This window comes from Eucalyptus grandis, chromosome 8 (genome assembly GCF_016545825.1).
Source record: "Eucalyptus grandis isolate ANBG69807.140 chromosome 8, ASM1654582v1, whole genome shotgun sequence".
Lineage (NCBI taxonomy): Eukaryota > Viridiplantae > Streptophyta > Magnoliopsida > Myrtales > Myrtaceae > Eucalyptus > Eucalyptus grandis.
The window spans coordinates 20,533,950-20,606,038 of record NC_052619.1 but is presented as its reverse complement, the minus strand read 5'-3'; the positions used below and the strand labels follow the sequence as shown (position 1 = coordinate 20,606,038).

Genomic DNA, 72,089 nt, shown 5'->3' with positions numbered 1-72,089 from the left:
AGGATAAAATAAAATTAACTAAAGTTAAATAAAACCTAACTAATTTTAGGCGTCAACAACCGTTTTAGTTGACAATATGGCTAATGAGCAGGTTGTGTTAGACATGCAATAGTACTTATTGGGACGCTGAATAATGCTTCCATTTGACAATGTGATGCTTACTAAAATAGGAAGAAGTTGCTATTGAAGGTGAAACTGGAAAAGTATACAGAGCAAGTTTTCATGATCGTTATGGAAGGAGTGTTCTTATATTGAGACCTGAAATGCAGGTATTTATCCATCCTGTTGTTGCTAATTTCTATAGCTTTTATTTGCTCTTACCTATTAACTTGGCAATAAATCTTGCAGAATACTCAATTGCTTGACGACCAGATGCGATATCTAGTCTATTTGATAGAAAATGCCATCCTTAATCACCCGGAGGGTCAGGAACAGATGGCTTGGTTGATAGACTTCACAGGGTGGTCCTTGAGTACCAATGTGCCCATCAAATCTGCAAGAGAAAGTATTAATATTCTGCAGAACCATTACCCTGAGAGGCTTGCTGTAGCATTTCTATACAACCCTCCTCGCATTTTTGATCAGGCTAAACTTGTCATTCCAAGATCTCCAAGTACATGGCAATGTTTTTAGTTTTGAGCTGTGACTAGTGAGAGCTTCAAACCAGCAGACGCTTCCTGATATGGTTCGCCAGGTTGTTTATCACGACTTTGTTGCTGCTATGGCAAACTTGCTCTTGACCTACAAGTGCAGATTCCACACGAGGTGCTAGTTAAATCGGACCGGCCTCCATATGTTCCAGTCCTACGTTAGTCAGGCAGAGAGATGTACATGAAAAAGGCTTCTGGCCATTAGCCATCTGAACAATCGGGCTCTCAATTCCAGATGGAAAATTTGCCGGAGCAAACCGTGTTCCCTCTATCATTGCCATTGTCTTCGATGAGATGAATTTAACGAGCAACAAACCACAGGTTCTCCGCAACCTCATGCCTCCATTCTCGCTTTGGTTTCTCAGGTCAATCTTCGATCATACGTTAGGTCAGGACATACATTTTTTTGGAAAAAGGAGATTGTGTCACAAAAATTGTGGGTTATTAAATGTGCAAGATTGATGGAATCGGTCAAGTGTCTAAGATCGCCGATATCGATTTTTGTCATTAAAGATATATCGAGTGGTGATTGCCGCGTCAGTTATTCAAATTGAAAGTTAACTCCCAATTAATACCATTCCTAGAAACATAATGAGAGGAAAATTGTATCGTGTTATGATTTTCTTTGTCAATATAATATTTAACTTCATATATAGTCCAATTTGTAGACACGGAGAGTTCTCATGTATTTGAATGGAAGGAATTTCGATGTTGACGTGCCTCGAAGAAATCAATTTTATTAATTAATCATATTTTGAATATACAATTCGGCTCTCCCTAGACACCAACAAAAGCAACATCATAAGCTCCTACCGGTGCTGTTGATGGTTGTCCAACGCAATATTGTTATTTCTCTTCCTGATTCGTGTTTCACTTTCCAAGGAGAAATATTCAATGGTTTGTGCGTTTTGTCAACTTTAACCAATTACAATTCGACGCGATGAGAGAGCAGAAGTACAGTGGGGTTTAGACTTTCAGTTAAAGTGCGTTCGTTCATGGAAAATTCAATAAATAAGGAAAATATTTACTTAAAAATACTTTTAAGAATTAAATTAATTTTCTTTTATTTGATATATATCATTGAACGTTCTTTTCCTATTGCTTTCTTTCAGATAAAAAAAAAAATCAGATTTTTAAATAAATATTTATTTTTTAATTTTCTTTTCCTTTATTTCATTCTCTCCCAGCCGCCTCTCCACCTAACGCATCGCCCTTTCCTCCTGTCCACCGCCATCAAACGCCATCTTCGACGAACTCACCTCCCTCTGCAGCGATTCCGTCCACCGAAGCTCGACCGAGCTCCAAGCACAGGCACAAGCCGGTGAGCCTTGACCATGCCCGAGGCGCACGCGCACGCGTCGCAAACAAGGACGAACCTGGGCTTGCACTAGAAGAAGACGTAGGCGCACGGAACAGAGAAGCAGAGCTCCCCAACGAGGCAAACAATGGCGAAGGGGAACTCGATGCGAACGGCGACGAACCAGAGCTCGCGGCAGGTTGAGCCATTCCAAAGGGCGACGATCCTCCGGATGCGACCAACGACAGAGTACCAAAGAGCATCGACGCCAAAGCTACCAGCGTGGAGCCGAATCCATTCGAGAATGAAGGTGCAGAAGACGTCGACAAAAAGGAAGAGGAGGTAGCAAAGCCAACGGGAGCGCAGGAGGGGCCAGGGTTGGAGGAGGCTGCGGTGACGAAAGGAGAAGGAGAAAGGGGAGGAGGAGTTAAGGTTTACGCAAAGAAAGAAAAAAGAAAGCAAGAAAAAAGAAAAGAAAAGATATAATAATAATAAATTCAAATTTTTTAATTAGAAATTTTTTTAATAATAAAGGATCATAAAACATTTTGAAAAATATTTTTCGGTTATTTCAAAGAGAAAATCTTTTTTTTTTAAATTTAAGTTTTGGAAGAAAAATATTTTCTATTAATATTTTCGTTGACTTATTTTCTAAATGAATCAATTAGGAAAATGCAGAAAACGATATTTTGGAAAATTGTTTTTCACGAAGCAAAAACACCTTTAATGTCAATGATAAGATATGTGAACACGTGTCCAATGAGTAACAAAAATATATGCCTTGTAGGGCGATGTGTGGTGGTACTAAAGCACCACATCTACAGTTTCTACGATAAAATCTACGGTCTCCACAGGAGTTTCACTTGCCCCATCATCTACAGTCTTTATAGCCTCACCTACTCTCACATCTACGGTCCACCTCACTCTTCTCCCCCGTCTACACTTTCTCCTCCGTCTCCGGCCATCTCGAGCCTATCCTCCCCGTATCCCTCCTCCGCCGTCGCCACCTGAGGAGTTACCAATGCTGAGTCCAAGGAGAGAACTGCAGGGCGTGTTTGCAGATATGCAAGTCGAACACCGTCGCTGGCGGCCCCGGACGGGCCGCTGTCACCGGAGCCACGGTTGCGGATCGGGAAGTCGGTGTGTTGGTGGTGGGCACCCCATTGGACATCTGGGGTCATGTCAACCTGGACTGATTCCCGATTCTGGGGCGCTTCAGCGTTCACATGCTGGCGTGTAAGAGGCAAGAGTGGCGGGGCTGCCGATTGGCCAGGACAGAACACGTGGACGAAAACATACAAGAGGGCCATGGAAAGCAACACTAATGACAAGAGATAAGGGAAAGAGTGAAAGGGCCTCCGGACCAACAACGACATGAGGGACGCCACCGAGAGTGCGGCGGCGAGCATCATGAAGATGGCGAATGCTCGGGCACAACAATCGGGAGCCAACGACAGGTGAACAACGAGGGCCAATGAGCAATAGAACAGAAGAGAGAAGACGGCGAGAGAGGTGGCGAGAGGGTGGGTCTCGAATGGTGACGCTTTCCCTTGGAATTTCACCTCGACGAGGTTGATCAGCACGGTAGTAAGAAAGCCGACAATGGTGTGGAGGGCAGGGAGGCCAGGGGAACCTCGGGCGTTTGTGTGGGGATGACCGCCGGTCCGCATCGTGGTGTGCTTCTGGAGGATCTCGTAGTGCTATGTAGAGGATGATTATTGAAATGAGCGGAGAGAGAGATGGCTAGCTGGGGTTCTATAAGGTGGAGTCCTTTGGTTCGGGGTTGGGAACCCGAAGCGGAATTAAAGATAAAGGCGGAGGAAGTCTTTGGTGAGCGGAGACAGAGATGGCTAGCTGGGTTTTATAAGGTGGAGTCCTTTGGTTCGGGGGTGAGCCCCAGGGAAACTTTGGCGGGGTGAGCCCCACGCCCCATCTTTGGTTCGGGGAGGGAAACTTTGGTTCGGGGAGGGAAAGATGTTGATGGCGGGGTGAGCCCCACGCCCCATCTTTGGTTCGGGGAGGGAAAGACGCCCCATCTTTGGTTCGGGGAGGGAAAGATGTTGATGGCGGGGTGAGCCCCACGCCCCATTGGTTCGGGGAGGGAAAGATGTTGATGGCGGGGTGAGCCCCACTCAACATCGGGGTGAGCCCACGCCCCATCTTTGGTTCGGGGAGGGAAACTTTGGTTCGGGAGGGAAAGATGTTGATGGCGGGGTGAGCCCCACGCCCCATCTTTGGTTCGGGGAGGAAAGACGCCCCCCATCTTTGGTTCGGGGAGGGAAAGATGTTGATGGCGGGGGTGAGCGGAGAGAGAGCCCTTTGGTTCAGGGGAGAGAGAGATGGTGGAGCCCTTTGGGTCTCCTTTGGTTCGGGTAGAGAAAGACGGTGGACTCCTTTGGTTCGGGGTTGGGAACCCGAAGCGGACCCGAAGCGGAATTAAAGATAAAAGGCGGAGGAAGTCTTTGGTTCGGGTTTGGGAAGGGAAGCCGAAGAACCCGAAGCGGAATTAAAGGTAAAGGCGGAGGAAGTCTTTGGTTCGGGTTTGGGAAGGGAAGCCGAAGAACCCGAAGCGGAATTAAAGGTATAGGCGGAGGAAGTCTTTGGTTTGGGTTTGGGAAGCCGAAGCGGGAATTAAAGGCGGAGGAAGTGCTTGGTTCGGGTTTGGGAAGCCGAAGCTGGAAAACGCGGAAGCCGAAGCCGGGGAATCTCCTTCTCGGGGAAACGGGCGGGGAGCACAACCGAAGCTGGGGTTCCATAAGATCGAAGTCAAGGAGGCCAGGCAACTTCCGGGTTCTGCTCAGGGACTCGACGTACACGCCTTTCACCGTTTTCTTTTTGGTCCCACTCCCTCCTTTGACGATAGCGACATTCCCTTTTGGCTCTGAGTGCGACTTTTCAAGCGCCTGGCGATCCCGCGATTGAGCACGTTGTCACGCTCCACGTCAGCATACTCCCTCTCCACTCTCCAATCGATTGGGGGACACGTGAAGCCCCGCCTCACGTCACATCCGAAATTCCTCTCCAAAAGGAGCAATATGCTAAAAGATCTTTTCCTGAATTTTATTCTTAGCAACTCCTATGTTCAAAGCAAGGTATTTTCTAATTAGCCCACAAATTACAAACTCCGTAAAAGCTCTATTGCTATTTCCCAAGGCAATTCACATCGATGTAATGGAAGTGAGGGTCCTATGACAATGACAGAATAACCCGAATAATCAACCTATTTGCCAAAATCTCATGAAATCTTTCCTCTCTGCCTTTAATTACATTTGAAAACGACTTTAAACCTTATTATTACAACCCTCGTTGGTTGTCCGCGAATTCCATTATCAAGAAGTGCATACCTCCAATTTTACATTCCCTCTCAATTCTATCCCAAAGGTTTTTTTGTCCATTAAAATCCTCTAACTTTAGGTCCATTATCAATTCTATCCTACCATAACAAAACAATCAACTTTGGGTTAAATTTCAATTTTTGTAAGAACAATTAAAGAAAATCAACCTAATTTTTCTAATTTTTACTTAAATATCATATCCAATAAGATGTCATTTGGCCGATATAAAAATTCATCTCAAAAAAATATTTTTGTTGTGAAATTTTAGGAAAAAATTGTAGTGATGTCATGAAAGCCACATCACTAAGAGTGATTGGATAGAGAATTAATGGTTGCAAATATAAGATTTAAGTAAAAGTTAGTGATTTTTTACGAGCTCAAAAAAAAAAAGGATCAAATTGGGATTAGATCTAAAGTTGATGGTTATTTATAAGACAAAATAACTTAGGATAAAATTAAAATAAGATTAAAAGTTGAGAGTTTTTGATGACTGTTGACGCCTAAAATTAGTTAGGTTTTATTTAACTTTAGTTAATTTTATTTTATCTTTTCGGATGATAAATAAACAAAGAAAAAAATGGAAAAGAAACAAAATAGAAAAAGAAGCAGAAGGCCCTCACATGGGCCTTAGAGGCCCATTTCTCGCTTAGCTCGGCCCATCGGGTCATCTTCTTCCTCCGTCTGCCTCGCAGCGCACGCGCGAAGGGCGCGACCGGATGAGCGGACGGACGGCGCGCGAGTGGGGAGGGCAGCGGCGGACAGTGGCGGATGGGACGCCGGTTCGGCCGCGGAGGCCCCGCAGCGCACGGGGACCCGGCGGTCGAAGCTCCGTCGACCAGCCGCCCCTCGGCCTATAAATAGGCCTCCATTTCCGTCGTTGGAGACACACGGACGCCGAGAACGATCGAAGGCTGCAAAGCTTCGAGCTTCCGCCGAGAGACTTCGGAAGGAGCCGAGGACGAGCAAGCCCGGATCCGGCGAGGTAGGTAGAGAGAGGCCGCCCGAGGCTTGGGGTCCCCCGAGAGACTTCGGGAGCTCGAGTTCCGGCCGGCCGTGGCGTGGTGAGCTCGGAGGGGTCCCAGAGACTTCGGGGGAGCTCGAAGGGCGAGCCCGAGGGAGAGAGAAGGTAACTCGGCGCCGGATCTGGTCGGATCTGACTGTCCAGGACCCACTGACGCCGTCGTCGTCCGCCGTGGTCATCGCCAATCCGCCGCCCACACCTGCAGCCCTTTGACAGCCACCACCATCCGGACGCCATCGCCACGAACAGGTAGTGCTACCGCCACCGCCGCTGTTGCCGTCGCCATAGTTTCCCCCCTCCGCAGTCCAACCCTCGTCACTACCTTCGCTGTCGCCGCCGTCGTCGCCGTTGCCGCCGCCGTCGCCGTTGCCGTCGTCCCCATTTGTTGTGCCTCGGCGCCGCGGTCGGGAACCCTAGGGTTCCCGATTTTCCGGTCGCGACCGGGTTGTTAGTCGGACCGGATCGGGAACCGGGTAGGGATTCCGCAAAGTGTGGGCGCGGCGGAAGACCGGGTCACGATTCGGGTCGGATTCGGGTAGGGTTTCGCAGGGGGGAGCGGGTAGCCGGGTCGGGCGTGTGACCCGGCGCTCTAGGGTTACGCCAAGGCCAGCTTCTCCGTGGGCCGGGCATCTTTTTTAAAAAGGGCCCAAATACGTGTAGTGTGGGCTGAATTTTTAAAAGAAAAATCTGAGTCGGGCCGCGTTGCGGGGCCCGTCCGCGTTACAGGTCATCGCCGGGTCGGACCCAACCCGCGGATCCGACGCCGGGTCGGTTTTTATATTATTTTAATAATAAATAAATAATTTATTTTAAAAAAACAAAAAAAAAAACAAAAAAATATATTTTCTTTTCTAAAATTATTAAAAATATTTTAATTTCCAAAAAAGCAAAAATATCCAAAAAATATTTTATTTTCCGAAAAATAAAAAATATTCCATATTTTCCAAAAAAATGCAAAAATCCAAAAAAAGCCAAAAAAAAAATTCAGAAAAATGCCAAAAAGACTTGTATTTTTCCAAAAATACCAAAAAAAAAAATCCCAAAAAAATCCTTTTGTGTCCAAAAATTAGAAAAAGACTCAAAAATATTTTTCCTCCACAAAATGCATGGAAAATCTCTCAAAAATCCAAAAGCCTTAGGGTTTAAACAAGATTAGGTACCGAAAGGGCATTAGTGATTAACTAGTGTAATCAAGTCCCCGATCCTAATTTCTCTGTTTTGCGCAGAGTGAGTATTTCTCCCGATACTTCACTTGGGTTTCTAATCGACCCACCCCAAACCGATTAGTGGCGACTCCATTTTAAAATTGACTTACATGTTAAAAACTTGGACTATTAAGTCGTACTTGGGAGAGTCTGGGCTTAATAAATTCAGCCGAGCCATTAGCCTCCTTTAGGCGCTCGTACCCGTGCGGGCGCCGAAAAAAAAAAAAGGTCGCGACGGCTTGGCGACTCCATTGGGGACTTTGAGGACTTAGGCCATTTTTGTCTTGTTTAAATTCTTTCTTGACTTAGTTTTTTTTTTTTTTTTTCATGCAGGTCAAAAGTTTAGAAATTTATTTTAATTTTGCTTAAAATAGATTATCTTGTGATTATAAATTGTTGTGCATGCTTTTCTTGTTTTAGCACTACACATGGCACACACAACCCGACCGCATGGGACACAGGCCGCCATAGGATTTCTAGGATGGTGTTAAGAAAAATACGACCTCGAACGAGACTGGGATGTAGAGGTTGCCTTTCTTTTCCCGAATTTCTTAGCCGAGGTTAGGAGGGTATCTTAACGCGAGGCCGCGACGGGCGGATATCCTTTTAATTTCAACAAACCTTCTCGGTTAGAAATCGAGCCGCACATGTCATGCGCATGTCTATGTGATTGCCATCAATTTCCTCGTGAAGTAAGTTTTTATTTCGTGTACTTTGCAATTTACTTACCTTCTGTATATATTGAGTAGTCCATGATTAGTGTAGGATTTAATATCACGGTCATCTAAATTTGGGAGTAATTGTCATAAAGTTTTTTTTTTTTAAATTGCAAAAGAAATTATTTTCAGTTGGTGTTTTTATTCTTAAGCATGTTAAAAAGTTCTGTTTCGCAAGATTTTTCATTTGCCTCAAAAAGGGATAGAAGTCTTTTTCAAAATTTGTTACAATTCATGCTTTCCTCGCCTTTCAAATTGAATAGCCTTTTAGCCCATGCTAGCATGTCACATGCCATTTTCAATTCATGCTTAGGAAATCCTTTACCTTTTCATGAATAAACAAAAAGAGTAGGATTAGGTTGTCATCATGGACAGACTCTATCTACGCCTTGTCTTCACACATGCTTGTTTATTCATGGCCAGGTAATCACGTTCGCCGATCCACGCTCACTCAAAAGCAAGAGCAAGAATGGCCGAAGAGAATGTACTAAGCCATGTTGCGGTCATGGAAAACGAAATGAAGCAAGTCTTCAATGTGCTTCAACAACTCTCAAAGCAGATAGACTCCATCCAGGACAAGCTTACTCCCGCCCCGGCCTCAATCGAAGTATTGTTGCCACAATCATCTACTAGGGGTGATCAAGGTGGAGATACCGACGATAACATGCCCGGTGGAGGATGATCCGTACCCAACCATGATCGAGAAAGATAGGCGGACGGTTTGTCTAAAAGCGAGCATGACAAACGCCTCGAAAAGCTTGAGGAGAAAGTGAAACAAGCTGCAAGGCCTCCAAGATCCTACTTTGATAGACCTCTCCATTTATTCCAATGTCAAAATGCCGGAAAAATTCAAAATGCCACGAGTTTGAGAAGTACGATGGCACGACTTGTCCCAGGCTCATTTGCAAATGTACTTGGTTCGAATGACCCAATACGTTAATAATGCACCATTAATGATCCAGTTGTTCCAATCAAGTCTAATAGGCCCTGCCCTGAGATGGTACATTACAAAGAACATGAATCTCCTCGAAACATGGAGCGAAGTGAGTGAGGCATTCCTCAAGCAGTATAAGTTCATAATGGATATTACCCCTTTCGTGAGGATCTTGAGCGTACCGAAAAGAAAAAGCACGAATCATTCAAAAGAATATACTATCCGATGGAGGAATCTAGCCGCCCAAATCGGTCCGAACCAACCGATTTGAACCGAGAAAGATGTTTATCAAAACCCTCCCTTACGAGTACCACAATCGAATGGTAACCACGATCGCTGAATCATTTAATCAACTCATTCCGGTAGGGGAGCAAATCGAGACGGGGTTGAGGGATGGTTGGTTTGAACTTTGCATCCATGGGCAAGTTCAGCATGAAGAAAGATAAAGAACCCCTGGTAGATGTCAATGCAACCTACAATCATTCTCCAACAATTTAGACAAGTGCAAGACAGCAACAGATCACCAGCCGTCAGTCATCTCAGCGTTATAACAACAAGAGACAATTTACTCCTCTTCCTGGATCTCCGTCACAGTGCGCGGAGTCCTCCGGAAAAAGAACCTCCTTTCGATTGAGCCAAAAACGACCCAACGCTGAAAGTTTTCCAACTATGACCGTCAAAAATATGTGACTATCACATGGAAGAAGTGGGGCATTCAGCGACGAGTGCTTCACCCTCAAGAGTCGAATCAGAACTGTTGGACACTAAAGCTTTCTCATTCCAAGACAATCCGCTCCTTGATCACACCGACAAAGTAAACGCGGTATTCAGTTTTGAAGATAGTCGAGCGAAATGTCGAAGCACATACGGCGACATCTATCAAGGACTAGTGAAGGCCGGGTATTGTCGAGCAATGAAGTGCCACCCTTAGCAACTTGAGAGAAAGAAGGGCCGGATGACATGACCACCATGTTTGGAGACCTTTTCATGGACACCATCAATGAAGGATCGTAAAGGGAAATGGGTGCAGGCCCACTCGAGTAGAACCTTTTTTAATTTCCTTTCATATTCCCTTATGTGGGAACTTGTACATCTTTCTTAAGTCGGCTTGTTTTTATTTTCAACATCGGTTCCGCTTGAGGAACTAACTTTTGAAAACACTTTTCCAAAATGTAAATCCACCTATTAAATAAAGTTGAAAATATTTTGAGAGCATGAGGCGGTATCCCAAACCAGCCCAGTGATGGTATCCAACCATGAAAATTATCATCCAAGGAGAATGCGAAATTTGGGCTTCCTCATGCTTTTTCTCCCCCAAAGTCGTCTTTTGAAAATAAAAAATGTTTCATCACCCAAAAGCTTTTGTCAAAACAAGATGATAAATTTAAGCACGTTTGTCTTTTTGACTCACTTACTTCATGTCTCAGAAGATCATTCCCATCCCCTTTGACTTAGTGTGACAGGGGGGGCATTTGAAACAAGTGCATCATGTGGGCTCGCCAAATTCACCTTGCCAAGAAAACAGGGACAAACAGAAAGAATCATCCCATTTCAAAAATGGTGAGTCTTATCCTCTGAACATAATGTCAAAAATGACGTCCTCTCTCTACAGGAGACAAAGGATGGGACATAATAGGCATAGGCATACTATTGAACTTGAAGCATGCATAATATGATAGCTCAAGGCGGGATCTTTGTGGTTTCATCAATGAGATTTCTAGCTTTGACAAGCCAAGAAGCATAAGAAATGGATCTTTTCTCTTTCTTTGAATTGGCTACTGTCAACAGGGAGAAAATCCAAACAGTTGAAACGATCTCTAACCCCTATTCAGACGATGGCTTAGGGCTTAAAAACCTCACTTCATGCTCCAGATGCATACTCTCCTAAGAAGTAATTGCCATCAAAGAATTGGAGATTTTGATTGTCCATCTCAGATTCCATAGAAGCTTGAGGTACATGATTTTGCCCAATGGCCATATAGTCAAAGACAGAAGAAAAATTCCAAAGAAGGAAGGCGTTGAAGGTAAATCGACAACCATCAATCATGCATACATGGCCATGAGTGATGAAGGCCAATCGAAAGAAATATCAAACTGTGTCAAGACGAAAAGGCTGTCATTGACATTCAAACATCATCAGGAGTCAGCAAATACAAACTTTGGAGAAGAGTAATTTGGTATCGTTTCCAATACTCCCCCCTCTTTGAATTCACTTTTGACATATTCCCCCTATTGGTAGGAAGCATCAGGATTCAAGAGCCAAACTTGATGGTTAGGTTTGGCAAATCAATATTGGCCAAGCTAGTACGTGGAAATGTCCACATCAAATTCACTGGCTTTGTGTAAAAAACATGTCATCCGGGGCCAATTCAAAGAATAATTGACCTAACGAAGCAAGGGACATAGGACTTCGTGTCCCCTCTCACTTCCACGGTTCACCCAATCATGCAAACCGGTGAAGGGTAAAGTTGTGTCGATTCCAGTTATTCGAGTCTTGAAAGAGTTCATGACTAACACATTCCCTCTTGATTGTTGCGGAGCACCTAAGCTGTCAAAAGCAAGGATAACAAATCAATGAGAGGCATGACAAACTCTCCTAAACGAAATGACGTCCGAGTAATCGCCAAAGCAAATGACAGAAAATCTTCAGGCTTCAACTCACATTTGATTTTGGCCAGACTAATTGATCTACTTGTACATCTTCTCCTCTACAGGGGCAAAAGTAGAGATGCCCGATCAAATTCCCAATCCTTGGCTGATCCTTCATGTGTCATATCCCTAACCAATAGGGACAACCATCAATGTCCATTTGCGAATAACCCTTTTGATGTTCACACCATTATGTTAGCCCCTAAAGTTGTCAATAGGGTCTTTTGCGAGTTAAAACCATTCACTTGTTTTGAAAAGTTCAAACTCCATCATATTCAAAATGTTACATGTCATTCTGCATGATGATTTCGTCTGTCTAAGTCACTGATTCCACTGAGGATTATCGGAATAGACAGCTAAGTGAAGAATACAAGATTGATTGAGCATGCGGGATGAGGCGCGTCAGAATGATGACAGGCAAGCTATATCCTATACACAGTCCCCCATCTATACACTTGTGAGATGAGTGCAGAAGATCCCATGGCTGCGGGGTAAAGAGTTCTCTCGCGAATGGTACGATAACCAAAATAGTGAGAGGCATTTCATTGCTCACCCCATTAAGCCCCATACACTGGTGAAGCTTCTCTCATATCCCCGTCAAAGAACCACCCCACACTTTGGGGCAAGTCGAAAACAAGTCAGCATCACAAAGTGAGAAAGGGGATAGAAATTTTCTTGCTTGCCCTTGCATCAATCTTCGAGTGTCTTTATTGCATATGAACACTCGTGTTAATTTAAGTGCCCTAGAGTCATGAAGAGCAATTCTTTCTTTACGCACTTGTATTCATTGTACAACCCAAGTGAGTCTGTAATTTTACCCTCACATCAAGATAAAGCGAAGTTATTATAGCACGAGCGCCGGTTGAAGATGAAGACTCAAGAGTCTAATAACAATGCTTCGATTAAGCTTGCCAAGATCAGCTTTCAAGCAACAAGAATGAAAAAAGCAGGGGCATAAAAAAAGCAGTGTACCTGGTAAAAGCAAGGTCAATGCCCATAAAAGAAGAACTGGAATAAAAAAATAGGGGCATGAAAAAAGCAGTGTGCCTAGTAAAAGCAAGGCCAATGCCCCCCAGTCAAAAATACAGCCAAGAAAAAGTTGTTGTTGTGGTCCACAGAACTTCCATTCGACAGTGAGAAGAAAGACCGGTGACAAATGCCAAGGCAATCACTAGCTCTACCTTTTTACACATGAATCAAGCCTACGTTGCATCCCATTGTAAAAGTCTCTTCAAACTAGGGGCACTTCAATTAATGTAGGATTTCATACGTCTATAAGCATCGCTCGAAGAAGTACGAGCAAGATTACTCTATCTCTTTTCGCAGGGGCTTGACTTGTAAACCCGGAGATGATCGTGCAACATTTTCGTCCATCGGCTTCGACCTTGATAGTATCATTTGACGAGCTACTGACCAAGACTTCATCACAATTTCAACAAAGACCTCTCACATTGCTAAAGTCGTACCGTTTGCGAGAATACTCAGACCCCTGCTGACATGATGACAGTGAGATAGTGTGGTCCTTATAAATCCTGCATCAATGGTCAGGATAGCCTTTTCCATGAGAGTGAGCGGAAAGTCCTTTCAGACTGAAAGTCCCTCATCTGGCATGCTCGAAGCATCTATATTCCGAATAAATGTTGTCTTTCAAAATCTTCCCTAGTGGAATTCGAATGATGCAGAACTGACGAAATTATCATGCATGAATCTCATTTAAACTCATGAATTTACAGCATATACAATTATGTGTGCATATTGTGCTAATAACAGACATACTCTTAGAGATCAGAGATATTGCCAGTAAGCATATCTTTGTCCCCATTTGTCTTAAAGTACCTATCACTGTCAGGTACTCTCTTCTTGACACTCGACCTATTCGAATTGTCTCTTGAGTTTCGATGCTTGCAACTGTCTTAGCATCCCATTGTCTTTGAGTACCGGCCACCGTCCGGATACTCCTTTTTCCTGACACTCGACCTATTCGAGTTGTCCTCAGAGTATTGATACTTGTGACTGACCAAGTATCCATTTATCGTTAAATACTTACTGTTGTCTAGGTATCCCTGTTGTCTTTGAGTACCGGTCACCGTTCGGATACTCCCTTTCCCTGACACTCGACATGTTCAAGTTGTCCTCAAAGTATTGATACTTGTGACTGACCAAGTATCCCTTTATTGTTAAATATCTACTGCTGTCTAGGTATCCCTGTTGTCTTAGAGTACCGGTCACCGTTCGGATACTCCCTTTTTCTGACACTCGACCTGTCCGAGTTGTCCCCAGAGTATTGATACTTGTGACTGACCAAGTATCTCTTGGAATACCTACTGCTGTCTAGGTATCCCTATATCGTCAGAGTACCCACTGTTGTCCAAGTACTTCCTTTTCATGACACTCAACTTGCCCGAGTTGTCCCCAAATAATAGCAGCTGTTCAAGCATTCCACTGCTTTGTGTGCCAGCGCCTACCCAGGTATGCTTCCTCACACTTGGACCAACTGAGTGGTCCCAGGTTATATCATTAAATACTTGTGTTCATCCAAGTATCCCAGTACTTTGTACACCTATGGCTATCCAGGTGTTCCACCCCTTTTAAGTGCCTGCGGCAATCCAGGTAAGGCTCGTGCTACATTCAAACCTCATTTACCAGGAGGTGAGAGACCTTCATGAATATGCGAGGCATGCCCTCGATATTCCCATTTACCAGGAGGTGAGAGACCTTCATGAATATGCGAGGCACGCCCTCGATATTCCCAATTACCCGGGAGGCGAGAGACCTTCACGAATATCTCAGGTATGCCCTCGATATTCTCATTTACCAGGAGGTGAGAGACCTTCATGAATATGCGAGGCACGTCCTCAATATTCCCATTTACCAGGAGGTGAGAGACCTTCATGAATATGCGAGGCATGCCCTCGATATTCCCATTTACCAGGAGGTGAGAGACCTTCATGAATATGCGAGGCACGCCCTCGATATTCCCAATTACCAGGAGGTGAGAGACCTTCACGAATATCTTAGGTATGCCCTCGATATTCTCATTTACCAGGAGGTGAGAGACCTTCATGAATATGCGAGGCACGTCCTCAATATTCCCAATTACCAGGAGGTGAGAGACCTTCACGAATATCTCAGGTATGCCCTCGATATTCCCATTTACCAGGAGGTGAGAGACCTTCATGAATATGCGAGGCACGTCCTCGATATTCCCATTTACCAAGAGATGAGAGACCTTCATGAATATCCAAGGTACGTCCTCAATATTCCCACTACCCAGAGGTGAGAAACCTTCACGTATATGCAAGACCCATCCTCGATATTTCCACACGAATATCTCAGGTATGCCTTGATTCTTCCTTAAGATTTTATACCTGTGATTGTCCAGGTACCCCTCCGATGCTTGTGATCATCCAGGTATCCTCCAAGAGTTTGTACTTGTGATCATCCAAGTACTATCTCCCAACAAATGAGATGCCCTGAGAAAGGTCAGTGCATCTCCCGTCAAGGCGACCGAAGAAAGGTTTGGGTCCTAGACAAACCATTGATTGTTTTGACAGGCGACCGAAGAATGGTTCGGGTCCGAGACAAACCACGATTACTCCAATAGGCGCCACCGAAGAATGGTTCGGGTCCGGAGGAGCAATCTCCCGTCAAGGCGACCGAAGAAAGGTTCGGGTCCTAGACAAACCACGATTGTTTTAACGGGCGACCAGAAGAATGGTTCGGGTCGGAGGAGCAATTCCCCGTCAAGGCGACCGAAGAAAGGTTTGGGTCCTAGACAAATCATTGATTGTTTTAACAGGGGCGACCGAAGAATGGTTCGAGCCACAGGAAAAGCAACCTCTTCATATCACCGGGTAAAATGACGCCTTGATACTTGCCAAACTCGGGGTTCACACCCTATCTCACTCACTCCCGGTAAGTAACTACGGGTATCTTCTTATCTGTCTTAGTATATGTAATGTTATAGTGCTCTTTTTGCATAGGATAATAGGTCCTAAGTAAAATATAATCGGTTATGCATGTATGGATAAAATTTAGGCATCAGTTTGTCTTTGAATGCAACCTCTGCAAGCTCACCTTCAAAGAGGGGCAGTTGTTGACGCCTAAAATTAGTTAGGTTTTATTTAACTTTAGTTAATTTTATTTTATCTTTTTCGGATGATAAATAAACAAAGAAAAAACGGAAAAGAAACAAAAAGAAAAAGAAGCGAAGCGGCCCTCACATGGGCCGAGAGGCCCATTTCGCCTCGGCTCGGCCCATTCGGGTCATCTTCTTCCTTCGTGCGCTCTGCCGCAGCGCACGCGCGAGGGCGCGACGCCGGATGAGCGGACGGACGGCGACGCGAGTGGGGGAGGGGGTTGGCGGACAGGTGGCGGATGGGACGCCGGTTCGGCCGGGCTGAGGCTGCCCAGGCGCACGGGGACCGGCGGTCGAAGCTCCGTCGACCGGCCGCCCCTCGGCCTATAAATAGGCCTCCATTTCCGTCGTCGGAGACACACGGACGCCGAGAACGATCGAAGGCTGCAAAGCTTCGAGCTTCTGAGAGACTTCGGGAAGGGGAGCCGAGGACGAGCAAGCCCAGTTCGAAGGAGAGGTAGGAGAGAGAGAGGCCGGCCCGAGGCTTGGGGTCCCCTGAGAGACTTCGGGGAGCTCGAGTTCCGGCCGGCCGTGGCGTGGTGAGCTCGGAGGGGTCCCCGAGAGACTTCGGGGAGCTCGAAGGGCGAGCCCGAGGGAGAGAGAAGGTAACTCGGCGCCGGATCTGGTCGGATCGACCGTCCAGATCCACCACGCCGTCGTCGTCGCCGCGGTCATCGCCAATCCGCCGCCCACACTGCGCAGCCCTTGACGGCCACCACCATTCGGACGCCATCGCCACGAGCGAGGTAGTGCTACCGCCACCGCCTTGTTGCCGTCGCCATAGTTTCCCCCTCCGGTCCAACCCTCGTCACTACCTTCGGCGTCGCCGCCGTTGTCGCCGTTGCCGCCGCCGTTGCCGTTGCCGTCGTCCCCCTGTTGTGCCTCGGCTGCGATTCGGGAACCCTAGGGTTCCCGATTTTCCAGTCGCGACCGGGTTGTTGGGTCGGACCCGGATCGGGAACCGGGTAGGGATTCCGCAAATTGTGGGGCGGCGGAAGACCGGGTCACGGTCGGGTCGGATTCGGGTAGGGTTTTGCGGGGGAGCGGGTAGCGGGTCGGGCGTGTGACCGGCGCTCTAGGGTTACGCCAAGGCCAGCTTCTCAGGTGGGCGGGCATCTTTTTTAAAAAGGGCCCAAATCCGTGTGTGTGGGCTGAATTTTTAAAAGAAAAATCGAGTCGGGCGCGTTGCGGGCCCGTCCTTTGTTACAGGTCGTCGCCGGGCCGGACCCAACCCACGGATCCGGCCGGGTCGGTTTTTATATTATTTTAATAATAAATAAATAATTTATTTTAAAAAAAAAAAAAAAAAAAAAAAAAAATATATTTTTCTTTTCTAAAATTATTAAAAATATTTTAATTTCCAAAAAAAAATCCAAAAATATTTTATTTTCCGAAAAATAAAAAATATTCCATATTTTCCAAAAAATGCCAAAAATCCAAAAAAAGCCAAAAAAATTCAGAAAAATGCCAAAAAGACTTGTATTTTTCCAAAAATACCAAAAAAATCCCAAAAATTCCTTTTGTGTCCAAAAATTAGAAAAAGACTCAAAAAATGTTTTCCTCCACAAAATGCATGGAAAATCTCTCAAAAATCCAAAAGCCTTAGGGTTTAAACAAGATTAGGTACCGAAAGGGCATTAGTGATTAACTAGCGTAATCAAGTCCCCGATCCTAATTTCTCAGTTGCGCAGGAGTGAGTATTTCTCCCGATACTTCACTTGGGTTTCTAATCGACCCACCCCAAACCGATTAGTGGCGACTCCATTTTAAAATTGACTTACAGGTTAAAAACTTGGACTATTAAGTCGTGAATTGGTGGACTTGGGAGAGTCTCGGGCTTAATAAATTCAGCCGAGCCATTAGCCTCCTTTAGGCGCTCGTACCCGATTGTGGGCGCCGAAAAAAAAAAAAAAGAGAGGTCGCGACAATGACATAAAAGAAAATTTGGGATAGAATTTTGTAGAAATTTGACTGTATTTCCTAATTTTCCCTAATTTTGGGTCTCCCTTTGGTCGTCGAAGAACCTCCCTCTCCGTCGTCATCAAAGAAACTCCCTCTCTTCTCCTTTTCAAATTTCGCTCTTGCGCCTTCGCTCCCAATCCGTTGCTTTCTCCGGCGCATCGCTGCTGTCTCCGCCTCCGCCGTCGCCTCTAGGAGGCCCATCGGCGGCTAAAATATGGCAGCACCAGGTTTCCCACCGGAACTTGCACTGGTAATTTTAAATTGCACGCCAAAATGTTTGCACGATTACCTCTTTCCCTGTTTACATCTGGATATGGGGTTTTGTTATGGGGGTTCGATGGGTGAAGTTTCTGGTGTTGAGCTAATTGGGAAAACTGTGCAAATGGACATCTTAGTTTTGATTCGATTTGACGTGCAGACCGAGTATAAAGACCCCACATTTCAAGAGAAGTTTGTGTCCGCGCTCGTTGAAGGGCTTAGGGAGTTGAATCTTGTGGTGTAGAATGGCAATATCCTCGCTTTCGAGGACTTCGTCGGCGCTGGTGAGTAATTACTTGCTGCCTTGAACTCATTTTGCTAACAACACTACTGTGGACTTTGTTTTGGATTTTGGTCCTTGGGTGGTGGCTTGTGTTCTTATCTTAGTTGTGTTTTCCATGGTCTCAAAGGGTTCGGCTCCATAAGGTTCTTTTTTAAAGCCTCGACAATACGGCCTAGCCTCTTCAGACTAAAAGACAGGCGGGTGCGATCCATTGAATCTATTCCTCTTTTCTTATGCATGTAGAATTATGTATCTGGTTCAAAAGCAAAATACTCACCAAAAAAAAAAAAAGGTCAAAAGAGGGACTACATACGATGGCCTTTGTGAAAGAATTGTGGCATGGTTTCTCTAATTCACTCGGGTTCCCAGCAATATAATGTGAGTTTCTTGACAGTACTGTTCACACATTTTGTTTCATAGAACGATATACGTAGCCGACCACTTAGCCTCCCGCCTCACCTTGCGATCTTGCAATTGAGGAAATGGCCATGCTCCACCACATCAGCATAATCGCTTTCCACTGGGTGAGTGACACATGGAACCATGTCCCACCAGGACCGATCTAAAAATTCTCCCTAATATTTCAAAATCTTGGGTCTCCTTCTTGTCAATGAAGAAGACTCTCTCTCTTCTTCTTTTCAAAATTGGCTCCTCTCTCGCCTTTGCTCCCAATCCGCTGCATTCTCTGGTGCATTGCTGCAGCATTATAAATAGATAGATTCACTCAACTATTGAAGTGTGTTGAGCCACATCAAATTCTGGCCACACTGAGCGCAAAGCTTCTGAGTACAACTAAAAGAGAATGCAACAATGGATTGTCTTTTTGACCTTTCTAGTATGTGTCACTTCCTATCTCACCTTAACAATTTCTGAACTTCTAAGTTGTATCTGCCTCTTTCATCTGAACTTATTTTGAGAGAATTTTTTGTATGAAGCATTAAATCTTTTACTCATATCTTGTAGACAAAGTTAGAGAGGTGCTGAAGCTTGACCGTGAATGGAAGATCTTGCTAAGCTACTGATTGCAGAGCAGTCACGTGCTTGAGGGGGGATGCTGCAGCTGTGTCTCGTGGAGGAGCGTGTAGGGTCATTGAAGTTCCTCAGGTGGAGGACTGTCTTCAGCCTGTATTCAATATAGTTCCTTTGCAGGTACAGGGTACTTATATAATTCCTTAATGCTTATCTATCAAAAGAAAATCTCTTTATGCCTTGCCAAGATGCAACATTTTTTTTCTTATGTTGTACTGAATGTGCCATATCTTGCCGAATGCGAAGCTATGATGTAGATGGGGTGGAACTGGAAGGGAGCATTTAGTTTTCTGTTTTCTTGATTTGTTTTATGCTCTTGGTGTTTGTTTTTGGATTAAGGGTTCCAAAATTCTCTCTATAATTTTTTGTTTAGTTTTTAAAGAGATTCCCTTTTTAAGTCTTGACTAGCACAAACAAAACCAATTTGATTGATTGAGCCTTATCATTATGCTGTTCTAACTATTTTGTTCTTATAAAGTACCTTAACATCACTGTTTCTTCTTTTCAGATGGTCTGTTTTGTTTTAGTTGATTTGCTGATTCGTTGGACATGGAACAATTTTTAACTTTTGGGCTGGAGTTGTTGGTGTATCCAGCCTAAGAACCTCGCAAAAAATGTGACAACTGAGTACAAGCGATTTCTTCCGATTTTATTCATCTGGCAGCAAAATGTATTATGTCATGAGAATATAAAGCAATTTTGCAGCAGAGTTTACATTCTACTGATCATGTTGATTCACTAATACTTGTACTTTTTTAATGAGTTAGCAAAAACAGCTGTAACCCAACTTTTTGCGAGTTCACAGCTTGTTATGCATTCACCTATAAATCTATACCTTGAAGTCATAATCATGGTACCCGATCATTGTTTTTTTATAATTGACATAGCAAGAATGGCTACATTTTAGTCTCATCTTGGATGCCATGCAAATTAGAGACAATATGTAGTTCATTAGTGCCTTTATTTTAAAGGTCATGAAAATGGTTATTGCCGACATTTTAGTTATCATAATTAGCATTCTTGAGGGTGCGGCTATCCTCAAGTAATACCATATTCGGAGACTCCTTTTTTATGGTGGACTTTGTTTGAAGTATCTTTTGCTGCATCATAAGATGCAAAAGGAGTCTAGAAAAAGAGCAGGTGGTGGGAACAAAAAAGTAGTTATTAAAGGTGCAAAATTGATGGAATCAATAGAGTTTCTGAGACATGATGTTGCTTTTTCACTCAGATTGGTTTTTGATGTAAAAATGTCTCTCGAGTGGCAATTTTCATCAAACTGTTGGTGAATTCCACATGGTTCATACCTTTCTTGGGAAATACTCTTGAGGTTACTTGTACTGTCTGTTGAATCGACCAAATGGGCATATTAGCATGTATTCCTCCATGGAAACATTCCGCTTCGTAGGCACAGCGGGGACTTGTGTATTTGAATGGAAAGATCTTCATGTCAACTCCCTCCAAAGTAGTAGTTTATGGTCTCTCACTTTGACATGTTGTTACCTGCGTTCATTCTATTAGTCAATCATGTTACAAGATACAATGCAACTCTCACTAGATACCGGCAAAAAGCAAAGCCATAAGTTCCAACTGCGCTGTTATTTTGTCCAACACTGTTATATGTTTCTTCCCTACTCATTTTTCCCTTTTCAGGCTGTGCGAGTCGCATGCACCCTGCGGGACATTTGCAGCTCTGTTAACACGGACCGATTGCCACTTCTGGCACAAAGCGCATATCCATGACTGTACGAGGCAAAAGTAAGTGTCCTCTTCCACCTTGTAGCCGGCGAAAACAGGACACTCGGACAGACATAAGTACATTCCTGTTTTGAACCCACATGTAAAGTTTTTTAGCAAGACCATGCCAGAGGACGATGGAAAGCAATACTGATAACAACAAATAGGAGAAAGAGAGAAAGGGGCCTTGGAACAACAATGATGCAAGGGAAGCCACCGAGAGCGAAGCAGCGAGCATTATGAGGATGTGAAATGCTCGGGCATAACAAGCGGGAGCGAATGATAGATGAGCAACAAGTGCCAATGAGCTATAGAACAGAAGACAGAAGATGGCAACAGAGGTGGTAAAAGAGTGGGTGTCAAAAGGGGACTTTGGTTTCCCTCGATATTTCACCTCAATGAAGTTGAGCAGCACGGGAACAATAAAGGTGAGAACCGCATGGTGGGAAGTGGAGGCAGGGAAACCTCGGACATTTCCGTGGGTACAACTGCCGAGCGACATTGGAAACTGGAATAAGTTTCCAGATTATCCTTTATCCTATGTACAAGATGATATCAAAGTAATCAGATAGAAAGATGGGCTAGTAGAACAGGGAAAATACTAATGCATTAGAGTGGGAGCAAATCTTGCTTTTTATAATGTGAGTGGTTGAGCACTTCATTAGTAGAGTGTCTATCTATTCTATATTTGTGTCGCCACTCTTCGGCAGTTTGACGAGGCTGGACCAAAGGAGGGTGACCTAATAGTCAAACTGTCGTCTTGCAATGAATGCAACGGGGGTGGGGACATCACACATAAGATAGCATACTATGACTTTCATGCCATGTCCACGAAACTCTTACGTTCATTTTCTGCTTCACACATCGGAGGACAAACGAAAGTTGTCTAGCTTTTCTACTTTATAGAGCGCTGGATGGTCGCCATGTATTTATTTCTTAATGGAGACAACGAAGCAGACCCTCCAATGAGCCAAAAGAGTTGAGTGCCTCCAAAAAGCAAGATTCCAAGTCGACATTGATTAATATACAAGAATTTTAAAAAGAACCTCCGGAGAAAACGAAAGTTTTGGCTGGGCAGCTCAGAAGCTGGTCTCCGAACCCCCTCCCCATTCGCCCGAATAAAAATGGAATAGGACGGGCGTTATGAAATTTACCGGTGGGCCTTGGACAGATATTATTGGTCGAGGCTAACGCCAGCAGATCTGAATCTACAAGGGCCCACCTCAATTCCTAGGTTCAGTGCGCGATGGCAGTTCAGCCATTGTTACTTGCTGCTTGCAGGCTCGAAAATCTCTCCTTCGCCTCTCCTCCCTGTCTCAACACTGGCTAATCATGAAATATTGTTTATGGTCACCCCAGGTTTCTGATGGGCTTTAGTAAAGCCCTCCTGGTTAGAGGCGATAAAAATCGTTTTTCAAGTTGAGAGAATGTTCCACAAAGCTGGGACATGGATGGAGGTGGAAGAGGGGGATGATCTCTCTTCCCTGGCTTGCTCTTTGGGCCACTGCTATTATTCACCTGTCCCCAGTGATAGGCTTTGTTTATACTCTGCACTTCACTTGCAGAAAAATTGCAGGAGATTTTTACAATTTCCTCTCCCATTTTTCACTTTAGACAAAAGATAACTAGGTGCCACCAAGGTCACATGCAAAATGCATACTTGAGCAATCCCATTCACAGTTTGTCCATCTTCTAGAACGGATGCACTTCTTATATGGTCACCTTCTACTGAACAATGGACACCCGTAGCTATATTACTAACTTGCTTAGGCTTCGAAAGCATGTCAGTCCTTTTAATCATGTCACTTAACCTCTATTAGATAGAACGAAAACAAAAGTGCAATAGAACGGAAGCTCTTTCTTGACAAAACCGTTACTTTGGTCCGTTTCTTTACTGGCTACCTCTCTGATGCATGTTGAAAAGCAGAGCTGGCATACCGAAGAGCTGACTTGTTGCAGAAGCTAGCTGCTGCGTCCCTGACCCTTTTTCCGGTTTTGTACAGAACAATTGAGAGGTGAATCTGATTAGTTGCCATCATCCGAGAGACTTGATGACAATTACGTCATAGTCACAATTTAAACAACACAAAGGGAGTTGTATGGATGATCATTTTCCTCTCCAATCAAAGGTGAAAGCTTTAGTCAATATGGTGCGAATAAACAAGTCACAGTCCTTCAAAGTATAGTTGAAGGGATAATTACAGCCTTATGAAATCATGATTCTTTCTGGAATGCTTAAAAATAAGAGATAACTACACCAAAATTTTTAGAATTTTCTTGAAAATTGCAATTCAATCATAGAACTCCGAAAAGTACAATAAATCACGATACTTGTGGAGTTGATTAATGTGGTTTTTTTTCTTATTACTTTCTTAAAACACATAGCGTTTGTGGCTTTTTCTTCTTTTTTTCTCTTCATTTTCACGCTTGCTCTCCCTATCACTATTCATCTTCTTCACCGCACAAACTCAACCGCGATGCAGTCATCATTAGTGTTTGCCCGCCAACCAAGTCTCGGGAGAAATGTCACCACCAATCTCTTCCGTACCGTTGACAGCCAATGGCGAGGCTAAACAAGATCCCCTAGTTTCAACTCACCATTTTTGTAGCTCCAAGCAGCCTTTTTTTTTTTTTACTATGACAGTTCTCGAGCTGTCCCCAATGCTCATCCCGTGCTCCGTAGACTTCTGAGTAAAGGCCAGCGACACCTAGAATTCACCACCGACCGAGATCCAAACGCCCTGTTTTCATGCTCATGTCTTAATCATAATCCACCTTTTTGCTCGTTCACAGCTTGTTATGCATTTATCAATTAATCTCTTGAAGACGTAATCATGGTACCTGAACATTGTTACATGATTGACATGGCAAGAATGACTAGGCTTAGTGTCATCCAAGATGCCACGACTCTCAAAGCAATATTTTAATTCATTAATGCCTTTATCCTATAGGTAATGAAAATTTTCTATTGCCGACATTTTAGTTATCTATCAAAGTTGTAAACTTCTTCTTTTTATGATGTATTTTTGTTTAAGTTATCCTTTGCTGCATCATAGAATGTAAAAAGGAGTCTGGGTGAGGTCGGAAGAGAGAGGTTGTATCCCGCATGCGGAAAAAAGAGTAGGTGGGGGAACAAAGAAGTGGGTCATTACAAGTGCAAGATTGATTGTTCGCACAGGTTTACTTGCATCTGTGAAATCTCTATTTGTTCTGAAGCTGAAGGTGTCAATATTAACAGCAAGCAACAATCAGTTATTCAGCAACTCCATGCCAGCAAAGGACGCCTAATTGTCATGTGCTCGAGGGGGGATGCTACAGCTGTGTCTCTTGGTGGAGCATGTAGAGTCATTGAAGTTCCTCAAGTGGAGGACTGTCTTCAGCCTGTAGTCAATGTAGTTCCTTTGCAGGTACAGAGTACTTCCAATAGTTTTCTATGCTTGCCAAGATGCAACATCTTATTTTCCCACTCTACTGAATGCGTTATAACTTGCCAAAGATGAAGCTTTGATGTTGATGAGGTGGAGCTAGATGGGAGCATCTAGCTGTCTATTTCCTTGATTTGTTTTATGCTCTCAGTGTTTGTTTTCTCATCAAGAGTTCAAAAATTCTCTTTCGGATTTGGCATTTTATTCTAAAAGAGAGTATTTTTTTTAAATCTCAACAAAAACAAAAGAAATCATTTTTGTTGATTGAGCTGTAACATTTTGCTGTTTTTATTTGTTTGTTTATTCATTGCTCATAGAGTATTTTTACATTCTTGTTCTTCCTTTCAAATAGCCTATTTCATTTTAGTAGATTTTGCTAATTTGTTGGACATGAGATGATTTTTAATATTTGGGGTGCAATTGTTGACATATCATCTCGCGGTCCTAAAATATACAATGTTGACTGGCCCAACAACCTCGCGAAGAGTGTGATGACAAAGTAGAAGCAAACCAACAAATTTCTTCTGCTTGTGTTAACTCGGCAATGAAATGGATTATGTCATAAGATTGTAAAGCCATCTTTCTGACACAAAATATGCATTCTGCTGATCACTTGTACTTTATTGAATGGCAACCCATGCAAGATATTTCTTTATGTTCAATTAGGAAGAACTATTGCAACCCACCTTTTTCGTACATTCGCGGCTTGTTATGTATTTACTTGTCGATCTGGCTCGAAGTGTTATACTCATGGTACCTAAACATCATTTTATGATTGACAAACAACGATGACTACAACTTAGTTTCATTAGGGATGCTATGCAACTTAGAGCAATATGTTGTTCATTAATGCCTTCATCTTAAAGGTCAAAAAAGTTCTATTGCTGAAAATATGAGTTATCATTTTTAGCATTTAGCGGGAAACTCCATTTTCTATGGTGGACCTTTGATTGAAGTATCTTTTGCTATGTCGCGAGATATCAAAGAAGCCAGGTAAAGGTTAGAAGAGGGATATTGTATCCTTATTGGGGAAAAAAGAGCAGGCAGTACAACAAAAATATGTGTCATTAAAGGTGCCAGATTTTGATGGAATCGATCAAGTATCTGAGACCTGCTTCTTTTGCGGAGATCGGATTTTTTGCATTTTGCAGTCTCTCAAGTGGTAATTGTCGCGTCATCGTCAAACCGCTAGTTAACTTCTGGTTTGTCCCTTTCTTAGGAAATAGTCCAAGGTTAATTGTATCATGGTTTGATTTCCTTTTTCAGTATGATATTGTAAGGAGAGGCCTCATGTATTCAAATAGAAAGAATTTCAATGTCAACTTGCTGTAAAACTAGTCCACTCTGTCAATTTGTCATGCATGGAAAATACAATGCGACTCTCAGAAGATACCGACAGAAACAAAACCCAAAGCTCCTACTGTCGTTGTTATTGGTTGTCGAAGGCAACGTTGTCATGTTTCTTCCCTAGTTGTATTATCTTTTCCAGGATCGTGCTAGTTGTGGGCATCCCGAGGGATACCTGCGGCCGTGGCAAGACGGGCGCAGAGCGCACATCCATGACGGCAACAGGCAAGAGCGGCTGGGCTCTTCCATCATGTAGGCAGCAAGAACGGAACACAGCAACATGCATAGATACCCACATAAAAAGGTTTCGAGTGAGACGATACAAGAGGAGGACTATGGAAAGCAACTGTTAGAATTTAAATGTGCGCGGAAGCATGGTATAATTTATATTTGATAGAGGATGGACAATGATAGGATATTTTGAGAATGTTTATGGGACCAAGATAGTTTCACTGGCTTATAAAATGATTATATAAAAGTTGAAGAAGGTGTTGGTGAGAGGCGGTTTTTATGGTTAGCTCCCTCACAAAACATGGAGCACTTAGTTCCATTATATAAGCTGCCAAAGTCGGTGGAGGATCTCTACTACAAATAGCTACACATAAGATGGAGTGTTCTAGAACACATCAGAGATGACAGCTTGTTGGTTGTGTTTTCATTGTTTGTTTCTCACGTCCATTAGAGTTGTCTAGATTGGACTACAGAATTCCAAGTCAGAAATTGGATCACAAATTCCAACAGCAACACAAATAACATAGGGAAAACAGCGAAAGGGGCCAGGACCAACAAAGCTGCAAGGGAAGCCACGGAGAGCAAAGCGCGAGCATCGTGAGGATGGGAGAAGCAGGGGCACAAGAATCGGGAGCCAACGACAGAAGGGTAACCAGTGCCAATGCGCCGTACAACACATTACAGAAGGCGGCCAGGAAGATGTGGGAAGGGTGAGTGTCGATTGGGGACGCAGGTTTCTCTTGGTATTTCAGCTGGAGGAGGTTGAGCAGCGCGGAAACAAGAACGGCGAGAATGGCGTGGAGGGGAGTGAAGGCAGGGGAACCTCGGACGTTTGCGAGGGGAAGATGGCGGATCAGCATAGGGGTCGGCTCCTAGAATCCCGGAGTCCTATGTCGAAGATTATCGACATGATCGGAGAGAGATGGCTAGAGTAGGAACAGATCTTGGGGGTTTTTATAGTTGAAAAAGAGGTCGGGCGGTCGTACCGCACAGGCGGATCTGAGAAGCTTCCCAGCACCCCAGCAGTTTACCACGATACTGGTCGTCGTCCTTCGCCTTGCGTCTTCCCATGTTTTACGTTTTGCGAGCCATTTACTTTTGCGACTTTGCCTTGGCACTTACGGGGAGAAAATATTGGCCGAGCGATGCCGTGCAAGGTCAGTCTCTTGCAATATTTTCTTATAGTTTCCTAACTCGCCTTATTGAGGACGGGGCCATTTAGAAATATATCATTTAGAAAGTCATTTTACAGGAAAATAACTTTATTTTTGGTATTTGACGGAAACCTGAAAGAAAAATCGAAAAGTATTTCACGGAAAATGTTTTCCACAAAATGGATTATGCCATGAGAATGTAAGGCGTCTTTCTAATATAGAGTATACATTCTACGGATCACTTGTACTTTATTGAATGGCAGCCTTTGCAAGATCCTTTGTTTATGTTCAATTAGGGAAAACTGTTGTAACCCACTTTCTTACGCTTGCATGACTTGTTATGCATTTACTTGTCAATCTGTCTCGAAGTGTCATATTTATGGTACCTGAACATGGTGTCGTGATTGACATAACAAACAACAATGACTACAGCTTAGTTTCATTCGAAATGCTATGCAACATAGAGCAATATATTGTTTTATTAACACCTTCATCTGAAAGGTCACGAAAAGTTTTATTGCTGAAAATGTTAGTCATTGTATTTAGCATTTAGTAGGAAACTCCATTTTTCTATGGTGGACTTTGATTTAAGCATCTTTTGCTGCATCATGAGATGTAAAAGGAGTTTGGTGGAGGTTGGAAGAGGAAGACTGTATCCTTATTTAGGAAAAAAGAGCAGGTGACATAACGAAAAAAAAATGTGTGTTATTAAAGGCGCAAGATTGATGGAATTGATCAAGTATCTAAGACATGATTTGCTTTTTTTTGTTGAGACTGGTTTTTGTCGTTGAAGATGTCTCTCGAGTGGTGGTGACTATTGCGTCAATAATCAAACCGCTAGTTAACTCCCGTTTCATACCTTATTGGGAAAAAGTTCGAGGAAACATGTACCGTGTTCTGGTTTATTTTTTCAATGTGATATTTACTCCACGATATGGTCCAATTCGCAAACACGTAGAGTATTCAATTGGAAAGAATTTCAATGTCAACTTTCTCCAAAGCTGTCCATTCTAACAACTAATTGTTTTCGAAAATACAATGCGACTCTACAAAAGCAAAACCATAAGCTCCTGCTGTTGCTGTTATTGGTTGTCAAACGCAACGTTGTCATGTTTCTTCACTAGTCGTGTTATCTTTTCTGGGGTTGTGCTAGTCGTGGGCACCCCCCCTAGCACATCAGTGGCCGTGTCAACACGCACCGATTCCCAATTCTGGCGCAGAGCGCACGTCCATGTTGGTACGAGGCAAAGACAGCGGGGCTGCCCTTACACCATGTAGTCGGCAAGAACGGAACAAGGGGACAAAAATAGATACAATCTTGTGTTGAACCCACATGTGAAGGTTTCGAGCGAGACGATGCAAGAGGACCGCGAAAAGCAACACAAATAACAAGAGATAAGGGAAACAGTGAAAGGGGCCTGGGAGCAACAACGATGCAAAGGAAGCTACCGACAGTGCCGCTGCGAGCATCATGAGGATGGGGAATGCTCGGGCACAACAATCGGGAGCCAATGACAGGTGAGCAACGAGGGCCAATGAGCAATAGAACAGAAGACAGAAGACGGCGAGAGAGGTGGCAAAAGGGTGGGTGTCGAAAGGGGACGTGGGTTTCCCTTGGAATTTCACCTGGACGAGGTTGACCAGTACGGAAACAAGAAAGGCGAGAATGGCGTGGAGGGTAGTGAAGTCAGGGTAACCTCGGACGTTTGTGTGGGGATGACCGCCAGTCGGCATGGGGGTAGCTAGAGGATTTGTAGTCCTATGCAGAGGATAAATGGCTAATACAGATCCGAGGGGGTTTTATAGTTTTTATTATTTTCTATTTGGTAAAAAGGGGCTTTTGCGACGGATCATGGTTAGCGGACCTAACGAAGGAAGGGTTTTGTAGTTGGAAGGGGATAAATGTCGGCTCTTTCATTGTTAAGAAGTTTCGGGTGGGTGCATGAGACGGTTTTGACAATTCCGTGACCCCTTTGACACGAGGGCTTTTCCCTTTGCGAGCGACTTGACAATCACCTCGACATCACACGGCCGGAGTAGGACCAAAGAAGTCGGGTCTCCTTCGAATCGGCAGCGAAGTTTCCCGGTGAAAACTACGTTTGCCGCGACAACTCCCCTTTTTTAGGACGGCTTTTTAAGAGTCTTGATCCCCCGATCGAGGACGTTGCTGCACTCTGCGACAACATCAGTGGGGTGTCACGTGAAGACACGTCTCACCAGGACGGTTTGGATTATTCTCCCTAATATTTTTAATACCCTAAAAGACCTCTAACTTAAAATTTGCTCCCAATTTAATCTGAACTTTTCATCCCATAATAAATCCTAATCTTTAAGTCCACTCCCAATTCTATCCTATAATTATTTTTCGTCATATGAGGATCCATTATTTTATTTTTGTGAAAATGTACCATTTCTTAAAAATATTTTTGAGAGTCATTTTACAGGAACATTACTTTATTTTTTGATATTTAGAGGAAACCTAAAAAAAAAAAAAAAAAAAAAAAAAAACTCTAGAAACTATTTTTATCTAATGGGGAAAATTATAACTAATGGGAAATATTATAAAAGAAAAATCGTATTTTTAGATAATTTTTACTTTTATATATTTTTTCTTTTTGCTTTTTCATCAACGATCAACGACCGACTACAAATGAGTTCGGGCGTTGCCCAAGGCTGACAAGGCTCAAGCTCATCAAATTCCAGCAAACTCAAGCCTTGCTGGCCTAGGCAAGCTCCAAAGGCCATGAGCTTGCCCAATGCTTAATCTAACGAGACTTGAGCTCGCTAGCCTCAAGCGTTGAGCCTTGCCGTCGAAGGCTTAGAGGTTGCTCGATGCCCGAGCTCAAATTCTATTTTTTTAACTATTTTTATCAGAACAAATATTTTATTAACAACCACTGAACCCAAGTGTCAAGGATCCACGCAAAGCCTTTGTGGACCCACACTTGAGGGTGAGGACTAGAGCTTGAGCATTGGTACCTCGAGCATGATCTTTTTAGATGTGAGCTCAAGGGCTAGAGAATCAAGAATGGGCACCAAAGGTTCGGGCCTAGCCTCGATGGACTTGGATTTGGCCATTCGAAATTTAGTCCTAAACACATAGGCCCAAGAATTAATGTTCGATTTCCATGTCCAAGTATAAGTTTTGAGTTGAAGCGCTAATATCTAGTTATATTTTGGCATATATTTCTCATTTTTTGAAGAGACAATCATTTTCCTAAATTTTAGCTTTGGTAGGAAAAACATTTTCCTTTCACTAGGAAAACATTTTCCTAAACGAATCGCACACCTAAAAATGAGAAAAATGTTTTTCATGAAATAAACGAACTCTAAAAAACTCTTAACTTTAAGTCTATCCTTAATTTTCTCCTAGAAAGTTTCATCTGGGATGCAATGCAACTTAGAGCAATATGTTGTTCATTATCGCCTTTGTCAAAGTTGCTGAAAATATTAGTTATTATTTTTAGCATTTAGTATGAAAACTCCATTTTTTATGGTGGACTTTGATTGATGTATGTTGTGCTGCATCATGAGTTGTAAAAGGAGCTTGATGGAGGTTGGAAGGGGAAGTTTGTATCCTTATTCGGGAAAGAGTAGTCTTGTGACATCCCGATTTTCCAATTCTGGTTTCAATTAAATAAGTCAGGCATTTCATCTTCGTGTCTATAGCTTTCTTTTCTGAGTTGGCCACTCACGAGATAACTAGTCTATCAGGTGAAGCCGTTAAGGAATCTAAACGCAATAGACTTGAGAATTCGACCATAAATCGGCTACTCGACCGTATTAATCTGCAAGGATCATTACGACACTTTGTCGGTAATCGAACGAGAGATCGGTAACAGGTCGATTCGGCGAGTTATGTGATTAGAGTGTGGGTGATTCCATCTAATCGCAATATCCTCATCGACCAAAGACACTAGATCGATTCTTCGTCGTTTTGGGTACCTGTGTTCGTAATTGAAATCTCGAGATTTCTATGACAATCGAGAGTCGTCAAGGTGTCGAAGATGCACTTTGTGGCTTGAAAATAATCAACCACATGTCAATTGCACAGAAAATTCCTAAAAGCTACCCGGTATATTAGGACGCGCTAAAGTCGCGCAGATTGAATTTAACCGTGAATTTGAACCCGATTATAGAAATTGGAAGTTCGTCAAGTCACAATTCATTTTAGGAATGTCGACTCATCTCGTAGAAGATTTTTCTACAAACCGAGATTTTTGGCGAAAAGAAAAGTAAAGTAAGGCCGTTTTGTTCGAGATTGTCGGAGGGCCGTTTTTAATTGAATCTTCGGGATGCAAGTTGGATCATTTGACGGGAAATGTCATGAGAAGGCCGATGACACATGGGTTGATTTAATTGAACTTCAATTGGATGGAATTGAGTGAGAATTGATTGAATTTAATGCACAAATGTCTAAAATTCGTATGCCATGGGGCTAGGGACATTTTGCACTTATTAACAAGCTTGTGGAGGAAGCTTGAGGAGAGAGAGTGGTTGATGGCATGTGATGTCATGGTGGGGGCAAGTGGAAGGAGAGATTGACAAGTGTTGCAAGCTAGAGAGCCACCAAGGAGCCCCCTCTTCAGCAGCTTCTTCTTCCCCATTTCTTGGCTTTATCCATTGTTGTTGAAGGAGAGAAGCTCAGCAAAAACCAAAGGAATCGAGCAGCACCAGCCCCTCCATCGTCGCACGCCCGGAAGGCCATCGTCGGCCGTTTTCCTCCCCTGTTTTCTCCTCGTTTCAGTTTCTGCTCCAGCTGACCTTTCGTCAAAGATTCAAGTAAAAAGTAGTCTTCCCGATCGAATCATCCATCGCTCCACCCCTGTTGTTACGAGAACATCCAGCCCGTTCGGAGCATTCCGCCGCTCGCCGGAACGATTCTCGGTAGTCCCGAAATCACGAGAGAAGTGCCGCTCGCGGACCGGGCTGGTTCCGCCTTGCTCCGCCCTGTTCCGCGTTTTCTTGCTGTTTCGCCCCTTTCCGACCCTTCCTTTGCCCATCCCAACCTCCTATAAGATCCCCAAGACCCCGGGAGCCACCGGTTGCCAACCACCCGCTTGCCAGAGCTCCGATCGGCCCGTTTCGCCGTTGAAGTTCTTGGTTTCTTTCTGCCAGTTCGGCCCGGATCGACGAAAAACCGAAAGCCGTGAGGTCTTCAAGGCCTGTTTAGGTGTCTTCCCGGCCTTGGTTGGTGTCGCCGCCTGAGGTTTATCGCCCGCCTTGGCGTCGCCTTCGCCGTGGACTCGCCGGAACGTTAATCCGGTGAGTTTATCCTCTAATTATTGCTTAGTGAGTTAATGACGCTTAAGGGGTGTTTAGATTAGTCTAATTAGGTTTAGGTGGTTAGATTATATTATTTTAATGTAAATTAGATTAGTTGTATGATTAGTTTAATGGGTGTTTAATTAGGGCTAATTGTATGATTAAATTAATGTAATCTTGTTTAAGCCCAAATTAATTATTTCGAATTTTATAAATATTATTTTATTAAATTATATTATTATAATAAAATATTTAATTATTTAATTTTCAGAATTAAATTTAATTATTTAATAATTTCGAAAATTATGCGGGATGGCCGGTCGTTAGAATTTCGTCGATCGCACGGTGCGGTCGGTTTGTGTTAATTGTAAACTTAAATTGAGAAATTGAGTTATTGATGATTATGGTTAATTATTCCAAAAGTGTGGAATTGAGTGATATTGATGAAGTTGTGGTATTTAACTTGAAAATACCTAGTGTTGGCTTTTAGCACCGTAATTGCTTTGTATGACTAGGTTGAATCGTTGGTTGTTATTGGATTGAATATCCAATTCTATGGTTTATTATTGAATGATCAGCTTTGGTGAGCTATCTATCTATACAGCTTGTGCGAGTTATCTATCGATTCTGACTTTGGTGAGCTATCTATCTATACGGCTTGTGCGAGCTATCTATCGATTCTGACTTTGGTGAGCTATCTATCTATACGGCTTGAGCGAGCTACCGTCTATATATTACACTTTTGGAGAGCATGTGTCGTATTAACGACTGGTTTGATAGACGGTATTGAACGATAGATAGTAATGGTTGATAGATAGTACGGATTGAAATGGAAAGATAGATAGTATGATGGAATTGAATCATTGTGAATGATTGGATTGATTTAATTGATAGACCGATATAAGTGTCGGTAGTTTCAGCTTGTACGAGCATTGTTTGAATATGAATTGTCGACGTGCGGGAAAGAAAGGGCGAGGCGAGGTAAGCTCTCTATCCTATTTGTGTGGCTAAAGCGCCACGAGGCGTATTTTCTTCCTAATTGAGTTTTAGAGGGTAGGACTTCGAGACGTAGTCTCATCCCGGTTGTGGGATAATATTTCAGGTCCCTAGATGACGGTCGTGGAGGACTAGGAAGTCTGAGTTCGGAAGGTGGAGGTTGAAGAATCGGCGAACGTGTCCGGCAAGTTGGTCATAGGACGGTTCCCTAGTTGTTGAGCCTGTCTATTTTGTAGACAATCCAGTGTTGTTGAACCTATGTGTTTATAAGAAAGCTTGTTTGGTTGTGATTGATTGCCTACTTTTCTATCCCAAGTTGAATGTTGTCAGGGGATTTGTTTCGCTTCCGCATGCATAATAAAATTGAATGGGTCGGGGACGTGTCCTGAGAAGTCGCACTTGTATCGACCAGAGTGGGATGTGCGCGCGCTCGAGGTTCGGGGCGTGACATCCCCGTTTAAGTGGTATTAGAGCGGGTTTGTGAATGGAGTGATAAGGAGCGATTGTTTATGGGATAGTTAGTAGGAATGGCTTTTATTTCATCGGTGCATGTGGCTGATAGTTGTTTGGTAAATTGATTGGTGATGATCACTCAAATTCTAATCTGGGATTAGAATTGAGAAACAGGTTTCTGTAAAGATCCTGTAGATGAGTGATCAGGAGCTGAGGACTCTTAGAGAGAATCTTTAGACCAGTTACTCGGGGTGGTATGCCGACAGGGATCGGTACCCGAGGTGGTCGTGGTGGAGCACTGGCTTAGACCAGCGCGAGTGTGAGAGTACCGCTATAGGTCGGTACTAGTGTAGCAGCACCAAGCGATCCTAGGTTCGAAGGGATCGTTCAGGTGCTAGTGTTCCTTGGAAGCTTGTTGGGTCAGTAAGCTCAGGACCGAGCCACCGCTATTGTCGCTGTATTTACCATTGCCAGTGTTGTAACAGTTGTTGTTGCTGCGCCTGTTGAGGCCCAACCTGGAGTTGTGATATGGGAGCAAGTCGTTACATTCGAGTCGAGGTCCAAAATCAGTAGAGATGCAAATCAGTTTCGGAAGGAGCCTATGATCGGAGAAAAGTATCTCATTTCCGTCCAACTGGAAATGTGGGATGGTTAAGTCAGCAATGAATCCGATTAGAGTGTGTCATGCTGACAGAAGCCGACATGGATCAGCCCCGTGTCCTAGTAAGACGAGTGCTTGTTCTGTGTGTAACCAACAGGGTTACCTAGCCAGAAATGGTCTTAGAAAGCTGATGGGACAGATCGAAAGGAATGCGCCATAGAACGCATCGTGGGGTTTGTAAAGCAGGCCTTCAGTACAAGAAAGAGCGCATGCTGTTACCTGACAGGAGATAGAGGACTCACTGATTGTGTGTCAAGTTTGAGAAAAGAAGTATGAGTTAGCCCGGTGACCAAGCTTAACGGGAGCATGCTTTGAATGTGGCCAGCATGGCCATTGGGCTAGGAATTGTCCGTGTAAGTCCAAGAGGACTCGAGCATCGCTACCGTCGACAGGACGCCACTAGGATGGCGAAAGGAATAGGAATGGATTAACCATGCATCGATCAAGGGAAGAATGTTTTTGAGATGTTTCTATCAGAGTAGCGCAGCAGGATTTTGAGTGAAGGTTGTGGAGCTTCCGTTGTTGTAATAAAGTAAAATGAAGATGAATCTTTGGCTATAGTTGTACTTGAAGGGTTTGCTTATATATGACCTGGGAGTCATTTAGAAAAGATTTGACTCGAGGAGCTTTCCGCTGTTATGAATCGTGGTAACGATGTAATTCAGTTGGTTCAATTAGCGTACGAAAGTTTTGAGTTACTGAAAGTCAGAAAGGACCTTCGATCCTTGTTATTCGTCACTGAAGACGACCTGGTTCTGGTTGTAGGTTGCCAAATCTGTATGGCAACTATAGTGGATGCGACAGTTGAGGAACCGAGTATGGAGAACATAACCGTGGTACAGAAGTTTTCTGAGGTGTTTCTTGAAGAACTGCCAGGTCTGCTATCAGAAAGGTAAGTAAAGTTCGTGATTGAATTAGTAATTGGATTAGAGCTAGTACCTAAGGCTACTTACCGAATGGCTTTATCTGAGTTGAAAGAACTGAAGGTGGAGATGTAGGAATTGTTAGATAAGGGATTCTTACGTCCTAGTGCATCACCTTGGAGAGCACCGTTCTGTTCGTGAAAAAGAAGGATGGTTTGTTACGTTTGTGTATTGATATTCTCCAAGATTGACTTGAGGACAGGATATCATCAATTAAGGATCAAGAAGGAAGACATACCGAAATCAGCATTGCGTACTTGATATGGCAATTGTGAGTTCACTATATTATCGTTCGGTTTGACGAACCCTTCAGCTGTTTGTATGGATTTGATGTACAGAGTGTTCATTGGATACTTGGATCAGTTTGTGATCGTGTTCATTGAAGTTATCCTGGTGTGTTCAAAGAGTGTTGAGGAGCACGAGAGACATTAGAGGATGATACTTCAGACCTTGAGGACTCTTGAATTTTACGATAAGCTTAGCAGATGCGAGTTTTGGATGACGCGTGTTGCGTTCCTAGGTCACATGATATCAGGTGAAGAAATCTTCGTGGATCCCGTCCAAGATTGAAGCAGTGAACAGTTGGCCAAGATTGACTACAGTGAAAGAGATCAAAAGTTTTCCGAGTTTAGCAGAGTATTACTAAAGGTTCGTAAAAGGGTTTTTTTCAGCTTTAGCGTTGCCGTTGACAAGATTACTAAAGAAAGAAAAGAAGTTCGTGTGGACAGATAAGTGCTAGAGTAGTTTTCAAAAGCTTAAGAAGAAGCTGACTACCGCACTTGTGCTGACCATACCGTCTGGTCCTGGAGGTTACGAGATTTATAGTGATGCGTTGTTTAGAAGACTGGGTTGCGTGCTGATGCAACATGGTATGGTTGTTGCATACGTGCCCCATTAGTTGAGACCTCGTGAACGGAATTACAAATGCATGACTTGGAACCGCAGTAATAATTTTCGCTCTGAAGATTTAGAAATATTGTTGGTGTGAAGAAAGACTCCAGATCTTCGCTGACCGTTAAAGTCTCAAAGTATTTATTCTTTTAGAAGGAATTGAATATGAGATAGCACTGTGAACCAGATCTTTTGAAGGACTAGGATGGTGGTATCTAGTATCACCTTGGAAGAATGAAAGAAGTCACTGATGCGTTGAGTCGGAAGTCTTCATTTGTGCATATACTGGTTAAAGTATGGACCTTACTTGAGAAAGTTCAAAATTCGGTTTTCAAATGCGAGGTAGGCCACCTTCGAATTTTATGGCCACCCTCGGAATTGAACCGGATATTCGAGTCGGGAATCGACGCTTCGGTGGACAGGACTCGTAGACTCAAAAGATTATGCAAGAGGATATCGAGAAGAAGAGAACTGAATTTCAGATTTCTAAGTACGATTGTGTGTACCGATGATACCGAGATTAAAGAAGAGATCTTATCGGAAACTCGTCGTAGCGGCTTCGGCGTTGTCCGGACAAGTACGAAGTTGGGCCGAAATTTGCATTAACGGATTGGTAGACCGGTATGAAGACAGATGTCACTGACAGGTTGCAAGTGTCAGATGTGCTATCAAGTGAAAGCAAGGCATTGCAAGTCGAGAGGACCTTTGTAATCTCTCAATATCTTCGTGAGAAAGTGGAAACACGTCACAATGGATTTTTGTGATAGGTCTATCGAGGAGTCAGTGTGTTAATAAATTTCATTTCGGGTAGTAAGTGATAGACTAATGAAACTAGCCCACCTTGTGGTTGTGTTGAAGGATCTTGATTTGATTGAGCATGCAGAGGTGTTTGTGCATCAGATAATTCGTTTTGCATAGAGTGTCAGTGTCAGAGTTATATCATATCTTGACCAAAGGTTCCTAGTTTCAGCAGATCAGTCAGGTAGTTCCTTTTTAGTCAGTGCAGAGCAGAGTATTCAGAACTTCAGTTGGTTGAGTTGAGGTCAGAGATCAGAAAATCGCAGGTCTAGAGTTGGTTAAAAAATTAGTGATTCAATTGCAGTTATCAGTAACGGATTTGAGACCGCTTAGAATCGCTAGTTTAGCTTCGCAGATTAGTATTACAGACTTTGGAATTTCAAGTAGGGGAAATATATTTTTCCTTAAATGTTGCCTATGAAAGGGACATCGTGTTTGGTTAAGGAAATGAAGATGAAGCAGCATTTAAATCGGAATCCATCGAAATTTGGGTTCAAAGAAAGATTTTGGCTTTAAATGGAAAAAGAAAGCGGTTTGGGACACCGTCGGCGCCTCTAGCCCAGTGGTATTCGGGATGAAGCCGTAGGTCCAAAGTCGGGAGTTCGAATCCCGACGCGGCGGTCGGCCGCTTTGTGGAAAAAAAGAAAGAAAAAAAAAGAACCAAAACTTTTGCGACGTTCATTTTTGTAAAGATGGACAAGTGCTTAGCCTTTTTGGGAATCAAGAATTGGTTTGGTCAATTTGGAAATGTTTCGTCAAGCACCGAGGATCTTGGATAGCGGTCTGGCGAGAATGAAGTAAAGCGGAATTGATGAGACGACAATACCCCACCATTTTGAAGAAGAATTTTAATGGTTTAAATTTCGAGGATAAAATTTTTATAAGAGGGGAAGAGTTGTGACATCCCGATTTTCCAATTCTGGTTTCAATTAAATAAGTCGGGCATTTCATCTTGCGTCTATAGCTTTCTTCTCGAGTTGGCCACTCACGAGATAACTAGTCTATCAGTGAAGCCGTTAAGGAATTTAAACGCAATAGACTTGAGAATTCGACCATGAATCGGCTACTCGACCGTATTAATCTGCAAGGATCATTACGACACTGTCAGAATCAAACAGAGATCAGTAATAGGTCGATTCGACTGAGTTATGTGATTAGAGTGTGGGTGATTCCATCTAATCGCAATATCCTCATCGACCGGCACTAGATCGATTCTTCTGTCGTTTTGGGTACCCTGTGTTCGTAATTGAAATCTCGAGATTTCTATGACAATCGAGAGTCGCCAAGGTGTCGAAGATGCATTTTGTGGCTTGAAAATAATCAACCACATGTCAATTGCACAGAAAATTCCTAAAAGCTACCCGGTATATTAGGACGCGCTAAAGTCGCGCCAGATTGAATTTAACCGTGAATTTGAATCCGATTACAGAAATTAGAAGTTCTGTCAAGTCACAATTCATTTTAGGAATGTCGACTCATCTCCAGAAGATTTTTCTACAAACCGAGATTTTTGGCAGAAAAGTAAAGTAAGGCCGTTTTTGTTCGAGATTGTCAGAGGGCCGTTTTTAATTGAATCTTCAGGATGCAAGTTGGATCATTTGACGGGGAAATGTCATGAGAAGGCCGAGGACACATGGGTTGATTTAATTGAACTTCAATTGGATGGAATTGAGTGAGAATTGATTGAATTTGATGCACAAATGTCTAAAATTCGTATGCCATGGGGCTAGGGACATTTTGCACCTATTAACAAGCTTGTGGAGGAAGCTTGAGGAGAGAGAGTGGCTGATGGCATGTGATGTCATGGTGGGGGCAAGTGGAAGGAGAGATTGACAAGTGTTGCAAGCTAGAGAGCCACCAAGGAGCCCCCTCTTCGGCGAGCTTCTTCTTCCCCATTTCTTGGCTTTATCCATTGTTGTTGAAGGGAGAAGCTCAACAAAAACCAAAGGAACCGAGCAAAGCACCGGCCCCTTCATCGCCGCACGCCCGGGAAGGCCATCGTCGGCCGTTTTCCTCCCCGTTTTCTCCTCGTTTCGTTTCGCCCAGTGACCTTTCGTCAAAGATTCGAGTAAAAAGTAGTCTTCCCTGGTCGAATCATCCATCGCTCCACCCTTGTTGTCACGAGAACATCGCTCCACCCACTGTTGTCACGAGAACATCCAGCCCGTTCCGGAGCATCTCGCCGCTCGCCGGAACGATTCTCCGGTCGTCCCGAAATCCTGAGAGAAGCTGCCGCTCGCCGGACCGGCTGGTTCCGCCTTGCTCGCCCATTCCGCGTTTTCTTCTTTGTTTCGCCCCTTTCCGACCCTTCCTTTGCCCATCCCAACCTCCTATAAGATCCCCAAGAACCCCGGGAGCCACCGGTTGCCAACCACCCGCTTGTCGGAGCTCCAATCGGCCCGTTTCGCCGTTGAAGGATTCTTGGTTTTCTTTCTGCGGTTCGGCTAGATCGAAGCGAGAAAACCAGAAAGCCGTGAGGTCTTCAAGGCTCGTTTTAGGTGTCTTCCCGACCTTGGTTGGTGTCGCCGCCTTGAGGTTTATCGCCCGCCTTGGCGTCGCCTTCGCCGTGGACTCGCCGGAACGTTAATCCGGTGAGTTTATCCTCTAATTATTGCTTAGTGAGTTAATGACGCTTAAGGGGTGTTTAGATTAGTCTAATTAGGTTTAGGTGGTTAGATTAGATTATTTAATGTAAATTAGATTAGTTGTATGATTAGTTTAATGGGTGTTTAATTAGGGCTAATTGTATGATTAAATTAGTGTAATCTTGTTTAAGCCCAAATTAATTATTTCGAATTTTATAAATATTATTTTATTAAATTATATTATTATAATAAAATATTTAATTATTTAATTTTCGGAATTAAATTTAATTATTTAATAATTTCGAAAATTATGCCAGGGATAATGGGTCGTTAGAATTTCGTGCTTGATCAAAGCAGTGCGGTCGGTTTGTGTTAATTGTAAGCTTAAATTGAGAAATTGAGTTATTGATGATTATGGTTAATTATTCCAAAAGTGTGGAATTGAGTGATATTGATGAAGTTGTGGTATTTAACTTGAAAATACCTAGTGTTGGCTTTTAGCACCGTAATTGCTTTGTATGACTAGGTTGAATTGTTGGTTGTTATTGGATTGAATATCCAGTTCTATGATTTATTATTGAATGATCAGCTTTGGTGAGCTATCTATCTATACAGCTTGTGCGAGCTATCTATCAGTTATAGCTTTGGTGAGCTATCTATCTATACAGCTTGAGCGAGCTACCGTCTATATTTGACTTTGGAGAGCATGTGTCGTATTAACGATTCGGTTTGATAGACGGTATTGAACGATATATAGTAATGGTTGATAGATAGTACGGATTGAAATGAAAAGATAGATAGTATGATGGAATTGAATCATTGCGAATAATTGGATTGATTGAATTGATAGACCGATATAAGTGTCGGTAGTTTCAGCTGTGCGAGCATTGTTTGAATATGAATTGTGCGACGTGCGGGAAAGGGGCGAGGCGAGGTAAGCCCTCTATCCTATTTGTGTGGCTAGAGCGCCACGAGGCGTATTTTCTTCCAATGAGTTTTAGAGGGTAGAACTTGCCGAGACGTAATCTCATCCCCGGTTGTGGGATAATATTTCAGTCCCTAGATGACGGTCGTGGAGGACCGAAAGTCCTGGAGTTCGGAAGGTGGAGGTTGAAGAATCGGCGAACGTGTCTGACAAGTTGGTCATAGGACAGTTCCCTAGTTGTTGAGCTTGTCTATTTTGTAGACAATCCAGTGTTGTATATAAACCTATGTGTTTATAAGAAAGCTTGTTTGGTTGTGATTGATTGCCTGCTTTTTTATTCCAAGTTAAATGTTATCAGGGGATTTGTTTCGCTTCCGCATGCATAATAAAATTGAATGGGTCGGTGACGTATCCTGGGAAGTTGCACTTGTATCGACCAGAGTGGGATGTGCGCACGCTCTAGGTTCGGGGCGTGACAAGTCTAGTGCGAAACTGATGGAATCAATCGAGTATTTGAGACTGGATTTGCTTCTTTTGTTGTGATTGGTATTTTGGCGTTAAGCATATCTCTCGATTGATGATTGTCACATTGGTCATCAAATCATTAGTTAATTCCCCATCTGTACCTTTCTTGGACACGGGCAGAGGTAGATTGTATCATGTTCTAATTTCCTTTTTTAGTTTGATATTGAACTGCACAATATGATCTGATTTGTAGACACGCAGTGTATTCAAATGAAAGAGCCTTGTGTATGGGATGGCTAGAGTGGGAGCAAATCTTGGTTTTTATAATTGAACCCGTGAAGAATGGGAATCTTGATCTTCATGAAGTGTGAAGAGGGAAGATAAAACTTGGGGAATCTTGATCTTCATAAAGTCGAACTTCCGGACCTCTGCACCAATGCTGTCCATGATGTGCTGACGACGTGGCCAAGCTCCGCCACATCAGCAACCGTTCAGCGAGTGACACGTGGAGCCACGTCAGCGGATGGGTCCCGCCGGGACAGGCGTAAAAATTTTCCAATATTTAAAAATTTTGGGTCTCCCCTCGTCATCGAACGAGACTCTCTCTCTCTGTCTCTCTCCCGCCTTCGCTCCCAATCCACCGCACTCTCCGGCGCGCCGCCGCTGCCCCCGCCTCCGCCGCCGCCACCGCCGACTCTCGGAGCACCGCCGGCGGCCGGATAATGGCAACACCGGGTTTCGCACCAGAACTTGCACTGGCGATTCTAAACTTCACGCCAAATCTTTGGGCAATTACCTCCTTTGCCGTTCAGATCTGGATATGGAGTTTTGTTATAGGGAGTTGGTGGGTGAAGTTTTTGGTGCTTAGCTAATTCGGCAAGGCTGTGCGAATGCCTTGCCGACCGGTGGTAAAAACCCCACATTTCAAGAGAAGTTTATGCTCACGCTCGTGAAGGGCTCGGAGAGTTCAATCTTGCGGAATGTGGAGCAGCAATGTCCTCACTTCATCGGCAGTGGAAAGTAGTTACTTCCTACCTTATATCCATTTGGCTAACAACACTGTTTTTGATGAGTTGTTTTGGACTTTGGTCCTTTGACTGGCTAGTGTTTTTATCTTAGTTGTGTTTTCCATGGCCTCCATGAGGTTCTTCCTCAGAGCTTCGATTATTCGGCCTGGTCTCTTCAGACTAAAAACAGGGCAGGTACGATCTGTTGAATCTATTCCTCCTCTTTTCTTATGTGGGTAGAATGTGGATCAGGTTCAAAAGAAAATTACCAAAAAAAAAAAAATTGTCAAAAGATGGAGTACATAAGATGACCTTTGTGAAAGAATTGTGGCGTGGTTTCCTTAATTCACTCGGGTATAACTAGTGCTAGGTTCTAACTTTGCTTTTGAAACTATATCCCGACCGCAGAATAATTGGTGTTGTTGTTGTCATCATTATCATCATAATTATTATTATTAAGTAGGTTTGACTGCTGGAACAATTTGCTGGAAACTTGGGTGCTTGATTGTAGTGGCTGCATTTTCCATATCTACTTTACTTAGTCATGGACTCAATTGCATGTTAGGGCTTGGCATGTCATATTTGCCAACTTAAAATGTTTTATTGTCTATGGATATCATATATTTTGTTTATTGGTGAAATATGAGCTCTCTGCTACTATTGAGAGTTTTTATTCCTTCCAGCAGTAAAATTGCTGCACAATTTAGTTGTCCCAGTAGTGACCATTGCTGGCAATACACTAGTTCTTCTAGCCATATTCTAAAATTGTTAATTTTGCAATGGACTAAGTAGGATACTCGTCTTGGTAGTGTGAGCAAGGCCTTGGCTTTTTCTTTTAATATTCAAAGGATATCGTTAGGCATTCACTAACATTTGATACAAAAGCTTTTGAGGATAAAACATAGGGATATATTGTGGTATCAGTGAGTGCTATGATCAGCAGGACAAATTTGATGTGTGCTCCATTTCATTCTCAGATGGCTTATCTACAAAAGAGAGTTTGAAACGATCCATGTGGGATTCATGAGAGATGGAACAAAATGTTGGTAGAGGACACGGACATTGAATTTGCTGGTAGGATTCATCCCTCTTTACTATTCTGATGCAATCTGAGTGCTAGTCATGCTGCAATTCAAGTGCTTTGCATAACCCTTATACTTGGGGTGTTATTTTCCCATAAGCTCCGAGCCTTGAGTTTGATAACTTAACTGCAGATTGGCTCTTCTTCTTCTTGCATTCTTTGACAATTTACGCGAATCCTCACCTGACTCAAGCTACCCTTTCAGCATTTGATGCTTACAATAATCTTTATGCCTCTTTTATATATCAGACCTTTCTTCTTCAGGAAGCTCCTTTGACTTCAGTTTTAGCTGGTGCCTCTGATTGTTGTGTACTCTTCATTCCTTCTCCCTACAAGGAGCAAGCTTCTTCAATGAAACATTGCCTCTTCAGCTCTCTTTAGCAATGATAGTTTCCGTTTCCTTTTACACTTCCATCCTTAGAAGATATCATTTCTTCATTCTGTGCCTCGGGGATGCAATCAGACTCAGACTCCTCCTCCTCCTCGTCATCATTATTGTCATCTTTGCCTACATCATCTACCTTTGTCTTAAGCTTCTATCTCTAGCTGCTAAGAATCCATCCTTGGACTCTAATTCTTCCCAGCCAATCTGCAGTCTGAGCAATTCATCTTCTTTCTTGAAGTATGGCTTTTCAATTTCTCCACCTTCATCTCCATCATGGCCAGAGTCAGGGTGCACATCTTCTGCATTGTAATACTTCTCATCGAGAGCTTGCTTCATCATATTGTATTCCTGGGATCAAAGTCATCAACAAGGTCAGCTCCATCAATTTCTCCACCTTCTTCATCTCCATGACTGCCAAAGTTAGGGTCCACATCTTCTGCATTGTGATACTTCTCATTGAAAACTTGCTTCATCGCCGTATCATATTCCTCAGGATCAAAGTCATCATCAAGATCAACTCCATCCAATTGGCAGCCCTCGTCTTCACCTATGCCAGCGATCTGCTTAGACTTTGAGCTTTTGCTTCATCTCCTCTTTTTTTTTTTTTTTTTTTCCTTTAAATGCTTCAAGTGCTTCAACTCCTCGAATGACCCAATAGCCTGTTGCCTGGACTCTTCACGTACCTGAAATTGGTTTTATAATCCTTGCTTCTCAATCTCTTCCTTATCCCTCGACAACCCATCCAACTCTTCTCATTGACATGTCCTTTGTTCTTGTAATCCTTGCCAACCCACATCTTATACGAAAAGAACTTTTTCAGAAACATCTCATTCTTACCCAAACCCTCTCTCCTGCCAAAATATACATCCAGCTTCTGCTGAAATTCTGCAGCATTGCCACCTTCAACTGGCACACCATCGTCTCTCTTCTTCTCTTTCAGAAACATCACAGTCGTTGCCATCAGCCTCTGCAGCCTCTGCAGCTTCCAGAAAATGCCCTTCTTATCTCCTCTTGTGCCTCACTGCAGCTCTTCTTCTTAGTAGCTTCTGTTTGCTCCTCATTAAAATCAGGTCCCTCCTCAATCAGGTTCTTGGCCACCTTGTCTTTCAAGTAAATCTTATGTCTTCTCTCATTCAACTCCTCCTCTTCCTCTTCATCGCTATTTCACACTAGAAAAGAGAGGCATTTTTCTTTTCAAGACTTGGGTCTTGGCTTTGCACCTTAATTAGTGCACTATAGAACTCAGAGTCCTTCTACTAGCCTTACTCACATGAACATCATCATCCAAAGAGGATGAGTACTCAGAGGTGGATTTATCACCTGATTCAGTTGAACTTGAGTTTTATCGATTTCATCTTATTGTCATTTTGGGAATATACCATAGCAATATGGTAAAATTTGCTCAGTATCACCAGTAGTGACCACCTATTTTGTACTGTGAAGCTTGGAGCTCAGTGTCACCAGAATTTTTATGTGGCTTACTTCTTGCGCATGGTTGAACCGGAGTTTTCTTCTTTTTTTTTTTTCTTGTTTTATTTCCCAAGTGGAGGAGCACGTTGCCAACATGTGAGGAGAACTTTGGTGCAGAAAGTCCTGCTATCTCACCTTAACTGAGGCCCGATAACTATGATCCCCACATTGATCATTTCCTGTTTTGAGCCCAAGCTGCGTATTGCAGACAGCTTTCAGTAGTCGCTTTGGGTAAGCATTTTGTCAGCACGTAGACTTTCTTAATTGATTTTCTTTTTGACCTTCCAAGTATGTGTCACTTCCTATCTCACCTTCACAATTTCTGAACTTCTCTTGGATGTGCCTTTTCTGTCTATACTTATGCTGATAAATTGTTTGTATGAAACATTAATTCCCTTTTTAATATCTTGTAGACAAAGTTAGAGAGGTGCTTAAGCTTGACCAGGAAATGATAGATCTTGCTAAGCTACTGATCGCAGAGCAGTCACTTATCATGTTTGGCAGGGGATAGAATTATGCTACAGCTATGTAAGGTTCTTTAAAAGTAAATGAAGTGGCATTGATGCACAGTAAAGGAATACTTGCCGGTGAAATGAAACATGGTCCTCTGGCTCAAGTGGTTGAGAGTCTTCCCATTGTAGTGTTTGCTACTCATGATGCTTGCTTCAGGTTAGCTTTTGTCGTACAGGTTTGATCATGTCCATGAAATCTCTATTTGTTCTAAAGCTGAAGGTGTCAGTGTTAACTGCAATCAACGATCAGTTATTCAGCAACTCCATGCCCACAAAGGATGCCTAATTGTGTCGTACTCATGGTACCTTAATATTGTTTCATGATTGAAATAACGATGATGACTTCAACTTAGTTTCATCTGGGATGCTATGCAACTTAGAGCATTATGTTGTTCATTCATTTAAAGGTCACAAAAAGGTTCTATTGCTAAAAATATTAGTTATTGTGTTTGGCATTTAGTAGGCAACTTTTTTTTTTCTTTTGTGGTGGACTTTGATTGATGTATCTTGTGCTGCATCATGAGATGTCAAAGGAGTCTCTGGTGGAGGTTGGAAGAGGAAGATTGTGTCCTTATTTGGGAAAAAAGAGAAGGTGGTATAAAAGATGTGTATCATTAAAGGTGCAAGACTTCGACAGAATCGATCGAGTATCTGAGGTAGGATATGCTTCTTTCACTGAGTTTGGTTTTTGACGTTGAGCATGTCTCTTGAGTGGTGATTGTCTCGTCATTCATCAAACCGTTAGTTAACTCCCGGTGCATACCTTTCTCGGGAAAAAGTCCAGGCAACTTGTATCGTGTTCTGATTTCCCTTTTCAGTGTGATTTTTACTCCATGATATGGTCCAACTTGCAAACGCCCGATGTATTCAAATGGAAAGAATTTCAATGTCAACTTGCTACTAAGCAGTCCATTCTATCAATTAATCGTAAGTGGACAATACATTAGGACTCTCACTAGACACCAACAAAAACAAAACCATCAGTTCCTACTGTCGCTGTTATAGTTGTCGAACACCAGGTCGTCGTGTTTCTTCCCCAGTCGTATTTTCTTTTCAAGAGTGTGCTAGTGGTGGGCGTACCGGAGGACATCTGTGGCCGTAGCAACACGGGCCAATCCCCAATTAATTCTCAATTCTGGCACAGAGCGCGCATCCATGACGGTACGAGGCAAAAGTGGTGGGGCTCGTCCACCATGGAGTTGGCGAGAACGGAACACTGGCACAAACATGGAAACGATCTTGTGTCGAACCCACACGTAAAGGTTTTGAGCGAGATGATGCAAGAGGAAAGCAACACAAGTAACAAGAGATAGGGGAAACAGCGAAAAGGGCCCGGGAACAACAACGATGCAAGGGAAGACACCAAGAGCGAAGCGGCGAGCATCATGAGGATGGGAAACGCTTGGGCACAACAAGCGGGAGCCAACGTCAGGTGAGCAACGATCGCCAATGAGCAATAGAATAGAAGAGAGACGACGGCAAGAGAGGTGGCAAAAGTGTGGGTGTCGAATGGGGACGCGGTTTCCCCTTGGAATTTCACCTGGACAAGGTTGACCAGCATGGTAACGAGAAAGACGAGAATGGCGTGGAGGGCAGTGAAGGCAGGGGAACCTCGGTCGTTTGTTTTGGGGGCGACGGCCGATCGGCATTGGGTAGGCTTCTGGAGGATCTTGTAGTCTTATGTAGTAGAGGATGATTATGGCAATTCTCTGAGAAAATGATGGCCAGAGTAGGAGCAGATCTTGCCGTTTTATAGTGGAAGAAATGGTCGGGTCGTCCATCGTGGCATATGTCGGTTTGGGAAGAAACTTCCCAGTGGTTTACATGAGACTGATTGTCGACTTCGCCTTTGCTGACTTCCGACCTTTGCGAGCCACTCAGCGTGCGACTTCCCATTTGGGAGCGATTTAGCGTGCTGACTTGCGCGCGACTTCCCTTTGCGGGCGACTTTCTCCTAACGAGCGACTTAATGAGTCTCTTTGCGAGCGATTTAGCGTGCGACTTCGCCCTTGGCACTTTCGCCTCGCCTTGCGATTACGTGTTTGAGGACGTGGCCACGCTCCAAGTCAGCATAATCCCTCTCCGCTCGGTGAGTGACACATGGAGCCACATCCCACAAGGACAGATCTGAAAATTGCCTCTAATGAGCTTAATACCGTAAAAAAAAAACCTCCAATTTTAGGTTCACTCATAATTCTATTCTACAATTTTTTTTTTGTTCCATAAAAAACTCCAACTTTAGGTTCACTACCAATTATACCATAAACTTCTTCTTTTTGTCATATAAGGTTCATTTGTTTCTCGAAAATGTACCATTTCTAAAAATATTATCTACAAAGTCATTTTATAGGAAAATGACTATTTTCTGGTGTTTGGCTGAAATTAGGAAAAAAAAATCTGATGGGAAAAATAATCCATAAAATCGTTTTTAGGGTATTTCATGAAACACCCCCAAATTGTTATATTTATGATAGATTTATCCTAAACTAATTTTTGGATTATCAAAAACTCCAAACTAGTATACTCGTGATAAATTTTACCAAAAACCTCAAAATGGCATATTTATAATAAGTTTATTCTCCGTTAGTTTTCATTAAATTGAATTAATATTACGAAAATCAGAACTAGTACACTTGTGACAAATATATGGTAAAATCGTAAACTGGTATACTTGTCAATTATCACATATTATCAAACTCAATAATTTGATGATAAAATTTAACGGAAATTAACGGAAGGTAAATTTATTATATGTGTACCAATTTATAGCTTTTTGTACTAAAAAAAAATTAGTTTGGGATAAATTTGTCACATGTATACCAATTTAGGCTTTTTTTTTTTTTTTTTTTGTATTAACCCTTTCTCCTAATAATTTTTTATTTTCTTCTTTTTTCTTCTTCCTTGAGGTTGCCACCCACAGCAACGTGGCCAATGACAAGCCACAAGCAAGCTCAAGGCTCTCGCCAAAGTCCCAAGCTTGCCGATCATCACCATGACCAAGTGAACAATTGAGGAAGAAGCAAAAAGAAAAGGAAAAGAAAAGAAAAGAAATTCCAATTTTTGTAAAAGAATATTTTTATAAGAGAAAACATTTCATTAACAAGGACCCGAGCCCTAGCACCGAATATCCATGCATGGCCTTTGTGGACTTGACCCTAGGGGTTGGGATTGCAGCTCGAGCATTGGTGCCTCAAGTATGGCCTTTATAGACCTAAACTCAGGTGCTAGAGCATAAGGTATAGGCACAAGGGGTTCAGTCCCGGCCGCCCAAGACCTAATCCCGAACGTCGGGACTCGGGAATCAATATTGTGGTTCATGTGCTTAAGCGTATAGTTTTAGGTCGAAGCGTCGATACTTAATTATATTTTGAAAAATATTTTCTTTCAAAGAGAAGATTATTTTCTTGAATTTAAGCTTTAGTAGGAAAACATTTTTCGTTGATACATTTTCCTAAATGAACCAAATTATTGAAAAATGAGGAAAATGTTTTCTTGGAAAATGTTTTTAGCAAAATAAACAGACGCTTAAAAACTCTCAACTTTAGATCCACTCTCAATTTTCTCCTAAACTTTTTTGCCTTATAAATCTACCTCCATTAACCGTATGTCTCAAATTTTATTTTATTTTATTTTTACATCCTGAGTTAAGTGTCTTGAGCAAGAGAGTCTCGAGCGTGAGCTCTTTGATCTCAAGAGATTAAAGACTCTCAAGCATGCAAGATTAGAGATTGAGCCCAAAATTAAAGATCCCTTGCAAGATGGAAGGAAGACTCCTAAAAGTAAGAACAATTGAAGAAAGCAACCCTAAAGGTACATTTGTTTCTAGCAGAATTTCATGATAAAAGAGCACACTTTGTGGGAAATCATTTTTCGGGAAAGTAGATATTTTTTATTTGTTTGGTTATGTGTGACCAAACACATTTTTTGGTTTTGGATCCTCATTTTAAAAAGAATTCAATCTCATGAAAAAAAAATCTAATTTATAAATAATATTGATCTTATTTAGTTTTTCGTCCCCTCTACTTGTTGCCGGGCTTCAGCAATGCTTGGTGCCAAAGTCCGACAATAGTCGATTAACGGCCATAGGTGCGGGTGCCTATGGCCACCACCAACCTTTTGTTGTGGCTAGTAACTAGCCAAAGAAAAAGAAGGACAATGAAAAAAATTAAATTAAATTAAATTATAATATTCGAGATAAGCAATTCCAGAAAGTGTTTTCACCTCTTTTAATTTAGAAATTTACTTTCTTAAATTTATGCATGAATTTTTTTGTTGACCAAAAAGTATTTTCAGTTCACTAGTTATTTTCCGTGAGCCAAATGGGTGAAAAGTCTAGAAAATCAATTCATGGAAAACACTTTCCCAAACAGACGCACCATAATTGCTATAGTTTTTACCCAAACATTAGATCTAATTAAACACCATTTGGGTTGGTATGAAAATTCATCTAAAAAGAAATATTTTCATATATGAAATTTAGGAAAAAAAAACTATAGCAATAACGTGAAAATGCCACATCACTAAGGACGATTTTTGGATAGAGAGTTAATGTTGGTAGATATGAGATTTAAGCAAAAGTTTATGGTTTTTTATAAGATAGAAAAAAGGTTTATGATAGAATTATGACTGAAGCTAAAGTTGATGGGTTTTTCATGGAACAAAATGAGTTTCAAGATCAAAAGTTGGAGGTTTTTTATGATCTTACAAAAAAAAAAGAAAAGAATTGATATTAGAGTTAAAGTTTGAAGTTTTTATGACATTACGCCCCTTGATATTTCAAAATTTTGGGTTTCCCTCTTGTCAACAAAGGAGACTCTTCTCTTCTTTTCAAAATTCGGTCTCTCACCTTTGCTCCCGATCCGCAACATTCTCATGCGCATTGCCTCCGCCTCCGCATCCACATCCACCATCCTATCCAAGAGCCCCGTCAGCGGTTGGAATACAATAGCACCAATTTTTGCACTAAAACTTGCACTAGTAAGTCTAAATTAAATGCCAAATGTTTGTGCAATTACCTCTTTCCTTGTTTACATCTAGATATGGGGTTTTGTTATAGGGGTTTGGTGGGTGAAGTTTCTGGGGTTGAGCTAATTGGGAAAACTACGTGAATGGACATCTTGGTTTTGATTTGATTTGCTATGTAGACCGACGATAAAGACCCCACATTTCAAGAGAAGTTTGTATCCACACTTGTCGAAGGGCTTAGGGAGTTGAATCTTGTGGTGTGTAATAGCAATATCCACACTTTCGAGGACTTCGTCGGCACCGATAAGTAATCACTTCTTGCCTTGAACTCATTTTGCTAACAACACTATTGTTGACTTGTTTTGGATTTTGGTCCTTGAGTGGCTTGTGTTCTTATCTTAGTTGTGTTTTCCATGGTCTCAAAGGGTTTGGCTCCATGAGGTACTTTTCAGAGCTTCGATAATATGGCCTAGCTCTTCAGGCTAAAAATAGGCAGGTGTGATCCATTGAATCTCTTCCTCTTTTCTTATGTATGTATAATCATGTGTTAGGTTCAAAAGCAAAAAACAAAAACAAAAAAATGTCAAAATTTGGAGTAGATAAGGTGGAATTTGTGAAAGAATAGTGGCATGGTTTCTCTAATTCATTAGGATTTCCAGCAATATAATGCGAGTTCTTGATTGTATTGTTCATACATTTTGTTGCATAGAACGATATAAGCAGCCGACCACTTAGCCTCCCACGTTAGCCTCCTGCCTCAACTTGCGATCTAGCGATTGACGACGTGGCTGCACTCCACCACATCAACATAATCCCTCTCCACTCGATGAGTGACAATAAAGCAACGTCCCACCAGGACAAATCTGAAAATTCTCTATAATATTTCAAAATTTTGGGTCTCCCCCTTGTCAATGAAGAAGACTCTCTCTCTCTTCGTCTTTTCAAAATTGGCTTCTCTCTCGCCTTCGTTCCCAATCCACTGCATCCTTCGGTGCGTTGCTGCAGCATAATAAATAGAAGATTCATTCAACTATTGAAGTGTATTAAGCCACATCAAAATTCTGGCGACACTAAGTGGAAAGCTTCTGATTACAGCTAAAAGAGATTGCAATAATTCATTGCCTTTTTGACCTTTCAAGTATGTGTCACTTCCTATCTCACCTTAACAATTTCTGAACTTCGTCTAAACTTATGTTGGGAGAATTTTTTGTATGAAGCATGAAATCCTTTGCTAATATCTTGTAGACAAAGTTAGAGAGGTGCTAAAGCTTGTGACCAAGAAATGGAAGATCTTGCTAAGCTATTGACTGCAGAGCAATCAATTCTCATGTTTGGCAGAGGATACGACTATGCTACAGCTTTGGAAGGTTTTTTGACACAAATTGAAAGCTCTTTCTTTTGTGCCTTATTCTTGTATTATGATGGTTCTAAGTGCTGCATTTACCATCTTATTGTATAAATTGAATTTTATATATGATGTAGTGCATTTCTTTTTAGGGTGCCACAAGATGTTGTAGCGACCGGTGGGAAGTGCTATTTCTTGAAATGGGTTACTGGTGACTATTACACTTCATTTAGAACTTTTAATGTCTGTATTTTTTTTATTAACCTGTTATTATTTGGAAAGGTAGTGGGATTGGCTTTCTTATCAGTTTTAAGGCCTTCAATAAGCCATATTGAATTTCCGAACCTGTTGAAAGTAATTATTTTATTTTATTTTTTGTGTTATAGAAATTTGAGGTGACTATAAATGTTAGTAATTATATGTTTCTAGAAACTGTGGGTGTTAAGTGTACAAAAGAAGCGACAGGTTTAATGTGGAAAGCCAAGAGCCAAATTAAAATTCCTTTGTCAAAAGGTTAGGTGGAAACATGCGATGTTTGGGGAAATCGCTAATTCAGTTGAGGTGTAAACTGACCTAGCTGGAAGAATTGGTGTACGTGCCATTTTTAAACTAATATTCCATTTTCTTCATTGAAGATTCTTTTCAAGGTACATGTTGGGTCAATGAGATGTGCTATTTGCATTTATATGTTATTGTAGTCGAAAATTTTCTCCAATATCATAGTGACCAGGAATTAAGTCCGGCCTGTTTTCTCCTATAAGCTGGCTTAGTTTAATGGAGGCTGTCTTGATGGTAATGGTGGAGTTACCTTGTAGAGTTCTTGAATGAGAATATGCTTTTTCCCCCCTTTTTGTGGTTTACTAGAGGATGGGAGAAAGAAACTCCTGGATTTTCAATTGGGCATTACTAGATGAATCTGTTTGCCGATAGCCATCTATGGCAATTGGATCTGGAAGCATGTGTTTTATTTGCAAAATTAAAATTGAAGCTTGTCTATATTTTGGATAGCTACTTTAGGAGGTTCTTAGAAATGGTGCCAGATTATCAAATCAAAGAAGTCCATTCTATTAGTTAATCATATTTCGAATATACAATTCGGTTCTCCCTAAATACCGACAAAAGCAACACCATAAGCAATACCTTGTATGAGTCACTGGTTGGCTCAAAAGGACATCTTGATACAATATGCATACTCCCCCTCAATTGGTTCTCTTCATAGCGATATGTGCAATATCAATCAATATATTTCTCTACAACCCACAATCAACACCCAAAAATCATTCTTAAACAAGCTTTACAAACCGAATCACATAACCTTTCACAATTCCATTTATCAAATAAAATGCATTTCATAAAACATTTCGCAACCAATACAAATAGCTTTGGCAATTCCCTTCGCAAAACACTTAACCAAAGCATTCATACATAGTCATTTCAAACTACTTCATAGACTTTTCAATGCCCTTTCAATCAACTAAAAAGATAGTAAAAGTTCAATTTAATTTATGCAAGAAACATGCTCTCAATAACTCATACTATATTAAAACACTACCATTTTCAAAATATGAGTTTATAAATTTGTAGAAGAAATAGTACCATTAAGTTTGGGAAAAGACGAAAACCAACTTATAATGATTTCTCGTACCAACAAACTTGAATTCTTATTAATTAATCAAAAAATCATATCAAAAATTGAATAATACACCGTTCTAACGAATGACTCGACTAATTACATTTATTCTGTGATAAAACAACATCCATGCACTAATGAATAAACTCGTCTATAGTAAGCAATATCCTAATGTGTAATTGGCATGTAAAACTTTAGAATTTCATTTCAAACAAATCATACTTTGAAAATGAGTTTCGTTGAATCCCACAACTCTATAAAACCCTAATCTACCATATTCATATATATCCACAGTTCAATAACTCCACAATAAATCCTCATAGTCCAAAATCGACATAACTCCCAATTTAAGACCCAATTTCAAAAATTACTCCGATTAAACAAATAATAAGCTTGAATACTTAACTGGCGTTACAATTCACAGTCAATTTGGCCGTTGAGTTGTCCAGATTGAGAACACGCGAAATTTTTCCCATTTTATCCTGTTTTTTTCTTTCTCGCGGGCGAGCTTCCTCTCCTCTTCTTTTTCATGTTTAATCCGCCGCTTCGCTTCACGAGCAACCACCATCTAGAGATGTTATATGAAGATGGGCTGACTCTTGGTTTATAGAAGACATGGGCTGGGCTTTGGACTTAACTAAAAAATATGATGGGCCTTAATACTACACGGACGACCCTTTCGATTCTTTCTTCTTCTTTTTTTGAAACAGACCCTTTCGATTCTTTCACCGGCGAGCAATTGTTTGAAAATTTGTCATAGCGATTATCTAGGCCTATTGTTATAAAGAAACAAACATAATCGAATGAGAGGATTTGTTAACACGATAATTATTTTTACATTTTCTATCATTAGCTCATCCTACCAACACATGCAATCTGCTTATCTATCACTAGGAGTGCCATTGACGTGGCTACTCAATAATATCACAAAATGACTGTTCACAACGTAAGAGGAATCAAAGGTTGTCATTAGAAACATATAGAGGAATGCCATTCGATATTCCCTCCTTTCATGATATAGGTCTACAACATCCTGATAAATAAAAAGATATTTAAAAAAAAAAAATTCATTTGTGGGCATTGGTTATCTTCCTCTCAAGTGGGGCATGCTTATAGATCATCATTAAGTCGCCACATAGAGGTTTTTCATTCCTTGTTGAAGATTGAGACGCACTCTCGACAAGAGTATCAAAGGGCTAGATGTTCATTTAACTTGACAAGTACATCTTTCTTGACGAGGGGGAAGTCATCAATTCGACAAAATCCAAGCTTGGTGCAGATTTTATGTGCACAGTTTAAGCAGGACAGCAAGTATGATAATATTACGCGGAATACCCCATCTTCTGTCCGTTCCTGTGGGGGCGATAGGAGCGGAAAGAAGCCCTGCTAAAGGCCCTCCCAACTAGTTGATCCTTCAGAATTGTGGAAATGATTGCATCAAGCATCTCAGACACACTCATTAACTTGTATCTTTCATTTGTCAAGTACGCCCTGTTCCATTCAAATTTTATTGAAATCCTTGTCTTACTACATTGTGTAATCCAGTACTATCCTCCAAATCAGTTTATTTTATGTTACAACATCAGAGAGAGCTCCTGCATGTCTTATTCATTACTAGACATTCCTACTTTCCTTTTCGATGTGTACTGTGTCTCACTCACGTTTTATGATGTCTCTCATGAATGCCTTATTCTTAAAGTTCCCGAAAAAGTTCTATTGCTAAAAATATTGGTTACCGTGTTTAGCATTTAGTAGGGAGCTCTTTTTTTTTTTTTTTTTTTTTTTTTTTTGCAGTGGTGGACTTTGATTGATGTACTTGTGCTGCATCATGAGATGTGAAAGGAGTCTGATGGAGGTTGGAAGAGGGAGATTGTATCACAAAAAAGGCAGGTTATTAAATGTGCAAGATTGATGGAATTGATCAAGTATCTAAGACTGCTAATATTGGTTTTTGCCATTAAAGATATGTCTTGAGTGATGATTTTCACGTTAGTCATACATTTCTAGAAAAATATAGTCCCAAGGCAAATTATATTGCGTTCCGATTTCCTTTGTCAGTATGATATTTAACTCCACATATGGTCCAATTTGTAGACATGGAGAGGCCTCGTGTATTCGAATTGGAAAAAAATTTAATGTCAACTTGCTTCAAGCTCTCCTTGGACACAGACAAAAGCAAAACCATAAGCTCCACATTGACCTTATGTTGTTAATTTTTGGCTTAACACCCTAAAAAATAAAAAATCGGTACAATTATGATAAATTTATTTCAAATTAATTTTTTAACCATTAAAAATCTCAATCTGACTTTCCTTTGACAAATGCCACATATATACTAATTTAGAATTTTTTTCATGATATTAATCCTTAATTTTTCTTCCCGAGGTGTTCCGTATTTTGTGTAGGTTTTTCAACGGTCTCCTCCGTCTCCGGCCACCTCGAGCCTAACCTCCCCGTCTCCCTCCGCCGTCGCCACTGGTTGAGTTGCCAATGCCGAGTCTGAGGAGAGAACTGCCATGCGGAGTTGCAGATCTGCAAGCGGACCACCGTCGCTCGCGGCCGTGGATAAGCCGCTGTCAGAGGAGAGAACTGCCACGCGGAGTTGAAGATCTGCAAGTGGACCACCGTCGCTCGCGGCCGTGGATGAGCCGCTGTCAGAGGAGCCAGGGTTGTGGATCTGGAAGTCGTTTCTAGGGGTGTGTTGGTGGTGGGCACCCTGTAGGACATTCGGGGCCGTGTCATCCAGGACCGATTCCCGATTCCGGCACAAAGCGCATACATGCTCGACTGTACAATGCAAGAGCAGCGGGGCTGCCGGTGGGGGAGGACGGAACCCGTGGACGAAAAAAGACAAGAGGACCGTGAAAAGCAACACTAATGAGAAGAGATAGGGAAAAGAGTGAAAGGGGCACTGGACCAACAAAGACATGGAGGAAGCCACCGACAGCGAGACGGCGAGCACCATGAGAATGGGGAACGCTCGGGCACAACGATCGGGAACCAACGACAGGTGAGCAACGAGCGCCAATGCGCAGTAGAACAGAAGAGAGAAAACGGCGAGAGAGATGGCGAGAGGATGGGTCTCGAATGGTGACGCGGGATTCCCCTGGAATTTCACCTGGACGAGGTTCACCAGCACGGGAAGGAGAAAATATTGGTGGTCCGGGAGCTCCACGTCCGGTCACTCACGAGGTGCCGTGTGGAGGGGTGGGCCTTTTCGCTCTCTTCGAGAATCTCTTCCCCTCTCTCTCCTCTTCCTAGCCTGCCACGCGCTCTCTCCTCCTAGCCTGCACGCTCTCTCTCCTGTCAGAACATTTATTGCGGCTTAAACTTTTCTCTTTTTTTCTCAAACGAAGGAAAGAGATGTCCGTTCGTTCCTCTGTCCCTCTCCATTTCTTTCCTTTGGAAATTTGGAATCTGAAATTTTCCTCTCTCCGCGCTCGTTGCTGCTCCGCCGTGCATCAAGCGGCCGTTCCCCTGCCGTTGCCGACGAGCAACATTACGGCCGCCCCTACTCCGGTGCTCGCTCGCTTCTCTCTTCGGGCTCGTTGCTGCTCCGTCGTTCGTTTCGGCGTTCCCGGGATCGCAGATGCAGCACGCGGAGGAGAAGCAGGCCTCTTCGAGCTCCCCTCAACGTCGGCGAGCGTCGCCCGCCGAGCGAGACCCCCACACACCGGAAGGCTCGGAGGCTCGGTTGCTGCAGAAGAAAGGTTGAGCCCCTCCGCCTCCGCTGGTTGCTTCCATCGCCCCCCACCCTGACGCCGACGCCGCCGACGCCGCCGACGCTCCTCCGCCTCCCTCTCGCGACGTCTGCTCTGCTCTCTCTCTCCCCCTCCGCGAAGTCGTGCCTCTCTTCCAGCGAAACGCGACGCCGACGGCCCTCCACCTCCGCCTCCGCCGGTTTACTCCGTCGCCCTCGACTCCGACGCCAACGCCCCTCCGCCTCCCTCTCGCGACCTCTAGTCCGCTTTTCTTCTTGTTCCCTCGCCCTTGGCCTCCAAATGCTGATGTTTCCGGTAGCAGTAAGTTCTCCAAGTTAGTTGAGTATTTCCGGTTGGTGGGACGTGTAATGGCTTAAGCTCTTCAAGATGGACGGCTTTTGGACCTGCCAATGTCTCCAACGTTCTATAAGCTTGTGCTTGTCTGATTAGTTATGGAAGTGTACTGTTATGCTTTGCCGATCATGGTCGCTGCATATGATTTTCATGCGCACTTCGGATACAGTTCATCTTCTCGTCTGGTTTAGTCTCTCTATTTTTTTTTTTCCTTTCTTTTTTTAGTTAATTTATTTTTGTTTGTCCTCGTAAAGGACGTTGTTCTGGGACTAGACAAGCGCCTCGTCCAAGAAGCCTGCTGTGTCGTTTGTCATTTTGTCCCCTTTTGGTCTAATTTCGAGAGAAACCGTCCACATGGTCAGAATGCACTGCTGGATAGCGTCTTTTGGACTGGAATTCTGCTGTTTCTATTCCATTTTAGCCCCCTGATGTATCAGAAAAGTTCGATAATCCAAAGGGCTGCCTTTTATTCTTTGGCTCTCTTATCTTGGTGAAGTAACACAGTTACTTGGCTAAAATAAGGAAAAAGGAAATAAGAAGAGAGAGGTGGAAGCGTCGTGACAATGAAATTGGCCTTTGTTCAGTGTACTTTAATCGAGACAAATCTTATTGCTAACGGTCGTGGACATTATCTAAACTCGCTGCGAGTTGTTTTAATACCTGAGCTTCTGGGTGAAACTAGATATCCTTTGTGGGGCGAAAGTTTAACCTTATTGCTAATGATTGCTGGACTTAATCTAAATTCATTGAGGGGTCAAAGTCCATCTTTTCTCCGAGATTCTCTGAGAAATTAATTCAGCAAAAATACAAGATGAGAGTATTTCCGTTTTGAGCAGCATTAGGATTCCTTTTTTGAGATATACGAATGTTAAGCAGTGGTTTATATGTTCACTGTCAAGTTTAAATGCAGTTTTTGGATTGAAGGAAATATCATTACATAGACCATTCCTATTCACCTTGAATCCATTTGTACCATTGAATCTATTGCACCTCATTTGTAAATTCTATCCCACTAGATTAAATGCTGCATTTTTATATGTGTGCATGCATTACCCTACATTTCTTAACTTGGAACGTATTTTTGTGCAGGATTTTTCTCGTTTATTCTGTTAAACAAACCTTCTGTGTGGCTGTTCTACTTTGTTATATTTGTGCGATGGATTGTTTGACATCTCCATATTTCAAGTCTTGCTTTTGAATATCCCTCAACCAAGTTCAAGGAACTCACTGTTGATTTTATTATCATCAGAGGTTGATGCCACAGACGTGAATTTGGAGGAATCTTTTCTTACTCATGCCGGAATAGCGCACACACGGTGGGCGACTCATGGAGAGCCTGCTCCTAGGAATGGTCATCCTCAGAGCTCTGGTGCTGAAAATGAATTTCTGGTTGTACACAATGGGGTCATCACTAATCATGAGGTTGGTTAAGGCTTAACTGGCAACTATTTGGACTATAGTATACTTCTATTTATATTCAGATTGCATTTTGCTATATAAATGATGGAAACTTTCTTTCACCTTTGAGATGGGTTAGCTTTCAAATTTTGATGTAGGCCGAAAGTTCATCCTTGTCATTGATTATTGTAACATTACGACAATGTAATGCTTACATCTCCCGACGTATTGCAGATCATATTGTGTGTTTGGATGATTTTATGCCATAAATCAGTTTATGCATCTTAGAGGTATTTAATCTAGACAACTACTCTTTCTTAGAATGTGAGTGAAGGCATCGCTGCTGACTAGAGGGAGAAGTTGATTCAATCAATGAAGCTTTATTTGATTGGTCTAGTAAGGGGTGTTATGAATAGATCACATTAGTCATCGTTAATAATAAACTGAGGCCAAGGCTTATCCTTCTGTCATATTATCATGGACCTTTCATCGAAGCCTTCACAAAGAACATGCAGATTCAAGTGTGTATCATTAGCAGCAAATGTCCTGTGTACCACAAGGAACCTTGTGACCGGCTGTGGACCTCATTTTATCCCAATGAGAAGCATTTTTAGAGACCAAGACGCTTTCCTAACGAAACTATATGATATGCTCTTAATTTATATGGCATTCTGTCTGTGATGATTCTGTAAAATGGTGTACAATCTCAATGGTATTTCTCTCTAGCTTAAAACTAATGAAGAAATTTTGCCGGTAGATTCTTTTGGGTTCTTACCTTTTCATTTACATTTGCAGGTCTTAAAGCAAACGCTAATTCGACATGGGTTCACATTTGAATCTGATACTGACACTGAAGTGATTCCTAAGCTTGCCAAGTATGTCTTTGATAAATCTAATGAAGATTCAGGTAATATCTTATATGGAATGAAGATCATCATTGCATTTTAATGAGCTTCTTACTGAGTTTGTGTGTGAAGAAAAGGAAACCTCAGTCAACACAATTTCATGTGACACTGAAATTAAAAAAGATGTTGAAGTTAATCATTTTAGATTTTTTCTTAACAATCTTCCAATTCAAGCTATACTAATCTATAGATTTTCAATTGAATCTTGTGTAACCATATGAAGGTTGTAGTTTCGGAAATTTGTTCAACTCCTTATAAACACTAAAGAGCCATCTGATGGATAAAGCATCTGTGACATCTTTCATTGAAAGTATCATTTATGTATGTCAGGCCCATGTTGGCTCAATACAACAAATGTAGGGCTTAAAACAAATTGTATTCGTGACTCATTTTCTTTCTGATGGGCCTCAGTAAATGGATACTTAATTCTGCAAAAGCATTTTAGCTATGAATGACATCATTTTGAGCAAAATTTGATTCTATTTCTCCAATTGTTTGCTTGTAGTGAATTAACTGGCGGTATGGCCACCAATGGGATTGTGCTAAAAATATATACATATTCCACATAATTTGCTTTGTGTCTTGAAGTGTGCTATCATGTTACTTTACCCCAGAGAACAGTGTTCAGTGACATTATATTTATGAATGGTATATTATTTGGACTGCAGGTGACACTGTCCCATTTAGTCAAGTTGTTCTGGAAGTCATGAGGCATCTTGAAGGAGCCTATGCCCTTGTTTTTAAGAGCCGGCATTATCCTAATGAATTGATTGCTTGTAAGCGTGGTAGTCCATTGCTTCTCGGTGTCAAAGTAAGTTCCATTTAAAACTTGGGTGGTACTTGCTGCAAATGAGTTACTTTTTATCACATCTCATGAATCATTTTCTATTTTCAATTGCTGTGTCCTTTCACCTTTACTAAAATATGTGCCGTGTGTGTTCTTCTAGAACGGAGTCTATTAACCATACTTCAATCAAATGTTTCTTATGATACAATGTTTTCTGCGAAGTGTTGAATAGCATCCATTTTGCTTGGTGTAGACAGTATATTGAGTTTTTACTTTGGGTCTTAGAGTGCCTTGGAAATGGTAAGCTGGATGCAAATTAATTTCCTATCAGAACCAAGAATTGGAATAGCATTGTTACTGCTGTCCACCATGGCACATATTTTTGATCTTGATACAATAAGTTTGAGAAAAGCTTGTGGTTGTCTATGGTGCTGAACTCTTACTTCATTTTTAGGTCTCCATGATGCGTCAATTGTAGCGTAGGCTTAGGAGTTCTTTTTTCGAATGTGTAGTTGTTCATTCCTGTGTATATCTTAACTATGCATTTTCCTCGTCAATTTTTTTTTTTTTTTGTTCTTGTAATTTATCATAATTGTAACATAGTGATTAATTCATTCAGGAATTGACAGAAGAATCGAGCAAAGGATCATTATTTCATGATGACAAGTACCCTTCGCAGAATGGGAATCCCAGGGAACTGTTCTTATCGAGTGATGCAAATGCTCTGGTTGAGCACACAAGAAAAGTTTTGGTTATTGAAGATGGTGAAGTTGTTCATTTGAAGGTAATTACATAGTTGTTTTGAGGAAATTATGTGTATTCTTAGCCTTTATGGCATGGGCTGCCTTATCGGTCTCTTGATTTTATGTTTAATTGATCTACCAAATGTATCTTAGTTGTTAAGATTTTAGGGGTGGGGGGTACTTCATTTTAACTTGAGTTCTATTGATTTCGTCTCAGTATCAAATTGTGAATATCCATTGGACTGCATAGCAACACAGTAAAATATGCTCAATATCACTAGTACTAACCACCTATTTAGTTGTACTGAAAACCTTTCGGCTTAATGTCACCAGAATTCTATTTGGCTTGACTCTTGCATATAGCTGAATAGCAGTTTTGTCCTTGGGCATTGGAGGAGCATGTTGCCCTCAATGGAGGTGAACTGTGTTGCGGAAAGTCTTGCTATATCACCTCAATCAAGGGCTGATAACTATGATCGTTTCTTTCCAGAGTATTTTAATAACACAGTACTCATGAGAAGCCGAATGCTGAATTTATTCTACTAATGCTGGTTGCGTCAGGATGGAGGGGTATCTATCTTAAAGTTTGATGGTGACAAAAGAAAACGCGGTGTACTTTCCAGGCCAGCATCTGTACAACGTGCACTTTCTGTTCTCGAGATGGAAGTTGAACAAATAAATAAAGGAAGTTACGAACATTATATGCAGAAAGAAATTCATGAACAGCCAGAATCCCTAACAACCACAATGAGGGGCAGACTTACTGAAGATGAAGCTATGATGTAGATGAGGTGAAACTGGATGGGAGCATCTACCTTTCTGTTTCCTTGATTTGTTTTATGCTCTAAGTGTTTGTTTTTGCATTAAGAGTTCCAAAATTCTCTCTATGATTTGGCATTTAGTTCTAAAAGAGAGTACGTTTTTAAGTCTCAACAAAAACAAAAGAAATCAATTTTATTGATTGAGCCTCCTACATGCTGATGCTCACAATTTTGATAGCCATACCAACATTCTTAAGACCAAAGAGTCGGGCCAGAAAAGGAAGGGGGTGACCTGGTGACAGGGGAGCCAGCGAGCGAAACCCCGGTGAACAGAAGCCGCGTTCTTCTTGTGGAAATCAGGACAGGGCCGCTGGCAATTTGAGTTGAAAAAGAAATGGTTTTAATGCAATTTTCTTTTTCTCTTTATCATTCAGGAAAGACGAAGAAAGTTTCAGGATGGCAAACATTCTCTAAAATTTCTCTTAGACTCGAACCCATAGCTGATGATAGAACTAGATTACCAATCCTTAACTTTTTGAGGAATCCTTCATCAGGGGTGGTTGTGAATGATTGACTTTTTTTTTTTCAATCTTTTTGACCTTAGTTCCATATGAGCAAGGCAGAATTTTGCTGTTTTTATTTGTTTATATATTCATTGCTTCTAGAGTATTTTCAGATTCCTGTTTTTCCTTTCAAATAGCCGGTTTTAGTAGATTTTGCTAATTCGTCTGACATGAGATAGTTTTTAACATTTCGGGTGCAGTTGTTGGCGTATCATCTCACAGTTCTAAGAGGATACAATGTCGACCAGCCTAGGAACCTCACAAAGAGCGTGACAACAGAGTAGAAGCCCACTAATAGATTTCTTCTTATTATGTTTACCCGGCAATGAAATGGATAATGTCATGAGAATGTAAAGCATCTTTTCGACATAAAATCTACATTCTGTTGATCATTTGTACTTGATTGATTGGCAGCCCCTTGCAAGATCTTTATTTATGATCAATTAGGAAAAATTGTCGCAACCCACTTTTTTGTGGGTTCCTGGCTCGTTATGCAATTAAATTACTAGTCAATTTGCCTCGAAGTGTCGCACTCATGGTACATGACCATTGTTTCATGATGGACATGACTTCAAGAACAATGTCATTTGGGATGCTATGCAACTTAGAGTAATATGTTGCTCATTATTGCCTTCATCTTAATGGTCACAAAAAAGTTCTACTGCTGAAAATATTAGTTATCTTATTTAGCATTTAGTGGGGAATTCCATTTTTCTTTTTATGATGGACTTTGATTAAAATATCTTTTGCTGCATCATGAGATGTAAAAGGAGTCCGGTGGAGGTTGGAAGAGGAAGATTGTATCCTTATTCGGGAAAATAGGATCGATCGAGTATCTGAGATGTGATTTGCTTCTTAGTGTGACTGGTTTTGGGCATTACGTAGGTTTCTCGAGTGGTGATTGTCACATCGGTTGTCCAACAGTTAGTTAACTCCTGATTTGTACATTTCTTGGGAAATAGTCAGAGGTAAATTGTATTGCGTTTTGATTTTCTTTTTTAGTGTGGTATTTAACTCCTGATATGGTCCAATTTGTTGACTCACATAGGCCTGTGTATCCAAATGGAAAGAATTTCAATATCAACTTGCTCTAGACCAGTTCATTTTATCAATTAATCATAAGTGGAACATATAATGTGACTCTTGCTAGATACCAACTAAAGGAAAATCATAAACTCCTATCGTCACTGTTATTCAATGCGACTCTCACTAAACACCAACAAAAGCAAAACCATAAGCTCCTACTGTCTCTGTTAACGGTTGTTGAACGCAATGTTGTTATTTTTCTTCCCTACTCCTGTGACATTTTCCGGGGATGTGCTTGGGGTGGGCACCCTCTAGGACATCTGAGGCCATGCCAACCTGGACCGATTCCTGATTCCGGCACAAAGCGCACGCATCCATGACTGTACAAGGCAAGAGCGGTGGGGCCACCAGTCGGCGAGGACGGAATACCTGGACAAAAATAGATAGAGTCTTGTGGTGAACCCTTAGGTAAAGGCTTCGAGCGAGACGGCGCAAGAGGACCACGACAAGCAACACGAATGACAAGAGATAGGGTAATGATTGAAAGGGGCCCGGGACCAACAACGATGCGAGGGACACCACTGAGAGCGTGGCGGCGAGCATCATGAGGATGTGGAACGGTTGGGCACCGCAAGCGGGAGCCAACGACAGATGAGTGACGAGCGCCAGTGCGCAGTAGAACAGAAGACAGAAGACGGCAAGGGAGGTGGCAAAAGGGTGGGTCTCGAATGGGGACTCTTCTTTCCCTTCGAATTTCACCTCGACGAAGTTGACAAGCACGGAAACAAGGGAGGCGAGAAGGGCGTGGGGGGAAGTGAAGGCAAGGGAACCTTGGACGTTTGTGTCGGGACGACGGGTGGTCGGCATTGGGGTCAGCTTCTTGAGGATCCGGAGTCCTATGTAGAGGATGATTATCGAAATGATTGGAGAAAAAGATGGCCAGAGTGGGAAGCAGAACTCGGGGATTTTAAAGTCGAAGTCTAGGAAGGCCAGGCAGTTTCTGGGTTGTTGCTTGGGAACTGGACGACCCTCCCCACGTTCTGTCGTTTCTTTGGTCTGACAAAACCCCGTTGACGAGCGACAGCGACATTCTCTTTTGAGAGCGCATTTAAAGCGCCTTACGATCCCGCGAATGAGCACGTCGTCACGCCCTACGTCGGCATACTCGCTCTCACGGCGGGCGGACTGTGGACACGTGAAGCTCGCCTCGCCGAAACTGATCCGAAAATTTTCTCCAATAGGATTAATATCCTGAAATGATCTTTTGTCCCATAAAAGTCATCCAACTTTAAGTCCCTCTCCCAATTCTACCCTAAAATCTTTAAACCCAATCTCAATTTTCCCCTTTAACTTTTTTGTTTTATAAATCTATCTCCATTGACCCTTGGTCTAAAATTCTTGAGCGAATTGTTCGAAGGGAGCTTCTCGAACATGGGCTCTTCGACCGCAAGAGATTGAAGACTCCCAAGCATGAGAGATTGAAGATCAAGCCTAAAATCAAAGATCCCTCATGAGATGGAAGAAAGACTCTTAATAGTATGAACAATTAAAGAAAGTCAGCCTAAATTTGTCTAATTTTTACCCAAGTACAATATGCAATAAGACGCAATTTAGGCTGATATGAAAATTCATCTCTTTTAGGAAAAAATATATATAGCAATAACTTGAAAGGTAGCGTCATTAAGGGCGATTGGATGGAGGGTCAATGGTAGCAGTTATGGGATTCAAGTAAAAGTTTATGAATTTTTATAGGAATGAATGTAAAGTTGGTGATTTTTTTATAAGAAAAAAAATGTTTTAGGGTACAATTAGAACAAAATCAAAAGTTGAGAGTTTTTTATAAGGAAAAGAGTGGCTTGTGTTATTATCTTGGTTGTTTTTTCCATGGTCTCAAAGGGTTCAGCTCCATCTTTCTCAAAGCTTCGATAATACGGCCTAGCCTCTTTGGACTAAAAAATAGGTGGGTGCAATCAGTTGAATCTATTTCTCTTTTCTTATGCATGTAGAATTATGTATCTTGTTCAAAAGCAAAAAAGGGACCTTTGTGAAAGAATTGAGCTGTGATTTCTCTAATTCGCTTGGGTTTCCCAACAATATAATGTGAGTTCTTTAGTACTGTTCACACATTTTGTTTCATAGAACGATATAGGGAGACGACCACTTAGCCTCCCACATTAGCATCTTGCCTCACCTTGTGATCTTGTGATTGAGGGCGTGGCCGCACTCCACCACATCAGCATAATCCCTCTCCACTCAGTGAGTGACACATGGAGCCATGTCCCACCGGTACATATCTGAAAATACTCTCTAATATTTCAAAATTTTGGGTCTCCCTCTCATCTTCTCTCTTCTTCTTTCCAAAATTGGCTCTCTCTTGCCTTCACTCCCAATCCGCTGTATTTTCTAGCTCGTCGTTGCAGCATAATAAATACAAATTCATTCAACTATTGAAGTGGGTTAAGCCACATCAAATTGTGGTGAGATTGAGCGGAAAGCTTCCGAGTACAACTAGAAGAGAATGCAATAATTGATTGTCATTTTAACCTATCAGGTATATGTCAATCCCTATCTCACCCTAACAATTTCTAAACTTCTAAGTTGTATCTGCCTTTTCGTCTAAACTTATGTTCAAAGAATTTTTTGTATGAAGCATTATATCTAGAGAGGTGCTGAAGCTTAGTGACCAGGAAATGGAAGATCTTGCTAAGCTATTGATTGTAGAGCAGTCACTTATGATGTCTGGCAGAAGATACAATTATGCTACAGCTTTGGAAGGTTCTTTAATAGTAAAGGAAGTGGCATTGATGCATAGTGAAGGAATACTTGCTAGTGAAATGAAACATGGTCCTCTAGCTCTAGTGGATGAGTCTTCCCATTGTAGTGATTGCTACTCAAGATGCTTCAGGTTAGCTTCTGTCGTACGGGTTTACTCGCATCCATGAAGTCTTTATTTGTTCTAAAGCTGAAGTTGTCAATGTTAACAACAAATCACATTCAGTTATTCAGCAACTCCATGCCCACAAAGGACGCCTAATTGTGTCTCTTGGTGGAGCATGTAGAGTCATTGAAGATCCTCTAGTGGAGGATTGTCTTCAGCCTGTAGTCAATACAGTTTCTTTCACAGGTTAAGAGTACGTCCAATAGTTTTCTAGGCTTGCCAAGATGGAACATCTTTTTTTTCCTGCTCTACTGAATGCGTTATAACTTGCTGAAGATGAACCTATGATGTAGATGAGGTGGAGCTGGATGGGAGCATCTAGCTTTCTGTTTCCTTGATTTGTTTTATGTTCTCGGTGTTTGTTTTTGCATTAAGAGTTCCAAAATTCTCTCTAGGATTTGGCGTTTAGTTTTAAAAGAGAATAGTTTTTTAAGTCTCAACAAAAACAAAAGAAATCAATTTTATTGATATTTTTTTTTGTCGGTCCTACTCTACTCCTATTCTAATTCTCACTCTTAGACTTTTGCCCTGCCTCCTTGCAAAGCGTGGAAGTCGAAACCCACGCTTGAAACTTAATTCATCCCCACCCCAACTCCCCTTGAGAAGGTGGAGATTTGAACCCCCCACCTCCCCCTTCCATGTTGGAAGGGTGGCCACTAGGCCAAACGCTAGTGGTTAATTCATTGCTTATAGAGTATTTTCACATTACCATTATTCCTTTCAAAGCCTATTTCATTTTAGTAGATTATCTAATTTGTCAGACATGAGATGATTTTTAACATTTGGGTTGCAGTAGTTGGTGTACCATCTCATGATCCTAAGAGGATACAATGTTGACTAGCCCATGAACCTCGTAAAGAGTGACGATAGAGTAGAAGCCCAGTAATAGATTTGTTCTGATTGGAATAATCCCGCAGCAAAATGGATTACGTCATGAGAATGTAAAGCATCTTTCTGACACAAAGTATGCATTCTATTGATCACTTGTACTTTATTGAACGGCAATCCCTGCACGATCTTTATTTATGATCAATTAGGAAAAACTCTTGTAACCCACCTTTTTTGCGTGTTTGCGGCTTGTCATGTATTTACCTGTCAATCTGCCTCAAAGTGTCATATTCATGGTATTTGAACATTGTTTCATGATTGACATAAGAGTGATGACTAATGATTGACATAACAACAATGACTACAACTTAGTTTCATCGAGGACGCTATGCAATTTAGAGCAATACATTGTTCATTAATGCCTTCAATTTAAAGGTCACGAAAAAGTTCTATTGCTGAAAATATTAGTTATCGTTTCTAGCATTTAGTGGGAAACTCCACTTTTTTATGGTGTACCTTTGATTGAAGCATCGTTTGCTGCGTCATGAGATGTAAAAGGAGTCAAGTGGAGGTTGAAAGAGGAAGATTGTATCCTTTCTGGGAAAAAAGAGCAGGTGGTTCAACAAAAATGTGTCATTAAAGGTGCAAGATTTTGGTAGAATCGATCGAGAAAGGATACAACAAAAACTCCCGTTTCATAACATTCTTGGGAAAAAGTTCAAGGCAACATGTACCATGTTCTAGTTTTTTTTTTTTTTTTTTTTTCAGTGTGATATTTACTCCACGATATGGTCCACTTTGCAGAGACGCAAAGTATTCAATTGGAAAGAATTTCAATGTCAACTTTTTCCGAAGCTGTCTCGGATGTTTGTGTGGGGATGACCGCCGGTCGGCATCGGGGTTAGCTAGAGGATCTGTAGTCCTATGCAGATGATAAATGGCTAATACAGGTCCGAGGGGGTTTTATAGTTTTTATTATTTTCTATTCGGTCGAAAGGGGCATTAGCGATGGACCATAATTAGCGGACATCACGAAGGAAGGGTTTTGTAGTTGGAGCGGGGGATAAATGTCGGCTCTTTCATTGTTAAGAAGTTTCGCGGTAGGTGCGTGAGACGGTTTTGACAATTCCGTGACCCCTTCGACACGGGGCTATTCCCTTTGCGGGCGACTTGATTTTCACCTCGACGTCACGTGGCCAGAGTAGAACCGAAAATGTCGGGTCTCCTTCGAGTCGGCAGCGAGGTTTTACCCGTGAAAACTACGTTTGATGCGACGACTTCCCTTTTGAGGACGACGTTTTAAGAGTCTTGATCCCCCCGATCGAGGACGTTGCCACGCTCTTGGACAACATCAGCGGGGTGTTACGTGATGACACGTCTCACCGGGAGGGTTCTGAATATTCTCCCCAATATTTTTAATACCCTAAAAAGACCTTCGACTTAAAATTCGCTCCCAATTTGATCTGAACTTTTATTCCATAAAAATCTTAATCTTTTAGTCCACTCCCAATTCTATCCTATAATTATTTTTTCGTCATATGAGGACCCACTTTTTTCTTGAAAATGTACCATTTCTGAAAAATGTTTTTGAGAAAGTCATTTTATAGAAAAAGTACTTTATTTTCTAATATTTAGAGGAAACCTGGAAAAAAAAAACTCTGGAAAGTATTTTTATGTAATGGGGAAAATTATTTAAGAAAAATTGTATTTTTAGATAATTTTTACTTTGAATATATTTTTTCTTTCTGCTTCTTCATAAGCAATTGACGACTGACTACAAGCGAATTCAAGCATTGCCCGAGGCTAACAAGGCTCAAGCTCATCAAATTCCAGCGAGCTCAAGCCTCATTGCCTCGGGCAAGCTCCAAAGGCCACGAGCTTGCCCAATGCTCAATCTAATGAGACTTGAGCTCGCTAGCCTTAGTTGTTGAGCCTTACCGTCGAAGGCTTGAGGGGTCGCTCGATGCCCGAGCTCAAATTCTTTTTTTTTTATAACTATTTTTATAAGAACAAATGTTTTATTAACAAGGAATGAACCTAAGTGTCAAGGATGTGCGCAAAGCTTTGTGGACTTGCGCTTGAGGGTCAAGACTAGAGCTTGAGCATTGGTACCTCAAGCACGACCTTTATAGACGTGAGCTCAAGGGTTGGAGAATCAAGAATGGGCACCAAAGGTTCAGGCCCAACCTCGATGGACTTGGGTTTGGCCATTGGAAATTTATTCCTAAACACAAAGACCTAAGAACTAACGTTGTGATTTATATGTCCAAGTATAAAGTTTCGAGTCAAAGTGTTGCTATCTAGTCGTATCGTGGCAAATATTTTCAGTTTTTAAAAAGTAAATCATTTTACTGAATTTTAGTTTTGGTAGAAAAACATTTTCCTAAACTAATCAAACACCTGAAAATGAGAAAAATATTTTTTGCGAAATAAACGAACTCTAAAAAAATCTCAACTTTAAGTCTATTCTCAATTTTCTTCTAGAAAGTTTCATTCGGGATGCTATGCAATGTAGAGCAATATGTTGTTCATTAACGCCTTTGTCGAAGTTACTGAAAATATTAGTTATTGTTTTTAGCGTTTAGTATGAAGCTCCATTTTTTTTTATTTTTTATGGTGGACCTTGATTGATGTATCTTGTGCTGCATCATGAGTTGTAAAAGGAGCTTGATGGAGGTTGGAAGAGGAAGTTTGTATCCTTATTCAGGAAAAAAGAGTAGTCTAGTGTGAGATTGATGGAATCAATCGAGTATCTAAGACAGAATTTGCTTCTTTTGTTGTGATTGATTTTTGGCGTTAAGCATCTCTCTTGAGTGGTGATTGTCACGTTGGTTGTCAGATCGTTAGTTAACACTCAAGTTTGTACCTTTCTTGGGACACAGTTTCAGGTAAATTGTATCATGTTCTAATTTCATTTTTCAGTATGATATTTAACTGCACAACATTGTCCGATTGGTAGACATGTAGGGTATTCAAATGAAAGAGCCTTGGGTGTGGGATGACTAGAGTGGGAGCAAATCTTGGTTCTTACAATTGAACCCGTGAAGAATGGGAATCTTGATCTTCATAAAGTGTGAAGAGGGAAGATAAAACTTGGGGAATCTTAATCTTCATAAAGTCGACCTTCCGGACCTCTGCATTCCGCGCTTAACGAAGCTTTCCCACCAATGCTGTCTTTGATGTGCTGACGACGTGGCCAAGCTCTGCCACATCAACAACCGTTCAGCAAGTGACACATGGAGCCACATCAGCGGATGGGTCCCGCCGGGACAGGTGTGAAAATTTTACAAAATTTAAAAATTTTGGATCTCCCTCATCAATGAACGAGACTCTCTCTCTCTCTCTCTCCCGCCTTCACTCCCAATCCACCGCACTCTCTGGCGTGCCGCCAGTGGCCCCGCCTCCGCCAGGCCGAGTAATCAAAGCTTTGAGGAAGAACCTCATGGAGACCATGAAAAACACAACTAAGATAAAAACACTAGCCACTCAAAGGACCAAAGTCCAAAACAATTCATTAACAACAGTGTTGTCAGCAAAATGGATTTAAGGTAGGAAATAATGACTTTCCACTGCCGTTAAAGTGAGGACATATCTGCTTCATATTCCGCAAGATTGAACTCTCCGAGCCCTTCACGAGCATGAGCATAAACTTCTCGTGGAATGTGGGGTTATGACCTTTGTGAAAGAATTGTGGCGTGGTTTCCTTAATTCACTTAGGTATAACTAGTCCTAAGTTCTAACTTTGCTTTTGAAAATATATCCCGACTGTTCCCGACTCGCAGAATTATTGATGTTGTTGTTATCCCGACTATTATTATTATTATTATTATTATTATTACTATTATTATTATTATATTATTATTATTATTATTATTATTATTATTATTATTATTATTATTATTATTATTATTATTATTATTATTATTATTATTATTATTATTATTATTATTATTATTATTATTATTAAGCAGGTTTGATTGCTGGAATGATTTGCTGGAAACTTGGTACTTCATAGTAGTGGCTACATTTTTCATATCCACTTAGTCATTGACTCATTTGTGTCTTGGGGCTTGGCATGTCGTATTTGCCAACTTAAAATGTTTTATTATTTATGGATATCATATATTTTGTTCATCAATGAAATATGAGCTATTTGCTTTTTATTGAGAGTATTTATTCCTTCAAGTAGTAAAAATACTGCACAATTTAGTTGTCCCACTAGTTCTTCTAGCTAGATTCTAATATTGTTAATTTTGCAAAGTAGGATACACGTCTCGGTAGTGTGAACAAGGCCTTGGCTTTTTCCTTTTGATTCTCAAGGATATCGTTACACACTTACAAACATTTGATACAACAGCTT

General features: G+C 41.9%; 1 protein-coding gene, 1 long non-coding RNA gene and 1 pseudogene across 3 annotated transcripts; all 3 read left to right on the top strand.

Annotated features, from left to right (window-relative positions):
* LOC104419347 overlaps positions 1-633 on the top strand; it is a 4,267-nt pseudogene extending 3,634 nt beyond the window's left edge.
* A 41,304-nt stretch (positions 634-41,937) lies between these two features.
* Positions 41,938-46,185, top strand: LOC108954660. Of its 2 annotated transcripts, XR_005545862.1 has the most exons (5): positions 41,938-42,350; positions 42,450-42,532; positions 43,315-43,411; positions 45,348-45,504; positions 45,687-46,185. It is a non-coding gene; the product is annotated as an uncharacterized LOC108954660 (long non-coding RNA). The 2 variants fall into 2 exon arrangements; XR_001980440.2 differs by having other exon boundaries at positions 41,938-42,532.
* Positions 46,186-57,314: 11,129 nt separating this feature from the next.
* LOC104416619 (glutamine--fructose-6-phosphate aminotransferase [isomerizing] 1-like) lies at positions 57,315-62,399 on the top strand. The gene is made up of 6 exons (XM_039299720.1): positions 57,315-57,435; positions 58,967-59,202; positions 59,974-60,085; positions 60,752-60,894; positions 61,490-61,654; positions 62,175-62,399. Exons 1-6 carry the CDS (start codon positions 57,315-57,317, stop codon positions 62,397-62,399), a joined length of 1,002 nt encoding a protein of 333 aa, XP_039155654.1.
* The last annotated feature ends 9,690 nt before the right edge of the window (positions 62,400-72,089 follow it).

Bases quoted from the DNA above. Each gene is read 5' to 3' on its own strand.
- LOC104416619 (XM_039299720.1), top strand. From the start codon at position 57,315: ATGCAGCACGCGGAGGAGAAGCAGGCCTCTTCGAGCTCCCCTCAACGT. The intron at 57,436-58,966 runs GTTGAGCCCCTC...CCATATTTCAAG, and splicing joins TCGGTTGCTGCAGAAGAAAG to TCTTGCTTTTGAATATCCCT. The intron at 61,655-62,174 runs GTAATTACATAG...TGGTTGCGTCAG, and splicing joins GTGAAGTTGTTCATTTGAAG to GATGGAGGGGTATCTATCTT.